General features: G+C 40.3%; 2 protein-coding genes and 1 long non-coding RNA gene across 3 annotated transcripts; 1 reads left to right on the forward strand and 2 right to left on the reverse strand.

The window, feature by feature from the left end:
- Window positions 1-25,238: 25,238 nt before the first annotated feature.
- On the reverse strand, window positions 25,239-25,636 carry LOC133780512 (uncharacterized). Its single transcript, XR_009869378.1, has 3 exons — window positions 25,603-25,636; window positions 25,442-25,522; window positions 25,239-25,326 (listed from the first exon to the last, which is right to left on the reverse strand). It is a non-coding gene; the product is annotated as an uncharacterized LOC133780512 (long non-coding RNA).
- Window positions 25,637-26,655: 1,019 nt separating this feature from the next.
- LOC133779326 (large ribosomal subunit protein eL21x/eL21w-like) lies at window positions 26,656-29,380 on the reverse strand. Its single transcript, XM_062219300.1, has 5 exons — window positions 29,047-29,380; window positions 28,534-28,553; window positions 27,225-27,260; window positions 27,089-27,148; window positions 26,656-26,682 (listed from the first exon to the last, which is right to left on the reverse strand). The coding sequence occupies exons 1-5, from the start codon at window positions 29,378-29,380 to the stop codon at window positions 26,656-26,658; spliced, it is 477 nt and encodes a 158-aa protein (XP_062075284.1).
- Window positions 29,381-30,628: 1,248 nt separating this feature from the next.
- LOC133779327 (guanosine nucleotide diphosphate dissociation inhibitor 2-like) lies at window positions 30,629-55,760 on the forward strand. The gene is made up of 12 exons (XM_062219301.1): window positions 30,629-30,673; window positions 52,041-52,097; window positions 52,212-52,296; window positions 52,403-52,415; window positions 52,823-52,934; window positions 53,053-53,118; window positions 53,230-53,295; window positions 53,366-53,464; window positions 53,671-53,795; window positions 54,179-54,496; window positions 54,962-55,403; window positions 55,486-55,760. The coding sequence occupies exons 1-10, from the start codon at window positions 30,629-30,631 to the stop codon at window positions 54,405-54,407; spliced, it is 897 nt and encodes a 298-aa protein (XP_062075285.1). The 3' UTR covers window positions 54,408-54,496; window positions 54,962-55,403; window positions 55,486-55,760.
- Window positions 55,761-72,089: the final 16,329 nt, after the last annotated feature.

Raw genomic sequence — 72,089 nt, forward strand, 5'->3', positions numbered from 1 at the left:
ACTGGTCTCTGATGTTCAACCTTGATTTGCTGACACGTTAGACACTTGGCCACATACTCGGTTACGCCCCTCTTCATCCCTGGCCACCAATATAAAGTCTTCAGGTCCTGATACATCTTTGTGGTGCTGAGATTCAAAGAGTACAGGGTAGTATGAGATTCATCCAGAATCTCTCGTCTGATAACAGTTTCCATCGAAATGCAGATTTGACCTTTATACCTCAGTAAACCCATATCTGATACTGTACAGTCCCTAGCTATGCCAGCTAGGACGTCCTCTCTAATCTTCATCAGCTGTGGCTCTTTTAACTAACTCTCCTTTATCCTATCTAGAAGAGTATACTGCAGGGTAATGTTGGCTAACTGGCCCACTACTAACTCAATCCCTACTCTAGTCATATCCTCCGCCAACTCCTTGGATAATTGCCTCAAACTGTACAATTGTTCCAGACCTTTTCGACTTAAGGCATCTGCCACCACATTGGCTTTCCCTGGATGATAAAGGATGTCACAAGCATAGTCCTTCACCAGTTCTAACCAACACCACTACCTCGTATTCAAATCCTTCTGAGTGAAGAAGTACTTAAGGCTCTTGTGGTCAGTGTATATCTCACATTTCTCTCCATAAAGGTAATGCCTCCATACCTTTAATGCAAAGACAACTGGTGCTAACTCCAGATCATGAGTAGGATACTTGTACTCATAATCTTTCAACTGGCGTGATGCATAAGCAATCACCTTCCCTGCCTGCATAAGGACACAGCCTAACCCTTGCCTTGAGGCATCACAATAAATTATAAACTTTTCCTGATCTGTTGGAAGACTCAAGATTGGAGTGGTAGTCAAACGCTGCTTCAGCACCTGGAAGCTGTTCTCGCATCTATCTGACCACGCAAACTTCTGACTCTTGTGTGTCAACTCTGTCAAAGGGGTAGCTATCCTTGAGAACCTTTCCACAAATCTCTTGTATTAACATGCCAATCTAAGGAAGCTTCTAATATCTGAGGCATTCCTTGGCCTTGGTCAATCTCTGACAGCCTCAATCTTAGCTGAGTCTACCTTGATTCCATCTCTGCTAACAATATGACCTAAGAAGATCACCTGAGGTAATCAGAACTCACACTTCCTAAACTTCGCAAATAATATGTGATCTCTCACCCTCTGTAAGACCAACCTGAGGTGTTTCTCATGCTCTTCCTCTAATTGCGAATAAACTAAGATATCGTCGATAAAGACGATCACAAACCGATTTAGATAGTCTTTAAACACCTTGTTCATCAGATCCATGAAGGCTGCTAGGGCATTAGTCAAACCAAATAACATGATGAGAAACTCATAATGCCCATATCTGGTACGGAAGGATGTTTTTGGTATGTCTTCCTCCTTGATGTTCAACTAGTGATAACTAGATCAAAGATCTATCTTCGAGAACACCATTTTACCTTGCAACTGATCAAATAGGTCATCTATCCTTGGCAGAGGATACCTGTTCTTAATGGTCAACTTATTCAGTTCCCTGTATTCTATGCACATCCTCAGAGAACCAACCTTCTTCTTCACAAATAGGACTGGCGCGCCCCATGGCGAAAAACTGGGTCTGATAAAACCCAAGTTTTACAATTCCTGTAATTGTACCTTCAGTTCTCTCAACTCTGTAGGGGCCATTCTATAAGGTTCCCTAGACACTGGCTCTGTCCCTAGTGTCAGCTCGATGACAAATTCTATCTCTCTGTGTGGCGGCAACCTTGGTAATTCCTCTGGGAACACATATAGGAATTTACAGATGAACCTAGTCTCTTCTGGCCCCATTGGCACGACCTAGGTGGTATCCACCACGCTGGCCAGGAATCCTATGCAACCTCCTCGCAATAGGTCTCTAGCCCTTAATGTGGAAATCATAGGTACTCGGGGTCCATGCACAGTGCCAACAAATATGTAGGGGTCCTCACCCTTAGGCTTAAAGGTTACCATCTTCTTTTTACAATCAATGGTTTCCCCATATCTAGTTAACCAGTCCATCCCCAAAATCATATCAATGTCGGTCATAACCAACTCTACCAAGTCATAACCATCCACTGTCATTGGTAGTGATCTGACCCATTTCCTGGAAACTATTAACTCCCAGTGGGTAATAATGTCCCAAACCCCACAACATAGAAGTCACATGGCCTACATAGTCTATCAATAATCCTACTAGAAACATAAGAGTGTGTAGCACCAAAATTAGTACAGTATAAGAAATGCCAGCACTAGAAAGCTGACATGTGACCACTAAGGACCTAGCCTCAACCGGCGTCAGTGCAAACACTCGAGTTGGAGTTGAGCTATCTGCCTTTTCGACTCCTCTTTCTTCATTCTTGGGCAGTCCTTCTTGAGATGCCCACAATCCAACATAAAAAACAGGCCTTCTCCCGACACTCACCATATGACGTCTTCTACATCTGGCGCACTCTGGATATGTCCTCCAGTTCTCATTGCTGCCCTGGCAGCCAATCTGTACACCCTGTGGCCTCCTACCAGGGCCGGAAGCCAAAACAGTATTCGTGATCTTCCTTTTCTTGTCACTAGGGCCTCTGCCCCTACCTGATCCTGTAAAAGGAGGTCCCATCCTCCTGATATCTCTTCTGGCCACGTTCTAGCGCCAGGTGTTGTTCTCAGCTCCTTCTGCAGTAAGAGATCTCTATACTACCTGAGTGTATGTCGTCACTCCAGGTACTGTTGTAATTCTGACATCTCGGGCTATCATAGGCTGTAGCCCCTAAAGGAATCTTTCCTTCCTTGTCCCATCGATGGGCATCAAGTCTGCTGCAAACTTGGCTAATCTGTCAAACTTCAGAGCGTATTCTGTCACTGACAAACTCCCTTCCAGCAGTCTACTGTATTCCTCAGCCTTTGCAGCTTTAATTGCCTCATTATAATACTTCTCATTAAATAGAGTTCTAAACTCTTCCCAGTTTATTACGGCTACATCCCTAGTATGAGACACCACCTCCCACCAGATTCGGGCATCCTCCTGAAACATGTACATGGCACAAGCCACTCTCGCATTGCCCATCACCCTCATAAAGTCCTAGCTTGCATATCAGCAAGCACCTGCTGCCAGTTTTCAGGAGCAGGCGGAGGGTTCTGACCCTGGTCATTACTTCCAACCTGATTCTCAGCGCCGGCTGGCTCATTAAATTGTCGTGGAAGCATACTTCCAAGGCTATCTGCAATCAAAGACTTGGCTTATTAGGCAGTAATAACATTATCCCATGTCAACCCACGGTTCAAAACCAATCGAATAAGCATTCACATGCATTGACAATGCTAATAAGCATCCCACTGACTCACACATATACAATCATGCTAATATGCATGGCGATTCACATTCATGCTCAACCAAGATGCTAATAAGCTTGTTCTTAACATTCACAAGCATTAATAGTGCTAATAAGCACGTTCTTGGCATTCATATACATAACATAATGATATTAAGAATTTCTAAAACTCAAAGGCAAGAAGGATGCTAATAAGCATTTTCTGACATTTAAGAGAAATATGCTAATAAGCACATCTTTAACATGCATACAACAGTCAAGGGCCAGGCCTTATCAGAATAGCTCATGCTTTCTATTTAAACAAGTAGGTAAGGCATATACATTTCATTTAAGCAATTGCACACATAACTATATTAATAGTTACCGAACCCTGAGTTGAGCTTGTCTTTAGCAGCGAGGGTACATGCCTAGTCCATCATTAGGAACCCTTAAACCTTAGTAGCTCTGATACCAGGTTGTAAAGCCCTGCTAATTAGGGACCATTACAACGTGTGTTTTAAATTAGTGTTGGACTCGCTAAACGAGTCATTTGGACTAAAACATGTGATTAAGCCACTAAGGGTTAAGGTATCGAAAGATTTTGGTCAAGAAGTAAACATTTCCATTAAAAGATAACATTAGTTTTTACATGGGAACCCAAAATACAAGTTTAAAGTTTTTTACAACTAAGGGATTACAAAATAAGTCGAGCGACAAAACAGGGTCCAACCCTAGTTCCCCTGTGATATCTCGGCCGTGGCAGTTGATCGGACTGCATTTGTACACGTCACCTTTAATGCTCTACAACTCATGGCTGGCCAAGCTTCACCTTACCCTTACCTGCACCACAAAGGACCTGTGAGCCAAAAGACTCAGCAAGAAAACACATTAACAAATTCATATAGTCCACAGAACATAACATCATGCTTAACAGTAATAAATGGAACTAAGCATACACACAATACAAGCAAGTGACCATATGTTTACACAAGTGCGTGTTGCACTCCTATTCATTCATATGGCATCTGAGCCATTCAAGTGCATAATGCACTCCCGAGGTGGCCTAGCCATAACGGCCTATGCTCAACGCGCATAATGCCGATCACGACTTATAAGCCGAGCCTAACAAACCCTCGACTTATAAGTCGAGCCTTGGAAACCCTCGACTTATAAGTAGAGCCTTGGAAACCCTTGGCTTATAAGTCGAGCCCTTTTTAAACCAAATATACCCTTGACTAGCAGGTCGAGCTTTAATTAGATGCAACAGACAAATTCTCAGCTTATAAACCGAGCTTCCTAGTCAGGGTAAATATCCACATAATACATTCATCATACACATAGATACAATGCATTACAGTATACTAAAACATATATACACATGCATAATTATAATCATACTCATTAGCTGGGCCCAAGCCCTAATCACGTTTACATTTAACAAATAGGCCAAGCCCCAATCATATTATGTTAATAGTTGGGCCAAGCCCCAATCATATTACATTAATAGCTGGGCCAAGCCCCAATCATGCATCTCATGCATTGGGTGCAGTTTTCTTACCTTTAGTCTGAGTGTAAGCAATTAGGCAGGCAAGTACGACTCCCCAGAACGATCCTCTTCTGAGCCCTAGCGGTAATCTAGTCACAACCCACAAATAACATTCTCATTACTATTCGATTCCATACTTGAACCCCGAGATCAATACCGTGCTCTCAGAACGTCCAATTCCCCCACACAGGGTGGTGAAATCGTCCCCTGAGTCCCTGGGCCTATGCCCTAAAAATGCAAAATAAAGGCCCCTGAAAATGGCCTAGCACCATGACACATAGCCAAGGCCCCCTGCCTTGGAACATCCCAGCGTCGCGGCTCGGAAGAATAGCGTCGCAACGCCCCTACGCAAACCCAAAAAAACTGGGGTTTTCCACCATTTTTCCTTGAGCCAAAGTTCTCAAATCTTGCCCCAAACTAGCCTAAAAGTCCCAAATGAGTTTGAAACCCTAAATAACATATCATAAGTAGTACCAATACCTCAAGAACCAAACTAAATCTCTAACCCAAATCAAAACCCATCCCTTGGTTTAAAATTCTTCAAAAAAACTTAAACCATGGCAAGAATCACCAAAAAAAAAACAGAGTATAATCTTACCTCACTGAAGAACCACGTCCCTTATCTTCATCGTACTTGAATTCCCAGCTTAAACCTTCAATTTCCAAGCATTTCCTTCTCCAAAAATAAAAGCCTCACCAAGTGAGAGAGAGAGAGAGAGAGAGAGAGTGGGGCTTTTCTATTTCTTTGTATTCCTCTGTTCTGAGAAGCTTCAAGTGACTAAGTCACTACCTAGATAGGAAAGGACCAGTATACCCCTTGCCCCCTAATGCCCTCAAGGGAAAATGCGTCTTTTACCCCTCCTTTTCCCGTTAATCATAATTAACGCCTCATAAATTCTCGTTATCTCTGATTTCCTCAAATGATTACCAAATAATTCCCTATTACTAAAATACCCCTAAGCTCACCCCAAGCTATGTATTTGACCCTGTTATGACTAAACCGATAACTTGCTCCCTAGGATCGCCTTGTGCCGGATAATTCAAATATATCCACATAATAATGTGGTCTCAATCATAAAAAAAACACACACACACACACAGATATATATATTCAAATATGTCCTCAACGAGCCAAAATTACAAAAATGCCATTCTAATAAGTAACTAGCCCCCATGCATGCTTACTACACCTAAACATGCCAATATAGTCATATTTTAATATAACTCACATAATTCATATAATCATGCATAAAATAACAAATATGCACATAATATTCAATTATTGCCCTCCTGGCCCCCTAATCAAGGTACTAAGCCATATGAGGGTAATTGGGGTGTTACATATTTGGAATAAAGAATTTGGATAATAATTTACATCACATAGAAGCTTTGGTGTTTAAAGTTACAATTTACGCGTTCTAACTCTTTTATTTTCATTTTATGGTTTATACCTTAAATTTATGATTTTATATGACTAAAATTATTTATGTTCATTATATTGAGAATAGCAAGTGATTAAGTTCAAGTCAATAATTTTTATTTATTATTTAAAAATATTTTAAAATCCAATAAAAAATATTATTTAAAATTCATTTAAATATTAAAATTAGAAAATACGATTTAAAATTATGAATTTAGCCATTTTTTAAAAAATTGTTAAAATAACTTAAAACAAGAACATGATTAAAATTAAACTAAAATCTAAAAGTTAAACTTCCTTTTAAAAAAAACTTAAACTTAGCAAAAGAAAACCTAAAATTCAAAAAGTAAACTTAGAACACAAATGAGATTGGAGATGGTAGTTAGGGGGTTGGTGGTGGTGAGGGTTTAGTGGTTTTAAGGGGTTGTCGGCGGCAAGGCTGGGGCTAGGGTGGAGCTACGTGCGGTGTGGGGTTAGCAGAGTTGAGGTTGGTGAGCGAAGACCTCAACAAGTTCCACACTTGGCAGAACGACATTCCAGGACGAGTGTTGATCTTGGTAAGTGGTAGACATAGGTGAGCGAGGAGCTTGGCAATTGGTGGATCTGAGGCTGGACGATAGGTTCAAGAGTGACAGGGTAGAGTTCAGTTTATGGATGACAAAGCACGTTATAGGTTTATGGTCTGCAGTTCATTAAGTATATTGAGATGAAAATTTGGTTTGTGGTTCATTAAGTCTATTGAGATTAGGTATATTATGGCTTTTGAAGTTTGGCTTTGTTCACATCTCATATTAAGATTGGGTTTACTATGGGTTTGTTCTTGGTAAAGTTGGGCTGTGATTTTATTTGTATTGTGGATTTTGCTTTAGATGATGGAGATTAATTTTGGATTTTGAATTTAGTTTGAATGGAAATTTAGTTTATTTAATGATGTTTATTTAAAATTGAGATTTGAAATTTTGTTTGTGCTTTGTACTGAAAATCTGAATTTAATTTTATGTTGGTGAAAATGAAAAAAATATGAGTTTTGGTGTGATGTTAAAGAAGATGAACACTATATTTAAAATTAGTTTTACTTTTTTTATTGGATTTTAAATGATTATTAATTTATTTAAGATTTAAATTTATTTTTAAATAATAAATAAAACTTATTGACTTGGACCAATTACTTGCTGCCACGTATGTATTTATTTGACACTTAACAACTAAGTGAAAATGGCTACAACATAAAGTGGACATAAGATATTTATGGTGCGGAAATTAAAAGTTGGACATGAATTCTTGGCTTCAATTCTTAATATTTTCTTCTTCTATTTTTCATAAAATCAAATTGCTTGTGATTTTGCATGATTATGATTTTTATATTGTATAGGTAGCCATTGAATAGGGTTTGACATTAATCTATAGCTATCTTAGAATTTTTGTTCGCCTAATAGTCTCGGATTCTAAGTGTTTGTGGTAAATTTCATTTCGAGATTAGGTCAAAGTTTTTATTTTTAATTTTAATGATGAATATACCTTGCTTAAATGGATCACAATAGTAGCATTTTATAACACACTACTAATCATGACCGTTACACGGTGTATTTTAAATAGTACTTAACTCACTATACGAGTAATTTGGGCTGAAACTGTGTAATTAAAACTAACCCAAGAATTAGGTATTAAAAATTTTGATCAACAACAACAATTTCATTAAAAGGTTCATAAACTGACACATGAACAACATAAACATTAAAATCCGGCCTAGGTGGCAAAATCCGGGTTCAACCCTAGTTCCAGCAAGTAATCTCGGCCGTGGCAGTTGAGCAGCCCGCATATGTACACACCATCTCTGAAGTTCTCAACCTTAGAGCTGGTCCAACTATTTCGTGCCCTTGCTTGCACCATAGAGCACCTGTGAGCCGAAGGCCAACAAGAAAACCTCACAAGGCATAACAATATCCAAATATTCAAAAGCATTAAACACATGCTTCACAATTATACAATACATTTAAATTTGTAGACATGTTCTACCATTTATAAAGATGTTCATGTAATCAATTACATGACTCCAGAAGACAGTCTTGCCAAACGGCCCGGCCGATCTAAATGCGTACACAAGCATTCTGCTCATGGTTCATGCCAGAAAAGTGGGGACTGCACCCTCAAAACTAAACTTGCCTTCACGGCCTACATAAGCGACTATAGAGTCGCACCAGGGCACATATCCCTATTCCCATCTAAGCAGCCTTAGAGCTAGCCCAACGCATCTTGCGCTTTATTTTCCAGGACCTGCGCTCAGCACGCTATTGCCGTCCTTGACTTATAAGTCAACCATAATCATGCTCATTCACAGGGGCCCGAGCCCTAATCATAACCATGTTCAGCAACTGGGCCAAGCCCTAATCACATATAACACATATTAGGTGTAGTTTTCTTACCTCAGGTCTTGAGTGAATAGCGTATGACGACCCCGAGTACGGTCCTTTCCTCTCGAGCCTAACAGTTCACCCTAGTCACAACCATAACAATGAATAACTATTATGGATCAAGTCCTAGCTTCTAGGACCTTGCATTCTAATAACCCGGGTAGTAGAACCATGCTTGAGCCCTTAGGTTTGGGTTCCCAGCTCCCAAAACCTATTTTTTCTCATTTCCCCAATTTGAGCCGCAACGCCCCCAACTAAGGGCCTCGGCGCAACAAGTCAGAGAGCCTCAAGCCCAAAACCACAGGGCATGCGCTGCGACGCCAAGGTGGTTCGAGGCACCTGCTTGTCCCTCTGAGTTCATAAGGGTCGTGACGCCCCAAGAATAAGGTCGCGACGCAACCCTAGGGACTCAGAAAACCAGTGATTTTCAGAGTCGTCAATCTTCCAAAAACTATCCCAAAACATGGTTTTCACCTATTTTGACCATAAAAATGGTCCCAACAGCTCATAAATACAATAAACAACTCTAAAACTCAATTGAGCATAAAAAATTCAGTAAGCTTCAAAACTTTATAAAACAAAACCAAACCAAACTCATTGAATTGAATTACCTCCAATGAATCTGTTTCCCTAAGCTTAACAGCTTCCAAATCCCTTAGGAAGCTTACTACCAAGCTCTAGAATCACAAATTTAGAGAGAAAGAGAGAGAGATGCTCTGCTTCCTGAGTTAATAAACTCAATTGTTTATAACTTAAGGGTCCAAAAGACCAAAATGCCCATAGGGCCTAACTTCTATCTCAAAGCCCACTAACGACAAAACCGTCATTTTACCCTCCCATCTCATAATACACTTAAAATGGCCTATTAATTCCGCTAAACCCGGAATATCACTATTTTCCCCAAAATACGACTCATACTCCAATGAGTCCCAGTAACTCACCAAATTACCGAAATACCCCTTGGCTCACCCCGAGCCAGGTATAAGTCTCTGTTGTGACTAAACCGCTATCTTGCTCAAAAGGACCGACTCTTGCCGAATATCTGAAATATACCCACATAACCATGTGGGCTCAACATATAACACATATAATTACAGATATACCCACAGTAGGTTAAAATTACGAAAATGTCATTCTTAACAGAAACGAGCTTATAAGCACATTTAACACATGTAAACATGCATAATCAGTCATATTATAATATAACCCATGTAATTCACATAATAGTCCAATATTGTCCTTCTGGCCCCCTAATCAAGGCAGCAGCCTTATTAGGAATTTTGGGACGTTACACATTTGTTGCTTAGATCAACCATCTCTATATAATTTAATGCTTTAACTAAGTTTATGTTGGTATTAAATAAGAAAAATATCAAAATACACAGCAGAATGTGTAGGGAAGGGGCTTTAAAAAAATCATCAATACCAGCTAGGATCATACATATATAGATATTACCTCTCATAGCCTATCAAGTGTCCTTGAGTATTTTAGTAAAATCACCGATCTTCCTATCCTTATGAAAGCTCACACCTCAACCTTCTAAGCTGATCCTCTAACACACAAGGACGTGTGTGGGCACGTAGGATTTACAGGTTGATTTTAGACTCTCTAGATGTACTCACCACATGAGATTTAGAGAGTTTTGAGAAGAGAGATGTTGTGGAAACTTCCAGAATTTCATGTATATAAAATTATATCGTTTCTTTCTTTTGAGAGAGTTTGATAACCTAGAAACAATTGACTTAGAAAAAAATTGCTTATTTTTAGGTGTATAAAGATAATTAACTAATTTAATTAAAATAAGAACTGACCAGTCACAATATTTTTTAATTATTTAATTTAAATCATATTTAAAAAGGAATAATTAAATAAACAAATTAATTTGAAATTCAAAATTCAAATCCCACGGATGGGAATATTTACATGTGGCGCCACTCACTATATATCTACCCCTGATTTTCTCATTTGTTTATTTAATTAATTTTAAGACAAGATATTTATCCCAAAGTAAATATCAGTTAATTCAAAATTAACTTTATCTTAAAAACTATCAATTTTAAATAAATTATCTTATAATAAGATAATAATTAAATTCTCCCAAATATTACTCCAAACATGATTAATATTTATTTTAACATAAAGTTTTTCAAAATAAAAACTATATAGTTAATTAATTAATTCATTCATAATTAATCAATTGTCCATAATTATCACATAATTATTTCCTTGCCCTAAAAAACTCTCTATAAATCTTTCTTGTAACATCCTTACCCTTGACAGTGTAGGACAGAGGCGACTTGGGGATCATGGACCTATAACACGAAGTTCTAATAAACCGGATTATTAATTAAACTCTTTAATTTAATAATCTTATTTATTAATTTCATGATTACTCCACTAAAAATATGGAATTGCACTTTAAGTATTTATAGAATTATATTTACATAGTTTTCTCTTGTAGTCCATTGATATAATAAATAAATGTAGTTATGTTCTCCATTTATTGGTTCGTTAATTAGAGCTAGTCAAAATTATTGTTTTATCCTTCTAATTACCTCTTGTTCCTTAAATACCATTAATTTACTAGTGAATAATTAATCTATAATTAAATTATAGATTTGAGCTCAATAACTATCCAGTTCCAGAATCAACCCTTAGGTAACCAATATCCGATCCGTTCGGAAAACATGGATTCTATTATTGTAAAATCATGTTCCCAGCCATTCATGATATTAAATCTCCAAAACAAAAGTTACTAGTCTCATTATACCAAGAGACCTTAACGAATGAATCAAAAGATATAATAAACACAAACATGACTTCATGATAATTAAGGATTTAGACTGTTCTACAAATGATCATCCATTATGATAAGAATTAAATCTTTATGGAAAATGGTAAGTTTATAAAGATAGTTAATTCATATCAGTCCTGTCATATATAATCATTATTATATACAACACATTTACCAAGATGTCTATCTACAAGAGTAATCCGAATCTAGACTACTTGCATCCCGTATGCTTAGTAAACCGTATTAGTAGCTATTCATTAAAGATTCCATACTTTAATATGTTACTGACTATTTTATTTATTGTATATGATCTTAATTCTCTCGTACTAATACAAGATCATATCCTCATGAATGAATATGAAATTTTCTTAATATTTATATAAGTTAATCAAACAATAGTTATAACATTCAAATATAATAAAATTGTAATTTTATTTAAATCAATAAAATATCTTTTTACATGATTTTAGGACATAAACCCCAACAGTAACATGGGGAAGCTTTAAGAAATTTGCGATTGAAGATTCCACCATGGTGGCTGAGTGCATAGTTGCATCTGAGGCATTTAAGGAAGTAGTTTGGCTAAGAAAGTTCTATACCGATCTTGGTGTTATTCCAGAAAGGGATAAACCCCTCATTTTGCATTGTGACAATAATGGGGTAATAGCCAATTCAAAAGAACCTCGAAGCCACAAGAGGGGTAAGCATATAGAAAGGAAGTACTGGATCATCTGGAAATATGTGGCAAGGGGTTATGTAAAGGTAATGAAGATAGCATCAGAAGACAATCTGACGGATCCTTTTACAAAGACATTTGCAGAGAGCACATTTGTGAAGCGTATAAAGGGAATGAGTTTAAGAGACATGTCTCATTTGTTTTAAAATGCAAGTGGGAGTATGTTAATTTCTCAGTGTATAGGTGGCGACATGTCAATTGTTGTATCCATCAAAGCCTCACAATTCTAAAACACCCTTTACATAGTGTAACTATAGTCATTAAGTCTAACTAATAGGATTAGAGCTTTTAAACACATCATTTGGAGCTAAAAATGACATTGTACGAACTTGATAAGTGATGTGTCACATGTTAGGTGATATGTTTCCCCACAATAGGCAATAACAAGCAACATATTGCTTGTTGTATACGGTGTAATTACTGTGCGTGATATGTTGCATCTAAAGAGGAGATTTGTCGCCTGAGTAGCTAGTCAATCTTCCCAAAAGTGACCTTAAATACTTCAAAATGCTCCCAAACCTTTTGGGCATGTTTAGGTACCTCATTGTATCACTTTAGACCAAAAAAATATATAATTTTTAAATGTCTACAACTCAAACTCAAAATTCACACATCCTTTCTGTGAAATTGTTAAGGATTTTACACCTAAGACAACTTTAAGCCTAGTATATAACCAATCCTAACACTAAGAGCTCCTTTCCTACAATTACCTTCCTATATATGACCTCAAAATGTTAATATGAGAAAATCATTAACTAAACTATGTATATCGGAGCTGGGAAAATAAAGTGCAGATAAAGTTTAAGTGACTTGTATGTGTTAAAGATATGTAAATTGCCTTAATGGAAAAATGTAAGACTTTTACAACTCTAAGAAAAATAATACAAAAGACAAAGTGATTGATTAAATAAGATTACAACTCTATAACAAAAAATACAAGTAAATATAGAAATAGGTAGATAAAGAGAATAATAGAGAGTACAACTCTAGATAATAGATACAAATAAACTAAAAGATGAAGAACAAGAGATAAAAATGGAAGTGCAACTCTATAGTATAAATATACAACTAAATATGTAAATTGACAAAAAGAGATGAAGATAAAAGCAATAGAAAAAAAAGAAGAACAAGAACAAAATAAACACTCTCACTCACACAACCAAAGTGAAGAGTTTGGGGATTACCAACTTGAACAAGGTTTACAACCTTTGTCCCAAAGCTTATTTCCCCCTATCTTAAGCACCAAGGGAGCTCTCACAAGTGAAATAACTTTCAGGAATAAACAAGCCTCTATGGTGAATTTCTAGCCAAGTGCTCTAGTGGATAGAAATTTGTGTCTTACAAGTGAGCAATAGACTCCTATTTATAGAGTTTTGAGACACCCTTTGAATTTCGAACTCCACCAACCCCCATGGCTGTTACCAATGTTTAAATTGATGTTTATGGAAAAAAGTAGTTTTGGGAGTTACATGAGTTTTTGGAACCATTCAAAATGGAAATGGAAAAATAGCTTTGGTTGTTAGCCTCACTGGCCGCGGCTGTGAGCCTCTGTTCCATAGGCCGCGACCACAACCCATTTTCAGCACACACTTTTGTGCAATTTTTCCAAACAGTTCTATAATCTTCCCACATGACTTTGTAACCTCCAAACACATTATGATGGTTAAAATCATGTCTCCAACAACCATATCATTTATGGCTTTGACAAATTCAAATCAAAATGTGTAACATCAAATCTACACTTATTGGGTAATATTTGGGAGTTACAAATTTGTAACTATTTTGTAACCCCAAATATGTTACACATTTGGATATTCATATTATCAAAAAATGTAGCTCTAATATATATTATGTTACAATATGTGACACACTTTCTCACATTTATTTATTCTAAACATTTTATTATACATAATATAACAATCCCCCACTAGAATAAATAGTTCACTATTGTAACACTTATTTAATCAATCAACATTATATTTAAAATATAACATTTCCTCTACTTAATTAAATAATAACTCTCTCATATAGAAGCCATTGCGTTGGTGCATAAAGTAAAGTGTTCTTTAACTTGAAGTTTACTATAGTGTAATTATCATAGAGTTTGTTGAAAATTCAGTTGCACTAGTTATTGAACCAACCTTTCATTATAACAAACCGGTGACAACACACAAACCCTTACTATGTTCACTTGAGACCTCTTTGTCTCGCTTTACACCATTAATGGCCATGTGCACCTTCCATTCATGGACGTTCTTGAGAATACTCTCAATTCTCATGAGAGACGGCACCACCCCTAGGTCAATATAGGTAGAACTCTTACAATATTTTGTTACCATAAAATACTCGTCTTCTCAAGACTGAGTTCTATTAAAAAACCTCTTGGTTTTATCCCTCAAATAGGTAACTCAGAAGTACTGATATCTCAGATGAGACTATTTTGAGTACAACTAATATTCACTTGATTGACTTCTTATTACCTATTGAATCTAACACTAGTTAAGTAACTAATATTAAGATAGGTTACCATCAATCGTGAATCTCTTTAGGGAGTTTAAGTCCCATCCCTCGAGATGAGGTATCTACTAAATCGCTCGTTAGTGGTTTAGTAAAAGGATCCACCAAGTTTTCACTTGTTCTCACGTAGGATATTGAGATGACTACTCTTTGAATCAATTCTCTTACATATCCATGTCTTAGACTAATGTGTCTAGACTTCCCATTATACACTCAGCTGTATGCTCTAGCCAATGTTGCTTGACTATCACAATGTATTGATATAGATGATACATTCTCTTTGATTAGGGGTATCTCCATCAAAAGATCCCTTAACCATTCAGCCTCTTTGTTGATACTAGCTAAAGCTATGAACTCCAATTCCATAGTAGAATGAGATATAAAGATTGTTTATTGGAACCCCAAGAAATTGCAGCCCCACCAAGTGTAAATACCAACCAGTGGTGGAAAAGTTGCATCCATATACCCTTCTAAGACTAAAGGAAATTTAGAGTAGTGAAGGCTTAGTCATTTGGTTTTCTTAAGATAACCTAGGACTCTTCCAATAGCCTTCCAGTGATCCACACTTGGATTACTTGTAAACCTACTAAGTTTACTCACCACAAAAGCTATATACGGTCTAGTACACTGAGTGTAACGCCCTGGATAGCCAAGATCGTTACACTATGTATTTTAAATAGTTCTAGACTCTCTAAACGAGTCATTTGGCCATAAACGTGTAACTAAACGTGACTAATGGCTTAGGGTTAAATTTTTTGGATGAAAGGAATATCCATTGCATTAAAAGGTTAAGTTCGTACATGGGATCCCAAAATAAACATTTATAAAGTCACAGTTTTAAAAGGGAAATTACAACATAAGCCTGCCTAAGCGGCAAAATAGGGTTCAACCCTAGTTCCTCTAAGAACACCAGGCGTGATGCTCGAGCAGCCACATATGTACACACTTCCACCGAAGCTCTCCAACTCATGGCTGGTGCTGCTTTCCTTTCCCCTTACCCGCACCACATAGCACCCATGAGCCTAGGCTCAGGAAGAAAACTTAAACATGCTCATAAGCAGTTAATGACATATAACAAAATCATATTAAGCATGCCTAGCACTAATAACCCTACTCCTGCATGCATTCTATTTAGATAAGTGATTGCATCATCATATCGAAGCCCGTTGCCCAAAATAAATGACTAATAAGTCATGCCGGAGCGCAGTGCCCTAGGATATGGGACTATGGAGTCACCCCGGGGCCCATTGCCCTATCCTCTATATAAACAGCCTTGGAGCTGGCCCAACGTACCTGGCGCTTTAATTTTTCCAATGACCATTGGGTTGTTTAAGCGTGTGTCACACTCTTGATTAGGCCTAACCATATCGAACAATGCTTAGCACACTATTGCCACCCTTGACTTATAAGTCAATGCTTTCGACCAGCGCTCAACGCGCTACTGCCGCCCTTGACTTATAAGTCAATGCTTTTCAATCACATAATGCAACACATGCATACATCATTTAACAATTATCCACATACAGAGTATTCAAGCATACTTAATCAAGAAATCACAGACACAATCATAATCTTGTTCATTCATAAGGGCCTGAGTCCTAATCAAATATGCAACTTTCCAAATTTGCTAATAAGGCTTAGTGCCTTGATTAGCGTTCTGGGAGGGCAATAACTGATATAATTATGTTAATATGTGGATTAAATTATTATGTGACTAGAAATGCATGTTTAGGTGAATTAAATATGCATGTGGACCCATTTTGTTTAATAGGGTTATATTTGTATTTTGGCATGTTGAGGGCATAAATGTGAATTATATGTGTGTTGTGCTTGATACCACAAGATTGTGGAGATTTATTTGTGATGTGTGATTTGAGATGGTCCTAAGGTGCGGAATAGCGAAATAGTCACAACAAGGTCGAATACCCAGCTCGGGGGAGCGTAGGGGTATTTTTGGAACATAGTACATGTTCAGAATTTACCGGGTAATGGGTAATGATTTAGATATTGTTTAAGTATGACAAGGATTAAATGAGAAATTAATGGAACACTTGAGGAATTAGCAGAAATGTGGCAAAAGACGACTTTGCCCTTGGTAGTGTTAGAATGGTTATGGATAGGTTAGGGGCATTTTGGGTATTCTATAGCTAGGGATAGACTTATTTTGGCCAAAGACCCTAGAACATATCACAAAAACCCTCAACCTTATCACTCTCAACCTCAGCTCTCTCTCCCCCTCACGGTTCTCTCTCTCTCAAGGCTAAGGAGGAATTTTTGCTGAATTCAAAGGGAGAAGGCTTAGAATTCAAAAGGGATTGAAGCTAGAAGTAATTGGGTTTAGTTCAGACCAGAATCACGTAATTAAGGTGAGGATTTTTGCTGATTTTTACTGAGTTTTCTGTGGTGGTTTAGAGGTTTTATAGGATTGAACTTTAGGGTATGATTTCTGAATTTTGATGAGTTTGGTATGAATTGTAGATTGAATTCTGGGTCTAGGCTCTAATTTGTGTGGATTTTGGAGAGATTGGTTTGTAAAAATGCATGAGAATTTCTGGGTTTTGGGCTCGAGCCGCGACCCTGTTCTTCAGGTGCAGCGGCCCATGTGAACAAAAAGGATTTGGATCCTTTGATTTCGCCCAGGCGCCGCCACGCAGGCTGAGGAGCGATGTGGAGCCCAAGGCTCCCTGACTTGTAGCGAGCTACAACTTAAATTAGGGAAAATGAACGAAATGGGGTTTTAAGCTCGAGAACCCAAATCTTAAGGCTCAGGAAGGATTCTACTACTCAGTTTAGTAGAATTCGAGGTCCCGAAGGCTAGTATTTTAATCCGAAGTTCTTAGGTGGTTACGGCTTGATGGATGTCTATTTATCATTACATTGTGACTAGGTTTTATTGCTCAGGTTCAGGTTTAGGGATCGTGCTCGAGATAGCTTTGGGTTGTCAGCTCGGGGCACAAGATAAGAAAACTGTCTGTGCCCGTAGAGATATGTTATGTTTAGTGTTATGTGTATTGTTTATAGCTATTATGTCATACATGTGATTGTGACCGATCGGCAAAGGCCAAGAGCGGCAAAGGCCGAATAGTGGCAGAGGTCGGGAACGGCAAGGGCTAAGAGCGGAAAATGCCGGGATTGGCGTTAAGCAAGCTGAATGCAGGCCCCAGGGCGAGACCCTCTAAGGGTGTTGTACACACCTGCTCGATAAGACCGCAGATTTGGTGCCTGATAATGCACCCTAATTGGTGGAGGACGCTGTTGTGCTGTTGTACTATTTTCCTGTTATGTTGTTGTGCTATTGTGCTGTTATGCTGTTGTGATGTTGTGTAGTCCAATAGAAACTTGTAAATTGCTTGTTGTCTTTGATTAAGTATGTATTTTTTGAAATAAATTATTGTATGTTGTGCTGTGAAGTTCTATTGCTGGGCCTCGGCTCACGGGTGCTCTGTGGTGCAAGTAAGGGCAAGGAAAAGGTTGATCAACCATGAGTTGGAGGGCATGGAGTAGTGCGTACATGTTTGGCCTACCTGGCTGGGGTATTTCGAGGAGTGTGTTATAAATGTTTGATTTTTTTGCTTAGGTCGACTGTAAAGTAACTTTTGAATTATAAATATGTTTCTAAACAATATTTTGGGATCCCAATTTAACACTTTCATGATTTAAATGAATGTCCAACCCTTTTATTCCAAAATCTTATTTAAATGAGTCTTCCTTTTAACTAAACACACTTTTTGATCTAATACCTCGATTAGCGAGGTAATGGCACATTTTAAAAATCACATGGTAACGACTCTAGGGTAGTAGTGCGTTACAACTTGGTATCAGAGCGTCCCAAGGTTTATGGTTCCTGGAGATTGACCGAACATGTACGCTCGTTGTCAGGGACAAGCTCGAATCAAAGTCTGTTCGTATTAAGTGAAATATTTGTCTAGTTGCTTATCTGAGTTGCCTTATTTATTTGTTAATATAGGGAGCATGAGAATTATACAATTGTGTCTTGATATGCCTATTATATGTGGCTATTATGTTGTTTGGCTCTGCTCGGGGCATGGTTTCGAATGGGATCACCAAATCTGATGGATTGAGTCATTGACTGCAAATATATTTAGAAGTTATGCATCCGAGGCAGTTGAGTGGAGCAGGCATTGTTAATGCTGGGGTTGCGAATAGTAGTCTAGGCTATAATCCTCCATCTGCCCCTTGGGATTGGCAGCAGATGTTCGCTGACATGCAGACTAGACTACAAAAGCAAGAGGAAGTTATTAAGTGGTTGAGACAGCGGGTTCCATCAGGGAACGCCGCTCTATGTGTTTCAATGACAATGGCTTCAGTTTTGGTTCAACCTAAGGGTGGAAACAGGTGGGAATTGTTGTATGAAAGATTCCAGAGGCATTATCCTCTAGTTTCGTAGCGGGCTTAGATCTGTTCAGAGCTTAATAGTGGACATGGTTAGCTCCATTCTCGACTATGTAGGAGCGAAAGGCAATGATAGAGTGGCTTATGCAATGTACATGCTGCAAGAGGATGCCCGAACATGGTGGGAAGTGGTATCCCAGACCCGGAATGTTGTTATGATGGGTTGGGAGGAATTCAGACAATTTTTTAATGAGAGGTACTACTGTGACGCAGTTTGAATTACGATGACCAATTAGTTTATGAATTTAGTTCAAGGCAGTAAGACAGTGACAGAGTATGTCAATGAATTTGATGGGTTAACCAAGTTCGCTTTTGATTTGGTACCCACGTATGTAGCCCGGAAGGAACGATTCATTTTGTGGGCTGAACCATGGGGTGGCCCGTAGAGTTAGGATTGCTCCAGTCCATGAGATTTCTACCTACGCTCAGCCAGTAAGGAGGACCCTTGCTATAGAGGACACATGAGGTGAGATATGGAGTGAGGGTGTCGTGGGGCAGGAAACTCAAGCAATGGTACCCCCATTTGCGGGAGCAGGTAGGAGCAGAGGCCCCAGTAATTAGAAAAGAAAGACCCCTGATAATTCTACCACTTGTCGTCCTGACAGGTGGGGTCATAGTATTCAGGGTAGCTTCCAGGGTGGCAGTGAGGTTTGGAGAAGTTATCTAGTGTGCGTCAGGTGCAGGAGATGACATCTAGGAAAATGTCAAGAGAAGGCATGTTTTCTATGTGAAATAGTTGGGCACATCAAGATGCATTGCCCGGAATCGAAGACAGAAGAGTCAAGGAGTATAGATAGCTCGACCTCAACCCGAGAGTCTGCCTGGAGGCAGCCAGATCCCGAGGCTGGTCCCTTGGAAATGACATGTTGGCCTTCTAGTTCTTGTTACTTTATATTGTACTGACTGAGTTTGGTGCTACGTACCTCTTAGTAGAAATATAGATATGTGATACCTACCTTATGAATATTACGCTATGGGGCTTGAGATTTTGCGTTTGCTAGGAAAGTTGGTAATTTTCGTGGAATGAGATAGAGTGTTACGGGTAGAAAATTAGCAGTAAGAATTAGTTGGGAGTTTTATATGATGTTCTCAGCATGATCCCAAGTATGGATTAGTTTGCCAATAAGGGAAAACCGTAGACTGTAAGAGAGAATGGTGGCTTCTGGGTTTAAAATGAGAGGACTCAGCTGCGATCACAGGATGCCTAGCCATTGTGGTAGGTACCACTAGGGTTATCTCAGTTAGACCAAAGGGAAACTGGATTGGTAAATGGGATTTCATATGGGTTTACAGGATTTGTTAGGATTGCTATTGCGACTAGGAAATTGTGTGTGCTACGGGAATAAGGCAAGAATAGAAGCAGTATCAGAGACATCATGAATAATGACGCTAGTTGAGCAGCTAGAATTAAAGGTTCAGTCAAAGGAGTTACTTGATTTAACGGTGATCAGATAGAGCATCTTACAATAGGACATGTCAACACCATGGATTAAGAAGAATGCCAAGTTTGCTAGAGTACATACTGTATATGTTAGGAACGAGTTTCCTAATACGCAGCGGAATGGTGGTGTGGTTAGCCCAGTGTACAGCAAAAATTTTGTAACATATTTAAACTACCTTTAAATATGCGAATCCATTAATATACATACATTAATCATAAACAAGATAAGGATAGAATTCATACCTCTTGAAGCCTATCAAGTATCCTTGCTATCTTTTCGTATTTAGAACGATCTTCCTATCCAAGTCGCTCCCACGTACTCACACCAAGATCTTCCAAAGCGTTCTCTACACCTCAAGAAATGTGTGGGCACTTAGAGAATGAAGGATAGTTTATTTGTGATTCTACTTGATGTACTCAACTCATGAGATCAAGAGAATAGGCCTGAGAATTGGTTCTTTATTTTCTGGGAGAGAAAACTATCGTTCTATTTTTCACAGAGCGAATGTTCAGAGTTGTCTCACTCACTTATCTGAATGATTTTCTCATTAGTCATACTTAAAAGAAAATATTCAAATTTTAAAAAATAAATCTGTAACCATTTTACAATTTACTTTTTAATTAATTAATTATTCTATTAATAAAAAAATCTAAAAACCAATTTTTTGAATTATCCATTAATTAATTAATCAAATAAATAAAATTGAAAATCTCATCCCTGAAAATGATGGCCCTACACGCCACACACAGTCCATGGACTGTGTGTGAACGTGTAGCTTCTTAATTTCTAGGGATATTGGTTTTTTAAATTTTATTTAATTATTTATTCAAATTACTTTGTCAGATAAGATCTAACAACCTGATAACTAATTTAAATTAATTATCTTTTTAATTCATTATCAAATATAATTAATTATTTGAATAAATATTAATCTTTTAAATTCAAATCCAATTTGAACTTATCAGATTATATCCCCCACTCAAATAAAGATATTTAATTAATTCTACCAATTAATTAAATCCAAATTTTTCGAAAATAAATATTTAATTTATTATAATTTTGAAAATTATAATTAATTAATTATTTAATAAAATTTCGAAATTAATTTAATTATTTAATATAATTTAAAAAATTATACAATAATTAAATATTAATTAATTTTGTTAACTACAACTAATTTGTAATTAATTAATTAATCACTATTATCATATAATTGCATATTTGGCCTGAAGAACAAATTTATTCTTAATTATGTCTTTAAACTATTTTCCCTTCATATCAACTCTTACCTTGAACAGTGTTGATAGAGCCGCTATGGGGACCTATGGACCTATAATTCCAAGCTCCAATAAATTTGTGATTATTAATTAAACTCTTTAATTAAATAATCTTAATTTATTAATCTCATGATTATTCCACTATAAATATGAGACTGCACTCTTGTAATTATAGACATTTCATTTACTGAGTACTTTATAATCATAAAGCGTCCATTGATATAATCATTGCATACAACTTGACCCTCTAATAATGGTTCATAATTAATCGGGAACAAAATTATCGTTTTACCCTTTTAATTATCTCTTGTTTCCTTATGTACCATTGACTCTACTAGTGAAGGTTAATTGATAACTAAATTATGAATTTGAGCTCAATAACCTTTCAGTCCCAAAAGTCAACCCTTAAGAGAACCATTATTCAATCTCTTGCGAGAAGGCATAGATTCCATATATGTATACTATGTCCCCAGCCATCTATATTAATGAGTTCCCAAAACAAAAGTTTCTAGCCTGATCATTCTGACAGACCCTAACAAGTGAATCAAAGAACTCATATAACATAAACAGGAGTTCATAGTAACTTCAGGATTAAGATCTATTTGTATATGATCATCAGTTGATATATTTGATTAATACTTCGAAACGGTATTTAACTAAGTATTAATAAACATATCTGGTCCAGTTCTATATATTCTCTAATATATAAAGCACCTCCACTAAAGTGTCCTACCACACTAGTGATCCAGATCTAGATCACATGTATTCATAATACTAGTGGACCGTACTTGCAGTAATTAATCTAAAGATTCCATAACTTTATTTTACTGCGAACTATTCAAGTTCATTTATCTCAAACACAATCCTCTCGTACCAATACGTGTTTGAGATCACATATATGAACTTAGGAATTTTCCTGATATTTACATAATATTATCATAGAATAATATAGTCCATAAAATATATGCATAACAAATTCAATTTATTTATTTATTTCATAAAATAATGTCTACTACATATGCTTTCAGGTCACATTTCCAACAGTATATGGAAAGCCAAATAAGGTAATTGTTAAGAGGAGATATTCATTGCCAAGAATGAAGGATTTATTTGGACAAGTCATATCTAGCTCGATCAAGAATGTTTTGGACTGCTTCCAGTTAAGAATAGAATATGCGTAATACCTGTATTGATACTACTGTAGGTGTAGCTAAGGAAGCGGGGATTACAGGTAAGGCTCCCAAAAGGATAAATTTTGATTTCTCCTGATGATATTCAAGGTCACATTATTGGAAGTGACGGGATTGCATTTGATTCAGTTAAGATAGAGACCACAAGGAAATTGTTAAAGGAACGCCTTAGGGAGTTGGAAACACTGTGAGACTGGTGAGACACCTCGAATTTTACCTGAAGCATCTTTAGGGATTGTAATACCTTTGATTAAAGTAATATAGAAATCTAAAGTTTGTCTGAATGGATAGTTGTGTGCCGTATTCTCAGAGATTGAAATAACAGTTGATTCACACGACATGGTATTGGGATATGCACAGGATGGACTGGTACAGGAGGTCCACTACAAGAAAAAATAGTATTCATAACACTTAAAAACTGCTAACCGGGAGTATTGATAACGCTTCTGAAAATGCTAACATAGCCCCTGTTATTAAAAGTCTTGTCTTTTCTATAACAGTATTCGAATGTTATGTTCGATGTTATCATAAACTATTCAATAACACATTTTTAGTTGCTATAATATTCAAATAATAACATTTAGTTAGAGTATTTGATTATAAATTTGGAGTTTAATCTTATACTTTATGCATAACACTTTTCCACTGTTACATTTGATTATTTTGATAGCATTTTTAGTTTGTTATATTATATAAATCATAACAATTTGTTATGCTTATAATATATTTCTAAATCATAACATATTAAAAGTCTAGTAATAAAATTTTGTTACTTTTGTGTAGATAATATATTTTAAATTTTATTTTGATAAGTATACTTATAAGGTTTTTTTAATTAAAAGATTTTCATTATTGTATTTTGATAAAAAAAAATCAAAATTAATCATAAAATATAATTCTCAATAGATTGATAAACCACAAGTATTACATTAAACAATAACTAATTCAAACCATGAATATGTCTACTTCATGAGATCTTAGTTCTAACTTAAATTTGAAAGCATAGCATAATAAAGTTTTATAATCTTGAACATTTTTTACTTTAAAAATGAAAAACAGAAACATTACAAACATTACAAGATACACAAAAGTAAATCATGCATGAAACTTGCTCCATCCTTCAATTCATCATCCAACCAAGTACTTGCTGCTAAAGTCGTTTGTTGCCATCTGAAGCTCTCTAAATTGAAATCTCCTCAAGTTTCCAAGGCAAACCTCCTCATGATGTTGCTCTGAAATTTTTTAAAGCCTACAACTGTTAATATCTTCTTATTGTCAAACAATTTAACTCTGCAATGAAACATATATGAAAAGCAAAAAGCAATGAAACCCAACACTACTTAAGTAAGTAATGTTAGATTAAACAAAAATATGCACAGTATAAACCTTAACAAAGCAGCTTTGCAAGATATGAAACATATATCAAATAGTCATGTTCATTAGTGTAAAACTAAACCCAAATTCTCTTCTGAACTAGTCAGTAATGAGGTCAAAATTAGTAAAGAAGGTGAAAATCGCTTAAGGAGTTCAAATGGCTAAATCGCTTAAGGAGTTCAAATGGCTAAGAGCTTAAGGAGCTATTCTAATTCTTAACAGTCCTTACATTTTCATGGCCAATATGGCATAGGAGTTCAATATCTTCCCCAATTTAGTTGAAGCAACTGCTCATCATATATTATGTGAATGGTTTTCCTCACTAACTGTAATTAAGAAACATGTAACAACAAGGAAGAGTACCCTATTATTGTATCTCAATATGTTGAGGTAACTGAAGCAAAAAGACCAAATAATACAGATTAGAGAAATGGTATCAAACCAGAGAATAGGTAAAGTTAAACATATATACATAAATACACAAACATAAAATACACACATAAAATAAAAGCCAGATTCCTTGTCTTTTATTTCTGTTTTGATGGAGTTTTCCTTCTTTACTTGTATTTTTCTTAAGTAATAATACATGTAGATTTGTTTAAAAAAAAAAAATTATGTTGCACCAATTTGTAAACAATATATTCTGGAGATCATCTGAAACTCAATAAAAAAAAAGGTATATGACATAGTATTTTTTTAGCGACTAACCATTTCAATGTCAGAAAAATCTGGGCTGCCCAGTGTTAAGCTCCTGAAATTCTCCTCACACCAATGCTCCACATACATCACAGAAGTGAAGTAGGAGCCAAGAATCTATACACACAATATTCAACACCGTCCTTATCACATCTTGATCCTTAAGGAAATCAACGCTTAAGCGTGCCTGTCCTATAATTTCAGCCCATTTCTGCATTACAAAGTAATAACACAAGGAATTCAGTATATAGCATATGTGATCTATTTTGTATCTAACAAAAACATAAATGGAGATGAACAAGAGAAGTAAATAAAATTTAAATGACCTGATTAGGCAGCTCCATCAATCTCTGTAGAAACTCATCCCTCTTCTGAGGATCAGATTCTGCATGAATCATATGACCAACCTGAAACAAACCACCTGCTTTAAATGTGTATGACCATTTTATGTATAACAAAGTAAATAGGTCCAACTAAAAAGTCCTACCGATTCATAGAATGAATGAATCTGATGAGGCTCATGATCTGTAACAGTGGTTGGAAGGCCTGTTAAAAGTTCACTTATAAATGGTTCATTTTCTCCAACCTGCAAATAAAAAGAAGCAAAGTACTGAATAAATAGGAGTTAACAAAATAATCCACTCCAGTTTCCCTTAATTGTGAAAGCCAGTTAATATCACCCTTTACTTAGTTGCAAATATAACTGAACCCAGGGAAAAATATTGACAACTATGAACAGCCGGAATTCAAATAAAAAATGTGAGTTTCTCAAAGTAATTGTTACCTGAACAATTACAAATTTCCGTTTGCACTTCTGAAAAATCTTCAAGAATGTGTCACAGGCCATATCCTGAAACACATGAACACAAAGCTTTAGCAACACTTATGTAGAAAAACCATTCAATTTAAAAGAAAAAATTTCTCAGTAAATTTTAAGCCTTAAACCTAACCAAGAAAACCACAACAGAACAAATACCTGAACACCAGGATGTGTCTCATGCATGAACTCAAACAATTTGTTCACAACAGTTTTTAGGAACTTCCAGTGAGCTCTTAGAAACCTTGGGTACTGTCCAACAACATACCTGCAGAAAGAGAGGAGGATTATGTACAAGATTTCAAAAAAGTACTGGTTGTATAACATTTAAATAAATAAATAAATAAACTCTCATATTTTCCCAAATGAGAGGGGCATGTAAAAGTGATCTCTGGGTTCTACATCAAGATCCCTAACACCACATGACAGATGCATGGACATGTGCCCTCACAAACTCATAACGATATGTGGTGTAAATAACATTTACAAGGAAATAAAGTACAAGCTTACACTGAACATGTGACTATCTTAGATCAGAATAAACATTTTTTTGTAGTCAAAACAGAAATGCCAAGTAAACTATTATCACAAATAGAAAATGAGTAGAAATAACATTTATAGGGAAAGTTAAAAATGTACCTGTTCTTCCATCATCGAACCAGATATAGACCCTATTGCCCAACATAATGTGTTTAAGTTGTTCCAATTCCAATCCTCGCCACTTTATTGTTTGCTTAGCTTCTTTAGCATCTGCATCATACAAGAAGAATAGACAGCATACGATAGAATTTATAATGAAAATAATATATAACACAATCAAATGACACATTTTCTCTGCAAGTGTCTGACAAGATAGAAACAAGGTGTTCCATTATAATTATACATACAGAAAATAATTTCAATTGAATGGCCAATAAAAGAAATTCCCCACTCATATTTTTCCTCAAACTATTCACTATCAGCAGCCCCCAAGCTACAGCCACATGACTTGAAAGAAATTTCCACTCAAAATAGGTCGCATCATAACAGAAATATTATTAGACATAAATATAAATAAAAACTATAGCTAACACAAGCTTGTACTAACTTTGGTACAAATAGAAAACATGAAAAATATTTCAATACATTTACTACTTTATTTTCCATAAACCCATACCAGCTTTTTCGTGTCCTCGTGATCAAGATGTGACAAATATATCAAAGTCACCCTCATGATCTGCAACAATAATAGACCATAGCAATTTGGTTAAGGAAAGTTGCCATAATAAATAAGAGTTCAAGCAATTTTATACCTTCATTCCCTTTATTACATCCTCAAGAGTAATAACCTGTAACAGAGACAAAAAAAATAAGTCTGGATTAATAAAAAAAATGTTTTCCAACTGTTAATGAGAACACAAAACAGTAGCACCACCAACACAAAACATAGACCATCAAAAATCAATATCATATTCAAATTTCATGCTAAGATCAAAGTAGCCCCTCACTTCAAACAGAGATACAACTCACCAAACAAAGTAGAAAAAACCAATTTGTCAAAATGAGAAAGTTGCAGGTGGGGAAGGGAACACAAAACTAGAAAGAAATGTATTTAATTTTTTGATTTTATAGAACTTCTTGCAATAAAATAATCTCGTGGCCTTGAAATGTATAAAGAAACAAAAAATCAAACTAGACCCAAATTTTAATATGTTTTACATGATTTGGGATTTGCTTTTCTATGATGTAACTAGCTAGCAAGAAAAATTATAGTAGTTTACTACTACTACTACTACTACTAATTTCAAGCAAATTTAAAAAGTTTGTATTATCACAGAGAAAACTAATCCAAAATACAATTTAGATCCTTTACCAAATAGGTGGTGGATTTCTTGATGGCATCCTAGCTAAAATACCCACCAATCAAGTAATTTAAGAAATGGGATTTCTTGATGGCATCCAATCAAACAACCTAATAGCTTTATCAACTTCTCCATGTTTAGAAAACCCATAATTATAGAACTCTAAAATATAACATCTAACTTAGAACTTTCATTAAACAGTTTTCTTGCTTCACTCAGAAACACACAAAAACAAAAATCATTAGCACATACTACAAATATGCAATATGAATTCCAAAGTAAAAATCTTAGTCAAATGAAACTCATAAAATAGTTGGGAAACAACCAAACTAGTCTTAAAATCAACTACGGTGGCAACAAATCATTCTGATGCTATGCAAAGCTAACATCTTTGAGCTAGATGATAGTTAATAAGTAGAAAATTAATTTTCATCTACTTGATAGTTTCAATCAAATCTCATCAGTCTCTCAGTGTTTTTCTTACACAGAAACTGAGATAAAAATTATCTAGATGTGATTAAAAATAAGAAAAGGATTCCTTAAAAAAAAAAAAAACTTACCATGCCTTTCATTAAGATCACTAATAGTTTTCTTTTTGTCTAATTCTGATCAAGAGTCCAGTATTACAGTATATCTATAGACAATGAAGCTTAGGGAGGAGGTTTAAGCTCAGTATTACAGTATATCTATATTCGCTCAACTCTATAGACAGATGTAACTCATAAAAGTATATCTCAGAAACAGTATTACATGTATATACCTGAGCGAATATAGAGTTGACTTCAGAAATTTATTAAAAAAAAATCTTAATAAATGAAGACCTGATGCCGTGAGATACTGAGGTGTTGTGCCTACTGCTTGCTGCCATCTAGCTTTTGTGAAGCTTTGAGGTGTCCTTCCGAATTGATGCCATGACTAGTGAGGTGAGCTGCCTTGAAGACCTGGTGTCGTGAAGTTATGTGCCTTGCGTGAAAGATAAGATTTGTAGTACATGAAAGATGAGAATGCCTCTTGCTTTTTGTCTTTCATAAACCGAAAATCTTGGACTCTTGGAATATTTCTGTACACAACAAAAATAGCATAGAAATTTTTTAAAACAAAATTGTACTTAGAATAGTATTCAAAATATGAAAACTAACAACGACTTCGAGTACTTGATCTAATTAAGGAAACGTTTCCATTGGTAGTCTTGAAAACAAAATCAAAACTAGACAAGAACAGAACAGAACAGAACATTGAGAAGAAAAAATAATACATAAAAAGATCTAATAACCACCCTTAAGATCGTTGACAACATCATAAGGAATGGGGGTGACAGTTTCCAACTGAGCTCCTTCGACCATGAAACCTGGCTTGGGACCCTCTGGCTGCCTCTTGGTGCTGATGGCCTCATCCTTCAACTTGGCCTCGGCCTTGAGCTTATCGTTCCTTAACTTTCTATTTCTGAACTCCTCAGTGCATCTAGAGGGCTGGACATGCTCCACACGAACATGAATCCTCTTCTTAATGATGCGGTTCCCAACCTGCTTGTTAACCTCCACGCCAATAGCGTGCTTGGTGATGTTCCATACACGCCCAGTTCGGCCATGGTAGAACTTGTTGGGCATACCCTTGTGAATGGCCCCGTTAAACTTTCAAATCCATAAATCAACACCAAAAAAAAAAAATCAAAATTGACAGGCTCAGTTACCTTAGTTTACATATAAATCATACTTCATAAATCATAAATTAAAAAAATGGGTTAAAGTTACCTTACTTCACATAATGGACAGACTCGGTTGCCCATCGCCCATGGAGGAAAGGCCTTTGGTTCGCGCTAGGGAGAAGAAAGGGTCAAAGCACTTTGGGGAGCATCTGCTTCGCCCCTTATTGCGTCTTTTCATCATCGTCCGAAAGCCCTTTCTTGGGACCCTTCATCATTGATCCTTAACACCCACATCTGAAAGAGAATGAGAGAGAGAGGTCGGTGAATGATGGTTCCAAACCAGAGAGAGCGAAAGAGAGAGTCACTGTGAGTGGGATGAATGAGAGATTGAGAGAAGGCAAGAGATTGGAGTGTGTGTGGCTATTTTTAGAGGGAGAGAAAAAGAGACAGAGAGTGGAACACAGTTAGGGTTGATTTGTGAAGAAGAAGATACAAGAGAGAGAGAGAGAGATACTTTAGGGCTAATAGAATATTAGAGGGGGAGATGGAAAAGCTAGTGGCGGGCTGTAAAATTTTACTGTACCAAGAGCGCGCCTGATTTTTCTATTTAACCATAGCGTTTTTTGAAAATTGTGATTTTTAGGTGTTATATTAGGCTAAAATTCTTGTAGTGGTCAGTGTAGTGGACACTGTCCTTGCTTAGAACATGGAATATTAGTGTGGTGCATCAAGGATTAGGGTGTGCTCATATGTACACTAGAAGAGTGATCATTTGTACCTCACAATTGATGAAGGGATGAGGACTTAGATGTTCTACATGGGATGTCGAGTTAACAGTAATGCTAGTTAGCCACGGTTAGGGTGGAGTAATGACCGGGATTGGTCCTGAACCTGCGATTGATAACTAGCAGATATACCTTTATGAATAAATGGTGAAACATCGAAAGATGATCTTGTAGGAATGGTTAAGAATCCTACCACTTTAGCATAGATATGTTAAGATATGGGAATCAGATGAGCGATCTGATGGGTGCTGACATTGATGGGAAGATGCGGGACAAGCCTTAGGTTACCCCTTTACGATTATTGTATCTAAGGAGTTGAATACTGGGAGGCGCACGGCCTAATCTTTTGGTAAGTGAGAGATGATAATCAGAAGCCAGAGGGGCTATTATGACTCTAGGGTATCCTAAAGTTAGTATGAATCGATATGATTGTGGAACCTAAAGGTGGATCACCTCAGATTGCAAATGAGGTGAGTGGATGTGAAAATCTGTGATTTGACCTATTGGGTTGACACACTGTGGTTGGTGTGAGTGAGATATCAAAAGAGGGAGTGTGTACGTAAGGAGACCGTACGTCCCCGCTGGACACCAAAGTCGACATTGTTAGATTAAGACCCTTAGGTTCTCAAGTTCGAAAAAAAGGTCATAGACGGTGATGAGTATAAGGTCAGAATTTGGAATTAATGGTTACCTTTAGACAATTGATAACCTGAAGGAATAACTCAGACTTTGAGTGTTTTACTTCGAATATGTGAGTTTTGGGACCTTGAGGTAAATACAATCCCTAGAATGGATTGTCACAACGATGAATGCCGATCGATGACTAGCGTGGCTCTGAGTAAGATATTATGAGATAGGGAACGAGAAAGACTTATTCCATAAAATATGGAACTAGAAACAGGAAGTATCCTGGTTCAGAGTGCGTTTGAAGGACCAGTGAAATTATTAAGGATTGTTAGGGTAGAGTATCTACTTTATTGAAGGATATAAGTGTTTGCCAATTTGAGTATGGGAATGTAGGGTTCCAGGATTGGAGACTTGAGCTTCTCCAAATATTGTCGATTAAGAAGGGTAAAGGAGTTTGGGAAAGGAGGAAGGAATTTTGACCCTAGATTTGGATTGATCTGAAAGATCCTAATAAGGACTAGGCTAGGAGCCATAGTTTAGCCTTACCCCACCATGGGTAGAGGCTTAAGAGGTGTTACTGGTGCCAATGTTAAGGGAAGCAGTGTGAGTACTACCCTTGATCGGGCGAAGAGGCCCCTGGAATTTCAGGGGAATTTATTGTGCAAGGAAAAGCCATTGGAACTCTGGACACAAGAGATAAAGACATACATATCTAGACTATCCTTCTTGTGAATGTGTTACAAGTAGTGGCAAGGTAAAGGACCTGACTCTGGGGTTATAGTCAAGTTTGCAGAATTGGTATTCTTAGATGTTTGAATAAATTTCAAAGATGAAATTTTAATAAGGAGGGGAAAGTTGTAACGTCCCAAATTTGCTAATAAGGCTCAGTGCCTTGATAAGCGTGTCAGGAGGGTAATAACTGATTTAATTATTGTTGACGCGGTTCTTCGCCAACAGATAATTATACGAATAAATAGGATGGATTAGTGCTGATTAGTGAACCATAATATGAAGATAGTTTAATTCTATATTTGGGAAATTAATAACACGGGAAGGTGATCACTCCTTTATTTTTAGGTGGTTTGAAGGTTAAAATCCCTCTAGTCCACCAGTCGATATTATTGATATCTCTTCACTCTTTCTTACAGAGTGTTTCTTTACGAAAAAAACATGCCCCCTTTTGCAATGCCCAGGGTCTTGGTATTTATAGGGAGAGGATACCTGGGTTGGCAAAGGGGGTCATCCTGTGACCGCTTTACCCCTCACATCATCTCTATGACATTGATGATTAATTCCTAAAACTTGACAGTGAAGTGTGGTCCAATCAATAGGTAAGGAGGGATAATGGGCCGCATGGCCCAAACCAGTCGTGGGATGTCTGAATACACACGTTTATACTGCGTGCCCGAGAATTCAGGAATGGAATAGATACGTGATGTCTGGGAAGTGCACGTTTATATTGCGTGGTTGACTTTACAAATAGTCAGGGATGTCAGGCCTCTGATGCACTCCGAGCTAAAAGTGGTGCTAGCTCGTGCCTGTCACCAAGTCGATACAATGGCTCCGCGGACTAGCTAGATGATTTAACCAGCTCGGGCTAGTTAAATTAGGGGATGGCAATAAAAAGCTCTGGACGGACGTCTGACACGTGGCAGATCGAGTTGGGCCCTTATCCGGCCTGCCAGTGTAATGCCCTGGATAGCCAAGACCATTACACTGTGTATTTATAAAGGTGCAGGACTTGCTAATCAAGCATTAATTTGAAAACATGTCACTAAACATGCAAAAGCTAAGGTTAAAAAGGTTTTGGTCTCAAAAGACTCATTTCTTATATTTATACCGTAGTAAACATGGGATCCCATACAAAAACAAAGTTAAAGAAAGTTTACAGACTCCCAAAAGTACATGAGTAACCACTAGCCATACTATAGCAAAACATACAATCTCCAGGTTCCATGTCCTTGACTAGACCTCAACCGTGGCGGCCGAGCACCTGGCTATGTACATTTCGCTAGCTGAGCTCTCCAGTCAGAGCTGATCTAACTTGCCCTTGCCTTTACCGGCACCACGCAGCACCCGTGAGCCAAGGCCCAGCAAGAAAACATCATAGATAACTCAGACAATAATAACAGACAAATAGCTCAATAAGCATGTATACCCACTAGATAATCCACAACAGATATTCAACATATACAATCCAATACAAGATACATTCTATCACGTATAATATTCATATCACATAATATTCAGGGCCGACGACTTAGGCCGCATCCTCTGTTTAACCCACTGACTCTAGCCCGCTTAAACCAAGCTCAGTGCATAATAAGCTGTCCTCGGCTACCAGTGACTGAGCCGCGCCCTACGCGCTAGTGAGACCCTTGGCACCCTTAGGCCGTTGGTCCACTAAATGGCTTGCATGGCATAATACCATATTTTCAAGCATCCACTGTAGGGAGCCCTTAGTCCCGTCACATATATTCAACCAGGTGCAGTTTTCTTTCCTTTAGTCTGTACGGTTATCGAATTACGAGCAACGCCCCTCAAGCACGATCCGTCCCCGAGCCTAAGATTTTATCACCTAGCCACAACCAAAGTATAGGGTTTCATAAATACTCAAATATAGGTTTCCAGTTACAAAACTAACTCCTGGGACTCCTAATTCCACCAAGCACGGTGGTGAAACCAAACCCAAGCACACTAGACCACTTTCCCATGCTTAAAACCCTCAAGAATTCATGTGTGAAACCAAGGGCTGCAGCCCCCAAAGCCTAGCCACGACCCTTCCCCAAAATAGAACCTCCTCCTACACTGAACCACACATGCGCCGTGACCCTTGCCTTGGGCGCCGCGGCGCGCCCCCTTGGCCGAGCCCCCTTGGCTTCTTTGCATGCTAGGGCCGCAGCGCTCTAGAACAGAGCTGCGGCCCTCCTCTTCGAACCCAGATTTTTCACCATTTCAAAGCTCAAAACCTTACCTTAAACCATCCCAAAAATTCCCAACTCTTAACCAATTAATTCCCAACTTCTTTAGCATGATCTAAACAACATAATTCCCAAGAAAACACAGCCTAGCACACTCTAATCACCTCCTTTCAACTTCTGAAACCCAAGTGCTATAAACACTCAAACCAGCCACCTAAACTCAATTTAAACCTCTAAACCAGAAGTTAAAACTCACCTTTGCTGTAGAATCACTTCACCAAGCTGTGGCCAAGCTAAGCTCCCAAGTTTTCCCCTCTTAATTCTGCCTTAGAACATCAAAACCATACTTTGTTTCAATAATTAACAAAAATCTAGAATCCTAACCACAAAGAAGAAAATTAAAGGCTTACCTTATCCATGTTTTAGTGCTTGATCAATCCCTGAGCTAGACCTCCAAATTCTCACCACCAAACTCAGAAATCCCAGCTAGTTTCCCTTAGTTTCCTTTGTGTTTTCTTAAGCGTGAGAGAGAGAGAGCTGAAGCTAAGTTAAATTCGGTTTATGTTTTCTTCTAAAAGCTTCCTAAGGTCTATCTCACATATTAAATCACTCCCGAGGCTCGGGGTGCCGGAACTGTCCCCCAGGCCAAAATGGTAAAATCCCCCAATATTCCCGCCTAGACATTCTAACGTCAAATATATCTCCATATATTTATTTTCATGTCCTGATAACCAAAATCACTATTCGCTATCTAAAAGTACCCATGACTTGTCCAAAGTCATAACTTAATCCCCGTTGTGACTTCTCCCGCTATCTGGCCCTAGAATCGTCTTGAGTCATGCTCAACGAACCTGTCCACATAATAATGTGGTCCTCGCATATATCACATATCATATTACCACATAATATAATCAATTATCATATAAACATTATTAGACATATAATTACTCATCAAATCACAATTATTCCATTAATGCCCTCCTGGCACACTAATCAAGGCTCTTAAGCCTTATTAGCGAATTTGGGTCGTTACAGCCAGAGTGTGCGAATATCCAGGGTGTGCATTTGCCCCCCAAGCCCCTGCTCGTGACCTATGACATCACTTCTGATCTTCACAGTGGGGGCTTTTAAACTTCCCACTCGACTCTTCATGTCCTGTCCCCTACATTAGTATCGGACACGTGGAATGTCGTGTTTGGAGACTGTTCGGATTCCAAGATTTTCATTAAATGGCCTAGCCACCTTTCTACTGCCATTTCGCCTCCCGAGTTATGACCCTCGTATTGCGCATTAATATGATGCAGATGGTCTGTGCTTCCTCTCGTCTCTTACGTATATATAAGGAGGGAAACTTTCAACATTAATCACTTTTGCTTGAAAATTTTCTCTTTTTGAGTTTCAGAAGTTCTTCTTCCAGTCGAAACCTCAGAGATCCCAACGTTCTTGCCACAACAGTATCTCAGAAGTCTTGCTTTGAGGATTCAACCAGGATTCCCAACCCCACGCCTTTAGCAACTTTCTTTCAGAAAAATCTACTTTAAGTTTCCTGTCTATTTTCATGCTTCGATTTCCCTGTTTCTTTGGTAGGCAAAGTTATTTCTTAGTTATAAACAATAGGTTGTTTCTGGCGAGTTTTTGCTGTGTAGGTTCCAACTCTAGGAATATTGATCACACTTAGAAACATTTTTAGGAATGTCATCTTCACAACTATGGGATTTCTGGGTGAATTTCTGGGAGAATTTAGGAAATATCTACTTGGAATATGGGAAGTGAGGGGTTTTCAAGATGCAAAACCAAGTAGCTTAAGGGACACGCTTCCCAGGCGATTTTGCTTTCAAAACTTCCCTTCCAAGGCAAGCAATAATCTGCCTCTCCTGACACGAAGATCCCTAGAGATCAAGGATCCATTTGAAACGTGGGCTCGTGGTCACGGCAACGCGTAGCTTCACACACCATGGGCTGAGATTACCTTAGCCCATGTATGAAAATCATTTCTCCTCGTGCTCTTTTTTCTTTGTTTTTCTTGCTTTTTTAGATCGCCTATTAAGTTTTTCCTCATTCTTGTTCGCTAGGCGATCTGATGGGACCCAGGAGGAACGTGCCCAAAATAAGTGCGGCTGGACCGTCGTCCCAGTAGTCCAGAGGGATGGAGGTCACCGTGGAATCCCCCATACCCGAATTTGGCCCCGCGGTGGAGAAAGAGGTCGAGGTGGGACCTGATGCCTTCTTTGAGGCGGAGAGGATTGTCTCGAAGATTACGACACAAGGGAGGGTCAACAAGATCTTGCTGTCCCATAACATCGAAATTGGGATAGGCGCTCTTGTTGCCCGACCTCCCATCGAGGGCGAGAGGAGCTGCACGCCCCTCAACGAGGAGTTCGCAGCCTGGAGCGATGAACACCTCAAGGCCGGGGCCTTCCTACCTTTGGACCAGTACTTTACGGATTTTCTAAATTACGTGAAGCTGACTCCCTTCCAACTGCCCCCTAACTCCTACCGTCTATTAGCGGGGTGAGGTACCTCTTCCTGAAGCAGGAGTAGGAGGTCCCTAAACCGACAGACATTCTTTATTTTTTCTGCCTCAAAGCCAGCCCGAATCAACGGGGGTAAGGCGACGGGTTCTACTACTTGACCCGTTTTCCCAACTCTCCTGTAGTCATTGACCTGCCCAGCCACCCCAACGACTTAAAGGACCAGTTCTTCATGTCGACGGGGTTTCGCAACTGTGAACACCATTACTTCAACTGTCCTCGTAAGTTCTTTCTATCCTCAGCTTCGCAGAATCGCCACGTTGCTTTATTTCTTTTCATATGTATTGACTTGAATACCATCGTGCAACCATTTTTGCGAGGATGGCCAAATCAGCGACCCTCGGGGGTCAATATGAGACCTTGGCAGGGCTCCCACCAAGTGACAAAGACCATCACCAGCTCGTATCTGATGAGACGATGCTGGCATGCAAGTTAATTTCTCCGGGCCAGACCCTGGCCTTAAGGAGGTCGCGGGCTATCCCAGTAGCTCGTGAGTTGGCACTGTGGACGACGAAGAGTAGGATGAGGAAGACGAGGTTCCGCTCATGTGTCAGAAGCGGGCTCTTGAGATCGCCCAGGGGCTCGACGCGGATCGGATCCAATTCGGGACAGCAACTAGCCCCTCTGGCCAAGGTAACCCATACTTATTTAGGGACTTAGACAAGGCTGCCGCAGACCTACGACTTGCTAGGTTTAGCCCCAACCATCTCGTACATCGCCATCAAAATGACCCAGACCTTAACATAACTCTGCTCCAGTGCGTTGACCAACTAGTGTTGCGCTATGACATGGGCCGTCCTAGAGGCACTGTAGTAGTAGACAACACCCTGGCTTTTAGGTCGGGCTTTTTTGAGGAGTATGGGACCAACCTTAGGTCGTGGCCCTCCCTTCTGGAGGGTGTAGTCACTCCGGGGTTTAGGCAGTATGTAGAGGAGTCCAGTCCTAAGGCGGATCCGGACCCAGAGCCCCCTCTCATTCGCGAAGTTATAAACTTAGACTCCCCCGTAGAAGCTCCGTGGCCGGAGGTCGTGGCAATAGATTCCTCCTCTAGCTTGGAGGGTAGGACCTTCTCAATACACCCTTAGATTTTTTTGTGATCAAGTATTCTTACATGTAAACTAATGCTTCCTTGTTTCTGTTTCAGGAGAAGATCCTGTGGTCCATCTTCCAGGGGGGGAATCCTCCCTCCAGGTCGTCCGGGCCATTGGTAAAGAAACCCTGGCTGACCAAGAAAGCTCCCCCTCCAGGGACCACCTCCAAGTCTCCCGCTAAGGGGAGGGGCCAGGTCCCTGCCGCCGCAGAGAACATGCCCCCACCTCCCCCACGACCTCTGGTCCCTACTCGGGAACTGGAGGCACCAACTGGGACCCCGCCTGCTCCGACTCCCACCGTGCGCATCCCGGTTAACACTCAGGCCCTGGAGAAAATTCCTGAGGCCTTTTGAGGGACGGTTTACGAAACCGCGAGCTATACGGTGGTTCATTACTACAATGCCACCCTAAGGGATTTGCGGGAGATCGAGACCAGGAGCCCCGAGAACGTTATGGAGTCTTCACTGGGGATGACTGTCACGGTAAGTTTACTTAATCAATTTAGCTAATTCTCTTTGCTTTTTCTATAGCACATGCCTTATTATCTTTGACTTTGCAGGCGGCTTTGGCTCTACACCGCAGCATAGCTCGGTCCAGGGCCAGGTTTGACTAGATCAAGGGCGAGTTTCAGACTGCTCAGGCCGCTCTCGTGTTTGCACAGCAACAAGAGAGAGATGCCAAGGCTGCCCTGACAGCTGCTAAGGAAAGCGAAAAGGCCGCGCAGGCCACCTTGGCCGCTGCGAAGGTCGATCTAGAGGCAATACGGGCTAAGCAGCTGGAGGCCAAGGCTACACAGGTCACCTTGGCTGCTGTGAAGGTCGAGCTTGACGAGGCCAAGGCTGCCCTTGTGGCAGAGAGGGCATCTTCCAACTCCTCCAAGGAGGCCATGCTTTATCATTGCTGGGCCTTCAACCAGGATGGCGAATTTTCCTTCCTGGCGCCGGAGGTGTGGGAGCCCTTCCTCGAGAAGTTCAAGGCTCGTCTTCAACAGGAGGCGCCCTCTGAGACTGGGGAGACTTCCGCTACAGGCGAGTAGGATACCGAAGGGGTGACTTTGTCGGAGCGGCCTGGGGGGGCCTAGGAATTTTGATCTCTTTCTTTCCCATTTATTTATTATTTGTAATCTTTTACCACGAGGTTTTTTCTCCTCGAGACAATTGGTTTCCCCGAATTTCATTTTAATCTATTTTTACCCTTATTGTTATTCATTTTCAACGCATTTGGTAAAAACTTAGTTCATGTTAGTTCACTGACTTTTTCTTTAAAACCACAAAGCACCAAGTCAATTAACTAACTTCTAAGTTTCGGGACCTGGTTGTATCCAGGACGGTTAACTTTTGAAAACTTAGTTTGCGTTAATTCTTTATTGATATCTCGTGTTTTTTAAGAAAAAACATCAATTGATTTATTTGAATCAACTTCTAAGTTTTAGGACCTGGTTGTATCCAAGACATTAATTTTAGAAACTTAGTTCGCGTTAACTCTTTATTGATATCTCGTGATTTTTAAGAAAACCATCGATTAACCAATTTGAATCAACTTCTAAGTTTTTGGACCTGGTTGTATCCAGGACATTGATTTTAGAAACTTAGTTCGTGTTAACTCTTTATTGATATCTCGTGCTTTTTAAGAAAAACATCGATTAACCAATTTGAATCAACTTCTAAGTTTTAGGACCTGGTTGTATCCAGGACATTGATTTTAGAAACTTAGTTCGCGTTAACTCTTTATTGATATCTCGTGCTTTTTAAGAAATACATCAATTAACCAATTTGAATCAACTTCTAAGTTTTGGGACCTGGTTGTATCCAAGACATATGCCACCCCCCCCCCCCCCCAAGTAACCAGAAAATGACCTTTTGTGGTTACTTGGAACATGCTTTTCTAACATTATGCTCATGAAGATACACCATGACAAGAAGAAACTACTTCTTATTATTTAATAAAACAAGGTGGCTTTTCTATCTAAGCCTTACAAAAGTATTACTGATAATATTTCTTTAGATGCACCGCGTTCCAAGTCCGTGGGACTACTTCTCCATTAGGCCAAGCTAGTTTAAAGGTTCCTTCTCTCACAACCTCTATTATTTGATAGGGTCCTTCCCAATTTGGTCCCAACACTCCGTCCTTGGGATCCTTACCGGCTAAGAAGACTCTTCAGAGCTCCAGGTCGCCTACGCTGAAGCTGCATTTCTTAACCTTTGAGTTGAAATAGCTAGTGATCTTCTGTTGATAATGCGCGAGCTGCAGCTGCGACGCTTCTCATTTTTTGCCAATTAGGTCGAGGGACGTGCAGAGCAATTTGTCGTTCTGGTCTTGGTCAAATGTCCGGACTCTATGCGAGGCTATCTTTGTTTCGATAGGAAGGAAGGTCTCACTCTCGAAAGCTAGGGAGAAAGGAGTGTGACCCGTCGCAGTTCGGTGCGAGGTTCGATATGCCCACAGCACCTGGAGGAGCTGCTCGGGCCAAATTCCCTTGGCCTCATCCAGCCTCTTCTTAAGGCTTCCTTTTAGTGTCTTGTTCACAGCCTTGACCTGCCCATTAGCCTGGGGGTAGGCCACGGAGGAGAAGCTTTTAACTATGTCGTGCCTCTCGCAGAATTCAGTGAAGAGATCACTATCGAATTGTGTTCCGTTATCCGACACAATCTTCTTTGGTAGCCCGAATCGGCAGACAATACTCTTGACCACGAAGTCGAGGACCCTCTTTGAAGTAATCATCGCCAGGGCTTCTGCTTCTGCCCATTTTGTAAAGTAGTCTATGGCCACCACAGTATAGCGAACTCCTCCCTTTCCCATGGGAAGAGCACCAACTAAATCAATCCCCCAGACCGTGAACGGCCATGGGGACGAGATGAAGTCGAGGACCCTCTTTGAAGTAATCATCGCCAGGGCTTCTGCTTTTGGCCATTTTGTAAAGTAGTCTATGGCCACCACAGTATAGCGAACTCCTCCCTTTCCCATGGGAAGGGCACCAACTAAATCAATCCCCCAGACCGTGAACGGCCATGGGGACGAGATCATCTTTAGCTCGACAGGAGGGGCTCGGGCGACCGTGGCGAACCGTTGGCACCTGTCGCATTTTTTGACATAAGAGATTGAGTCCTTCGATAGAGTGGGCCAATAATACCCTTGCCTCAATACTTTCAAGTCCAGGGATTGCCCCCCAGCGTGATCTCCACAAAATCCCTCATGCACCTCCTGCAGAATGGTTCTCGCTTCACCTAGCAAAACACACCGCAAGAGAGGTAAAGAGAGGCCATGCCGGTACAATATCTCGTCTATCATTACGTACCTCTGAGCTTGGTAAAGTACCATTCTTGCGTCATTTCGCTCCTCAGGTAACTTCCCTGTTGTGAGGTACTCGATTATGGGATTCATCCAGGTCGGCCTGGTATCGATCATTCTGACCTCCGCCTCGGCTTCCTCTATGCTTGGTCTTTCCAAGAATTCTACCGGTACCAGGCCCAAAGTTTCGGCCTCCCTGGAGGTGGCGATTTCCAGGGAATCAGCATTGGCATTCTGCTCCCGAAGTATCTGCTCACTTAGGCTGTGCTCAAATGCGGACAGCTCCATTTTTACTTTGGCCAGGTAGGCAGCCATCTTGGTTCCTCGCGCTTGGTATTCCCCTGACACTTGGTTTACCATGAGCTGAGAATCCCTGTAGCATTGGACGGAGCTAGCCTTCAGCTCTTGGGCCACTCTTAGCCCGGCCAATAGAGCTTCGTATTCGACTTCGTTGTTGGATGCTTTGAATCCGAATCGCAATGCGGAGTGGAAATGATGTCCATATGGGGAAATCAAGATGATTCCAGCCCCGTACCCATTCTCGTTAGATGAGCCATCTACAAAGACCTTCCACGAGGCTCGAACTGGATCTTCCATTGGTTCTTCTCAGAAACCCGTGCACTCTGCCACAAAATCAGGCAGAGCTTGGCTTTTCACTGCAGTTTGCGGTACGTACAGTATCTCAAATTGGCTGAGCTCAATAGCCCATTTTAAAGATGCCCCGATGCCTCAGGTTTCTGTAAAACCTGCCTTAAAGGTTGATCGGTTATGACGCGGATTGAATGGGACTGGAAATACGGCCTCAGCTTTCAGGAGGCCGTAATAAGGCAGAAACCCATTTTTTCCATCAACGGATATCGGGATTCAGCTCTGAGTAGCCTCTTGCTAATATAATAGACTGGCTTCTGAGACCGGTTTTCTTCCCGGACCAGCACTGCGCTAGCCGCATCTTCCATGACTGCCAGGTAAAGGAAAAGAGGCTCTTCTGCTGTTGGCTTGGACAACACGGGCGGCTCGGCTAAATGTGCTTTCAGGTCGAGGAAGGTATGTTCGCATTCTTCGGTCCACTAGAATTTTTTATTTCCTCGGAACAGGTTGTAGAATGGCAAACACTTGTCGGTAGATTTGGAAATGAACCGATTAAGGGCTGCCACCCTTCTTGTCAGACTTTGGACGTCTTTTCGCGACCGGGGTGATGGCATCTCGAGTAGCGACCTGATCTTATCGGGGTTCGCCTATATTCCTCTGGTGTTGACTATGAAACCTAGAAACTTTCCTGACGCGACCCCGAAAGTGCACTTTTGGGGATTTAGCCTCATGCCGTACTCTTTTAAAATCTTAAAGCATTCCTCCAGATCGGAGACATGGTTATCGAAAGTTTTTGACTTGACTAACATGTCATCAACATACACTTCCATGTTTTCCTGATCTGATTAGTAAACATCCTATTGACCAATCTTTGGTATGTAGCTCCTCCATTTTTCAGCCCGAACGGCATGACCTTGTAGCAATAAACGTTAGTTGGGGTCATGAAGCTAGTGTGCTCCTGGTCTGCCAAGTTCATGGCGATCTGGTTATAGCCCGAGTATACATCCATAAAAGACATGCGCTCGTGCCCCACCGTGGCATCTATTAATTGATCAATCCTTGGCAAAGGGAAGCAATCTTTGGGGCAGGCTTTATTTAGATTGGAAAAGTCGATGCAGGTCCGCCACTTCCCATTGGGCTTTAGGACCAAAACAGGATTGGTGACCCAGATCGGGTACTTTGCCTCACGAATAAAGCCGCACTTCAAGAGCCGGGCTACTTCCTCCTCTAGAGCCTCATCTCGGGTCGTGCCTAGGTGCCTTTGTTTCTGGGACTTCGCCGGCACGTTCTTGTCCAAGTTGAGGGTGTGCATGATGACGCCCGGGCTGATCCCTATCTTATCCTCGTGGGACCAGGAGAACACATCTAGATTCTCTCGTAGAAATCTCATCAGCCCCACCTTCCTTCTACTACACAGGTTTTTTCCAAGCTTCGCCACCTTCGAGGGGTCTTGTGGATCGATGCTCACCTTCTTGAGTTCTTCGATGGCACAGAGCTCTGATCTATCTTCGCCTATCCCGGGGTCAATTTCATCATTCAAGATGATACCCTCCCCCTTGGAATTCTGAGGTCTTTCTATCTCAGGAATAGGTCCTACTTCTTGAGATTCCTCATCCCCGCCCTGAATGGTCATCGTCTACTGCCCGGGTCGTGACTTTCCCTTCATGGAAATGCTATAGCATTCCCTGGTAGCGAGCTGATCACCTCGGACCACGCATATCCCCGTGGAGGATGGGAATTTGACTGCGAGATGGCGGATGGAGGTTATGGCCTCAAATTCTATCAACGTAGGTCGGCCCAGAATAGCGTTGTAGGCGGCGGGATAATCGATGACCACAAATTCGAGGAGTTTAGAGACAGTCCGGGGCCCCTCTCCCAAGGTAATTACCAGCTCGATTGTTCCTATCGTTGCTGACCCTTCTCTAGAAAATCCATACAGCATCATGGAGGTGGCCTTCAACTCGGTGACAGATAACCCCATCTTCTCCACCGCAGACCTGAACAGCAGGTTCACCAAGCTCCCCTTATCGACCAATATCCTCCTAACTCTCCAGTTGGCGAGCTGGGCAGTTATGACCAGAGGATCGTTATGGGGGAACTGGACATGGCTAGCATTCTCCTTGGTAAAGATGACCGGTTGCCTCTCAAGTCGTTCCTGTTTGGGTAGATGCTGCTCCGGGACGAATTCCACTCTGTTATGAGCCTTCAATTCATTGACATATCTGTTCTGGGCACCTCTGCTCGTGACGACCAAATGGGGGCCACAAGAGATTGTGGATATCTCTCCCCCTATCACAGGAGGAGGGGTATCCTGATTTATCCAGAGCCCGAGCTAATTTATCAGAGTTTCTGGGGCCGGTTGACTGGTAGGAACTCTGTTCCGCGTGTATTGAGCCAAAGGCCCAGTTCTGATGAGTGTCTCAATCTCATCCTTTAAATGCCTACAATCGTCAGTGTTGTGGCCAATGTCATTGTCGAATTGACAGAACTTGGAAGGGTCCCTCTTGGGCTTCTGGTGCTTCAAAGGCTCCAGCTTCTCCCAGGGGAGGCAGGTAGAGTTGGCTAGGAAAATGTGTTCCCTAGTGTTTGTAAGCTCGATATAAGTCGCGTAGACTGGCTTAAATTTTTCCACAGGCTTGTTCTTCTTCGGACCATGCTGGCCGTCCTCGCTGCTCCCTTTTCACTTGCCTCCACCCACTTGGTTATTCTGTGTAACGATTTGAGTCGTTTTCACGACATCCATTCCCACTCCAACGGGCTGATCAGGGGCTTGGCTAGTTCCCGCGACCAACGCTCGTGCCCTTTCCAGGTTTATCCATCTCTAGACCTTGTTCAGGATTTCATCCACGGTGCTGACACTTTTTCTCTATATCTCTTTCCATAGCCCACCTCCAACGAGGATTCCAGTCCTCAAGGCCATAAGCTTGGAACTATCGTCTGCATCCCTGGCTCGAGTAGCGACGTTTGCGAACCTGCTCAGGTAAGCTTTCAAAGGTTCCTCGGGTTGTTGCTTCATGTTTTCTAGGGTGTCGGCTTTGACGCGGGCAGCTTGAGAAGCCTGAAACGCCCTCTTGAAGTCAGCAAAAAAGGTTTTCCACGAGCTTATGGACTGCTTTTTACACTGCTTGAACCATTGCCTGGCCGACCCAGTCAAGGTGGAAGGGAATATCAAACACCTTAGCTCGGGGCCGATGTTGTGGGCCATCATCAGGGTGTTGAACATACCCAAATGATCCGACGGGTCTCCATCTCCATCGAACTTAGACAAGTGGGGCATCTGGAAACCTGGTGGATACATTGTGGCTGCTATGCTGGGGGCGAAGACCTCGAGTTCGTCCCCTGAGTCATATTCGTCTTTTTCCTTGTCCGACAAGAGCTTCTTCATCAACTCCTCCATCTGAGCTAAACGTTCTAGGGTTTGGTCTTTACTCCCTTGGTTGTTCTGGGGCTGTTCAACAGCTCCAGTTCCATTATAAGCGTTAGGTGGGTTATTGTCCCTCCAAGCTTGGGCTTGGTTAGGTGGGACACTCCCACTGTCACGTACTTCTGAAATACCATCCCCTCGGTGAGCATGATTACCATTTCTAGTCGGATCTCCCCTCTGTGAGTTGAGGCGATCTCGAAGGTCGGCCCTCGGGGTGGCCCGAGGGCTTTGCACCGAACTCAAGCGATTGCGCAGGTCTTCACCGGATCTACCACTTCGGTGGCTCCCGGTCTAGTAACTCCCGTTTGAAAAGCTCGGAGCCTGCTGCTGAGGGCGAGGATTCAGGACTTCCCCGCGCGCTCGACTGCGATGGGAAGGACCAGTGGAAGGAGGATTTCTCCTGCTGCTCCCATGTGCCAGAATGTCCCGAATTGGACGGGGAGGAGATGGGTATCTTATTGGCGATGGGGGATGCCTAACTGGTGATGCGATCCTAGTCCCGTCCGGGTGGATCAAGTTAGGTCGCGGCCACTCCACTCTACCATCCCCCGCATCTTCCACTCGGTGGTCTGATCGTGGTGCAGGATGGCTGATCGGAGCAGGCTGTCTTCGCGAGCCCCCCCCCCCCCCCCCCACCCCCCGGATCTCCTCCGTGAGCTGCCTCAGGCCCTTCTAGGTGCGCTCGATGGTGGAATCGAGCTAGGAGTTGAGGTTCAAACTGACCGACTGACTTGCTGATTGGCCCTAGGAAACTCCTCAAACACCGTTTCCTGGTGGTGGTGTGACGTGGGGGTAGAACTCAGAGTGGAGGCTCTGATTGATCGGCTGGGCCTGGACCAGTTATCTCGACGGGACTTATGAACCCCACTTTGCCTCTTTCCGACGTTAGCGTCGGTTGCAAGAGGGGGTAGCCGGGATAAGACTTCTTCGATTTGCTTGTTTGCTCTTGACAGCTGACTTCTCAACTGTATGCTCTCCATCTTTATCGCCGTCAGGAAATCCGGGTTCGGATTTGGCGGCCGGGGTGCCGAACTCTCGGTGTCGCCCTGGCCCATAGGCTGCTTTCCTGGTCGCTGCTGGACCTCGGGGTTTTGTTCATCGGATCTGGCGACATGGTGGGCCTCCTGCCCATCATGTTGCTCCGCTTCATTACCATGTATCGAACGAGTAACCACCATGACCAGGTTTTTGCGACAGCACTAATCTAAATCCTCTCAACGAGAGCACCAAACTGTTGACGCGGTTCTTTGCCAACAGATAATTATACGAATAAATAGGATGGATTAGTGCTGATTAGTGAACCGTAATATGAAGATAGTTTAATTCTATATTTGGGAAATTAATAACACGGGAAGGTGATCACTCCTTTCTTTTTAGGTTGTTCGAAGGTTAAAATACCTCTAGTCCACCAGTCGATATTATTGATATCTCTTCACTCTTTCTTACAGAGTGTTTCTTTACAAAAAAAACATACCCCCCCCCCCCCCTTTGCAATGCCCAGGGTCTTGGTATTTATAGGGAGAGGATACCTAGGTTGGCAAAGGGGGTCATCCCGTGACCGCTTTACCCCTCACGTCATCTATGTGACATTGATGATTAATTCCTAAAACCTGACAGTGAAGTGTGGTCTAGTCAATAGGTAAGGAGGGATAATGGGCCGCATGGCCCAAACCAGTCGTGGGATGTCTGAATACGCACGTTTATACTGCGTGCCCGAGAATTCAGGAATGAAAGAGACACGTGATGTCTGGGAAGTGTACGTTTATATTGCGTGGTTGACTTTACAAATAGTCGGGGATGTCAAGCCTCTGATGCACTCTAAGCTAAAAGTGGTGCCAGCTCGTGGCTTTCACCAAGTCGATACAATGGCTCCGCGGACTAGCTAGATGATTTAACCAGCTCGAGCTGGTTAAATTAGGGGATGGAAATAAAAAGCTCCGGACGGACGTCTGACATGTGGCAGATCGAGTTGGGCCCTTATCTGACCCGCCAGAGTGTGCAGATATATTTATATTTGCAGCATTCGACACAAGGCGATCCTAGGGAGCAAGTAGCAGGAAAGTCACAACAGGATCCGATACTTGATTCGGGGTGAGTCAAGGGGTATTTTGGGTATTAGAAAATTATTTGGGTTATCGGGTTATGGAAATAAATAATTGGAGATATATTTGAGGTTAGGAAGCCTAGGTGGGAATACTAGGGAAATTTACCATTTTGCCCCCGAGGAGGTTTTTGGTACCCCGAGCCTAGGGATTAACTTAAGTAACTAAGGATAAATAAAGCAAAGTTAGAAAAATAGTAGAAACACCTAAATCGACCCTTCCCTCTTCTCTCAACTCTCTCTCTCAAGGAAATCAGTGAAATCAAGGGAGTTTTGGTTGGAAATTCAGAGATTGGAGTTGGAACTTTGGGGATTGGCTCAGTGTTAGCTAAGGGATTCAATCAGAAATTGAGGTAAGTCTTGAATCACTTTCTTGGTCATTGAATTATGTAGATTTGGGTTGAGTTCTACGTGTTCTGGGTTCTTTATTTTGAAGATTAAATTGGGGCTAAGGCTTGGGAATTAACTCAGCAACTAGTTGGTGGGCTTGCTCTTCAGTAAAGGTAAGCCTTTAATGATGGCTTAGCATCTGGATTTTGGGAATTACTGCCTGTTCTAAGGAGTTTTTGAGCGTATGGGTTTCAAGATTAAAGTGTTATATTGGTGAGTTTCTAAGTTAGGTTTTTGTTGGGTTATGTTGCTGAAAACATGTTAGAATGTTTGTGATAATTGAATTGTATCATTAGGTTGATTTTGGATGGATTTGAGTGAGTTTTGAGTGTTCAAAAAGGTGGATTTTCTGGGTTCGGAGGGATCGGGCCGCGGCTCAGTTCTTGGTGTGCTGCGACCCTTTGAAGCAGATAGAGCTGGGGAAGAAGGGCGGGCCGCAGCATGGGGATTGCTGGGCCGTGGCCTGCATCTGGTTTTTGGTGAGGCTGAGCCTCTGGTCAGGGGCAAGCCGCGGCATAGGAAGCTTGGGCTGGGACTCTTAAGGGTATTCTTGGTCTTTTGGAGGTTTAAAGTGCGCGAACTTGACCTATGGTGCTCGAGATTGATTCCACTACCCTGTTTGGTGGAATTGGATGTCCTGAAAGCTAGAACTTGATCTGGAATCCTTATTCATTTATTATTGATGGAATCCTTTATCATGGTTGTGACTAGGTGTATGCTACGGCTCGGGGCAGGATCTTGCTCGAGGGTCATCTTCGGTCAAAGCACTCGAAATGAGAGGTAAGAAAACTACACCCAATTGTGTAAATATGTTGGGAATAAGGGCTCCCTATACTTGTATGTATTGTTGTATGATGGTATTACGCCATGTGAACATGAAATATACGACCTAAGAGTGTCGGAATCAATATTGGCGCACAGGGCGCGACTCGGCCACTGGTAGCCGAGGACAACTTAATAATCACTGAGCTCAGTTTAAGTGGACCAGAGTTAGTGGGTTGAACATTGGGCTTTGCCTAAGTGACCTAAAGACGGTGGATTAAACAGAGGGTGCGGCCTAAGGGCGTCGACCTTAGTTGTTGCTTGACATGTGTATTGTTGTTAATTTGTTGTATATGATACGTTGAATATCTGGGAACTGGATCATTGGTTATTGACTGTTATCCATGATTAAGTGAATGTTATGGCTTGCTGGGTAATTGATTAATGTCTTGTAAATCATTTAGTTATGCTCTATGAACTATTTGGTTATCGATATTGATTGTGCTATGATGTTATAGTTTTCTTGTTGGGCCTTGGCTCACGAGTGCTACGTGATGCAGGTAAGGGCAAGGGTAAAATGAATTAACCATGGGTTGGAGAGCTTTGGGGGCGAGGTGTACATTGTTAGCTGCTCGGCTGCCACGGTCGAGGGATTGTGCAGGGACGGAAACCTAAAATGTGTATTTCGCCATTAGAGTGGCTTGAGTATTTATAACATTTGGAAATTCTGTAATTATGTCATTTAAACCCTGATTTGGGATCCCATGTACCAAACATTTATTTTAATGAAAATTATTCGTTTATAACCAAAATATTTTAAACCTAACTTGTTTATGTCTTTAGATTCATATTTTTATTTAAATGACTTGATTAGCAAGTCTCGCACTATTTTAAATACATAGTGTAATGGTCTTGGTTATCTAGGGCGTTACAATTCTACTACCCGGTTTAGTAGAATTCAAGGTCCTAAAGGCTAGTATTTTAATCTGAAGTTCTTAGCTGGTTAGGGATTGATGGATTTCTATTTATCATTACGTTGTAACTAGGTTTTATCGCTCAGGCTCGAGATTAGGGATCATGCTCGGGATCACTTTGGGTTGTCAGCTCGGGACACAAGGCAAGATAATTGTCAGTGCCCATAGAGCTATGTTGTGTTTATTGTTGTGTGTATTGTTTATAGCTATTATGTCATACATGTGACTGTGACCGATCGGTAAGGGCCATAGCTCTATGGCCCTTACCAAGTGGCAAAGGTCAGAGTGGCAAAGGTCAGGAGCGGAAAAGGCTGGGAGCGGCAGAGGTCAAGATCGACAAGGATTGGGGGCGGCAAAGGCTGGGATCAACGTTAAGCAACCTAAATGCAGGCCGCTAGGGTGAGACTCTCTAAGGGTTTTGTACACACCCGCTCAGTTAAGAGTCAGGAGTTGATGTCTGATAACGCACCTCGATCGACGGAGGACGATGTTGTGCTGCTGTACTGTTTTCCTGTTATGCTTATTGTTGTTGTGTATTCCAATAGAAACTTGTAAATTGTTTGTTGTCTTTTATTAAGTATGTATTTGTTGAAATAAATTATTATATGTTGTGCTGTGAAGTTCTCTTGCTTGGCCTTGGCTCACGAGTGCTCTGTGGTGCAGGTAAGGGCAAGGAAAAGGTCGATCAACCATGAGTTAGAGGGCATGGAGCGGTGTGTACATGTTTAGCATACCTGGTTGCCACAGCTGGGGTATTTTGAGGAGCGTGTTATAAATGTTTGAATTTGTCGCTTAGGTCAACTGTAAAGTAACTTTTGAGTTGTAAATATGTTTCTAAACAATATTTTGGGATCCCAATTTAACACTTTCATGATTTAAATGAATGTCCAACACTTTTATTCCACAATCTTACTTAAATGAGTCTTCGTTTTAACCAACCACACTTTTTGATCTAATACCTCGATTAGCGAGCTAATGACACATTTCAAAAATCACATGGTAATGGCTCTAGGGTAGTAGGCCCTAATCACAAATATCACATATTGGGTATAGTTTACTTACCTTTGGTCCAAGCATAGGATAGATAAAATGACCCTTAGGCACGATCCTGCCTGAGCCCTAGCGGTAACCTAGTCACAACCATAAATAATATCCTTATTAAGATTCAATCCCAAAAACAAACTCTAGGATCAATCCCGTGCTCTCGGGACTTCCAATCCCACCGAACGGGGTGGTGGAACCATCCCTCAAGCCCCCAAGTTCTTTTGAAGCTCTAAAATTGGGGCTTGTTTAAGTTGGCATAGGACAGGGGAGCCCAACATTGTCAGAGAGCCCCCAGAACATCCCCTGCATAACCCAGGGGCACCCAACAAAAGGGCAAGGGCGCCCTAACCCAAACAGTGAACCCCCAAGCCCTCCCCTGCTTAGCGCAGGGGAGCCCAAACCCAGGGCAGGGGCGCTATAACATGAACCCATAAATTTCTGGGTTTCCACACTACAACAATTTTTAGTATATATTACATTAAAAAATGACATATATTTAAAAGTGTTATTGATAAGCCATTAAAAAAAAACACGGATCCTGTGAAAAAGTATTTGGCGCCATATGAAATGTAACTAGGCGCCAAATGAAAATAAGACACACGAAAATCTTGTCTCAGCCTCCGAACCCCTAAGCCTCCATTGAATCCCTAAACCTAATTTCAGGTTTCGCCTCTCTGCCTCTCTTTCTTACACTCAGCTTCTACACAACCACGTTATACTCTTCCACTCACTCTCTTCTACACAACCACGTATCTACACTAATTTCTGGTTTCGTCTCGTCATTCCCTGCCTCACGCGAGTCTCCGGAGCACACAACGTCGGTGAGAGCTTCCTCTGTTTCTCTCTCACACTCAGTAACTCTCTCTTTCTCTATCTTTCTCTCTAAGCTACTCTCTCGCTCAATCTTTCTTTCTCTCTGTTTGCTGCATGTGTGTAACAAGGTGATGGGGGCCCGCGGCTTGATCGTATGACAGGGAGGCTCGACTCGTGGGTCTACGGCGTGGCTCGCTCGTGGGTGCGACGGTGCTTGCAGTGGTGGGTCGACGGCGTGGGTGCGATGGTGCTTAAGCTCATGATCTCCGAGTAATATATATGTGCTCTTTTGGTGGCTGACCTTGCCATTCATGGTGGACGCAGTCTTCATATGAGGGTATCAATCTTTTTAGAGTGTTTAATTTTCATATGTTGTTTACCACATTATATGTTTATTCTTGAATCTAGGTATATCTTCTTTTTGAATCTTGTTATTATCTGTGGATTTCTTGAGAATCTGAGTGTTGTATATTGAGGCAATCTTTGATTGGAACGGTGCTAAACCCTCTTGACTAGGTTTTCAATTTTGATTTTTACTAATATTATGTGCTTAATATGTGCACATTTGGATATATAGATATGGAGATTTCTTTATTAATAATAGGAAAAATCCATAATTCTGCTCTTGTTTCCAACTTTAGTTTCTGTTGGTGGTTATAGTTAATTAGTGTTGGAAGATTAGGATAAAATATGTTTGCACTTCAATCTGTTTGGTTATCCGAGACAAAGATATATACTTCAATTATATATGTTTTGCTTTATGTTTGGTTATACAAAATCATCTTCCCTTGTCTCTGGTAGATGGCAAATCAATGGCATCTTTATCACCTGCTGCTAGTTTCTGTTGGTGGTACTACATATTGTTTTTTTTTTTAAAATGAATATTGAAGGATATTGTTGTATGGATATTTTGTTATTGTGTGAATGAATAATACATGTACATGTAATAAATAGAGGAAAAACTGCTAACCATACACTTGTGCTACTCCCATTGGCTATACAAAAAAATCAATATAGAGACTAATTTGAAAACTAATCTGTACAATGATTTTATTTTGCAAATGATTAGTTTCATTTGAAAATCTTGAAGAGCATGTGTTTCAATCAAATTAAAAATTAAACACTAGAATCTACTTTTATAGAGACATCTTTTTTACAGGTTAACTAACTAATTAACACCTTTATTTTATTGCTATAGTTGAGAAGATGTTGAAATATGTGACTTGCTTCCATTCTTTTAATTAAGTCTGTTATAATCAGTTATGAGATTCTTGTTTTGGCAGCTGGGTAAATTGCTTCCATGTCCACTCCTTCAAGAATTTCACTCTCACTGCTTCTTGGTATGTCTTCTTTTGCAGCAGCTTGGATAGATGCAAAACTTGAGTGCATCACTGGTTCATTTCTTTTGTATATTAGTGCACATTTTTTACAGTATATTTTGGACTTTATTGCAGGCTCTCCCATCGATTGGCAAGGAAATAGTTGAAGTTCTGGATATACTGCCGAGGTGGTTTGATTTACAACACATGTTTGTTGAAGGTATAGTTTATTTATTTATTTTTCAAGATTTTATATATCTTTGATTTTTTGCTCTCTTTAGGTGCATTTCCTTAATATTTAGTTATGTTTTTGACATGAATAACAGGTGCTGGAATTAAGTATTTGTTAGAATATAATGATATATTAATTTTTTTTGGTATTTTTAATGTTAGATGATAAATTTTAAAGTTCGTCATTAAAAGACGTAAAAAACTTTTGATGAAGAGTGCCTAAGTAAAGTAATGCTCTCTTATGATTCCATATATGGTGAAATCAAAGTGTTAGATAGATCTTTCATATGTTAAATTAGTCATGGTTTATTTTATTATTTGGTTTTGAATAACAAATATGTATTTTATCCGTATGGATTGAGACTTGCATCTAATTTACTTTCTACATATCGTAAATAAATAGATGGGAAGATCATGATCTCAATTGGTTGGTCTCTTGATAACATAAATGGGAGAAATAAATATTTTAAGCATGCTAGACCAATTTTCTTATTACATATCTGATATTTTGTTAGGAAATATGGTCTTGATGACAATACTGTGGACTTTATTGGTCATGCATTAGCTCTTCAAAGGGATGATCGTTACCTAAATGAACCTGCACTGGATACCGTGAAAAGAATGAAGGTACAATTTTGTTGGTTTTATAGTTTACTTTTGCTCCCTTGGTTCAAGTTCCTGCTGTGAATACTTTGTTCTCTTCATGCAACTGAACTTGTACTTTATGTCATAGCTTTATGCTTAGTCTCTAGCACGTTTTCAAGGAGGATCGCCATATATATATCCTTTATATGGACTGGGAGAGCTTCCACAGATATCTATCTTTCTCTGTTTATACTCTCTCCACCTATATGCACCTATTTATAGTTGAATTAATCAGCTAGTCCCTCTATACATGTCTAATTATTTACTATGATAAATGCAGGCCTTTGCACGGCTTAGTGCAGTTTATGGAGGGACATATATGTTGAATAAACCTGAGTGTAAGGTATTTACTCTATTTTCTTTATTTCATTTGCATGATGCTAGGTGCTAATGTTAGTCTTGTATGATGCCAGGTTGAGTTCAATGAGGGAAAAGTCATTGGGGTCACATCTGAAGGTGAAACTACTAGATGCAAAAAGGTTGTGTGTGATCCATCATACTTGCAAAACAAGGTAATAGTCTCCCTAGCATTTTTGGTGATCATAGTTATACTATTAATATATCGCTATGGATTGCTATTGAAATATTAGGTTGATATTGTTGTTTGTTTTTTGTGGTGCCTGAGACAAGGGCCAAAGCCTAAAAGTTCCTTTTTTTTAGTACGTGATGTGGGTAAGTGGAGGCAAATGAAATTAATAAATGCCTTCAAATTTAACAGGTTAGAAAGGTTGGTAAGGTTGCAAGGGCAATTGCCATCATGAGCCATCCAATACCGAACACCAATGATTCTCACTCAGTACAGGTTATCTTGCCACAGAAGCAGTTGGGTCGCCAATCAGACATGTGAGTTTTCATATAATATTCCTCAGAAGAATTAGCTATCTTATTTGTCATTTCCTAAATGGGACTGATAACTTTGCTCTAATTTGACCTTTCTCAAATTAAAGGGATATTCTACTCGTCAATTTAAAGTCAGTCTTGAGTAATATCCCCTGCACCATGCCACCATCACACATGCAAGCCACATTTACTTATTTATTTTTTGTAATCTATTTTGATTTTATGCTGGCTCCCCATCTGTTTTTAGATACCTTTCTTAGTAAATTCATTAAAAATTGGGAAAAGCTGATAGGGGCATATCCTTTTAATAGTTTTTGAAAAAGACTTTGTTTAATGATGTGTTTGTTTTAGGAGGCTAATTTTTGTGAGTTTTTGTGTTTGGGCAGGTATCTTTTCTGTTGTTCTTACTCTCACAATGTTGCTCCAAAAGGAAAATTTATCGCATTTGTATCGACTGACGCAGAGACAGATAATCCAGAGCCTGAGCTGAAACCTGGAATTGATCTTCTTGGGCCTGACGACGAGATATTTTTTGATATTTATGACAGATATGAACTAGTCAATGAACCCACACTGGACTATTGCTTTATATCAACAGTGAGTTATACATACTGAATGACTTTTTTTTTTGGCTACAGATGTTCTCAGCAGTCACTCATATCAATGAACCTGACAGCTTATATGGGATCATTCTGTCCAACAAGGTAAGTAATACATGTATACTTAGCTTTGAATTGTAGTTAAAGGTAAGTAATACAACTGAACAAGCTTTGCTATAATAGTTTTGACCATCTAGATTGGTTTTTTTTTTTTTTTCCAGAGATTGTTGTTTTGAGATTTACTGATTTGTTAGTGATTTATCACACTCTTCCCAAAAAATTAACTTCTTTTACCTTAATTGTCCTTGTATGTTCCATGTGCCAAGGTTATGTGAAAATTTAAAACCTTATCACTTGTATTCTGATGGACATCTATGAAAGAGGAGTGAAAGTTTGTTGTGCTCAACATTCTTGCATCTGTCATTAACCTGTTGTTATAAATTCATGAAATAAGCATGTACTCATGGTTGTCCCTTTTTTTTTCTTTTTCTTAGGGGTGATATCATTATCAGCTGACCTCTCTAGTGTAGTATTTACCATCTGTCTTTTTGGTCATCAATTATTTTGCAGTATGAGGCTGCTTGGCATGCTGGAAACTAGAATTTTTCCTTGCTTTACATGGGAGATAATTCACAGAGTGAGCAAAACTAAAAGTGGCCATTTCAATGAAAATCTACACAGGTACAATGATGAGTTAAGGTTTCTTTTTTACTTCAGTATAATTCTACCATCAATGAAACCTTTTGCTTGTTATTGTCTTTTATATCTGGCTCTCAAAGTCAATCAGTTACATTTTGCTTGTTATTATCTTTTATGTTATATATTGCTGAAATTGTATGATTTTTAGTTGAAAGGATTACACATGACATTGTCATTGTTGTAATTGTTATTCCTCAAGAAACTAACAAGTGTGCTTACAGATATTTCGACTGGTTTCCCTGTGGTTCACTCTATCAGATAGACAAGATATCATAACTAACATTGCATGGCCGGCTGATAAAGTCATAATTAGGTAATTAACTTTTTTTTTATGTACTCTTTTAGTTTACTATTAATTTTAAGTTGAAGCATTAATTATTTAAATTTTGTTGTAGCTAAGAAAATGGACTCACAACAAAGGCAAGTGCACAAAGGATGATGAATTGAAGGATGGAGCAAGTTTCATGCATAGTTTACTTTTGTGTATCTTGTAATGTTTCTGTTTTTCATTTTTGAAGTAAAAATTGTTCAAGATTATAAAATTTTATTATGTTATGCTTTCAAACTTAAGTTAGAACTAAGATCTCATGAAGTAGACACATTCATGGTTTGAATTAGTTATTGTTTAATGTAATACTTATGGTTTATCAATCTATTGAGAATTACATTTTATGATTAATTTTGATTTTTTTTTATCAAAATAAAATAATGAAAATCTTTTAATTAAAAAAAACCTTATAAGTATCCTTATCATAATAAAATTTAAAATATATTATCCTGAATAAAGTAACAAAATTTTATTACTGGACTTTTAATATGTTATGATTTCGAAACATATTATAAGCATAACAAATCGTTATGATTTATATAATATAACAAATTAAAAATGTTATCAAAATAATCAAATGTAACAGTTAAAAGGTGTTATGCATAAAGAATAAGATTAAATTTTAAATTTATAACCAAATACTCTAACTAAATGTTATAATTTGAATATAATAGCAACTAAAAATGTGTTATTGAATAGTTTAAGATAACATCGAACATAACATTTGAAAACTGTTATAGAAAAGACGGGACTTTTAATAACAGGGGCTATGTTAGCATTTTCAGAAGCGTTATCAATACTCCCAGTTAGCAGTTTTTAAGTGTTATGAATACTGTTTTTTCTTGTAGTGCCACCTGTGTTTTCTCTGAGTTCAAACCATCAAAATCCACTCTAAATGCCAACCCCAACCAGAAGTGAGTCCCAAAACCAGTATAATTCAACTTAAACAACACAAGGACACCAAAAACTTACCCAAACTCCCCACTAACACTCAAAACCCAAATCTTGAGCTTCAAAGCTCAAGAACACCTCAAGAAGATAAGAAATTAACAGGAAACAAAGGGGAATTCTTACCTCAATCTGTTAAGTTGTGACCCTAAGCTGCCTCTTAATCCAAATCGTAGCTCCATTCTTCCAATTTCCAAGCTCTTTTTCCTCAAAATTCAAAAGTTTCCCCCAAGAGATATGAGAGAGAGAGAGAGAGAGAGAGAGAGAGAGAGAGAGAAAGAGAGAAAGAGAGCTGATAAGTGATTTTCTACCAATTTTTTAGAGTTTCCACTCAGATAAGTCACCCCAAAACCCAGAAAAGACCAAACTACCCTATGGTCAAACTTAAGTCCTTTAGTGCCCTCAAGGGCAAAATGGTCTTTTGCCAACATTTCTTACTTATCTTCAAATTACCTCATAATTTCATAATTAATTCCATTACACCTAAACACTCATCAAATAATTTCCCATTACCTGATAAATCCCGATAATGTACTAAATTACCAAGATTCCCCTAGGCTTACCCTGAGCCGGGTATTTTGCCTTGTTGTGACTAAACCACTACTTTGCTCGCTAGGATCGCCTCATGCCGAAAAACTCAAATATATCCACATAATAATGTGGTCTCAACCAATATGCACATATATATACAAATATGCCCTCAATGAGCCAAAATTACGAAAATTCCCCTCTAATAAGAAACAGGCCTACATGCGTGCTTAATACACCTAAACATGCAAACATAGTCATATTATAATATAACTCAAATAATTCATATAATTATGCATGTAATCACATAATACTTCAATCATTGCCCTCTTGACCCCCTAATCAAGGCACTTAGCCTTATTAGGGAAATTGAGATGTTACAATTATCCCCTCCTTATAGGAATTTCGTCCACTAAATATTACCTGAACAACTCGGGATACTGATCCTGCATGTTGGACTCCAAATCCCAGGTCTCCTCCTCAACCTTGCTGTTCCTCCGTAATACCTTAACAAAATGTATAGTTTTATTCCTTAGGACCTTCTCCTTCCTGTCTAATATCTGGACTGACTGTTCTTCATAAGAAAGATATGTCTGGAGCTTCAGATCTTTGTAACTTAATACATGAGTCACATCTGATACATACTTCAGAAGCGTCAAGATATGAAACACATTGTCTATAGCCAAAAATGTCACGGGTAAGGCCAATCTATAGGCCACCTAGCCAATCCTCTCCGCGATCTCAAACAGTCCTACAAATCTAGGGCTCAACTTTCCCTTATTCCAAAATCTCTTCACCCCTTTCCATAGTGAAACTCTAAGGAAGACATAGTCTCCCACTTGCAACTCCACGTTCCTGCGCTTCGGATCGGCATAAATTTTCTGTCTACTCTGAGAAGCGAGTATCTAAGCTCCGATCTTCTCAATATACTCACTGGTCCTTTGAACTACCTCTGGACCCAAGTATTTCCTTTTATTCGTCTCATCCTAGTGAATGGGCGATCTACATTTCCTACCATACATCATCTCATAAGGAGCTACTCCAATGGTTGATTGATAATTGTTATTGAATAAAAACTCTATCAAAGGAAAATACTTACTCGAGGACCCTTCACAATCCAACACACATTCTCGTAACATGTTCTCTAATATCTTAATCGTCCTCTCAGATTGTCCATCTGTCCGAGGATGATAGGCAGTACTAAACTTCAACTATGTACCCATGACCTTTTGCAAACTTCCCCAAAACTTGGAAATAAATGCGGGGCCCCGATCTGACACAATCGGCCTCGGAACCCCATGAAGACGCGCTATCTCTCTCACATAGAGATCTGCATACTGATGAACTGTATAGGTCATCCTCACTAATAAGAAGTGAGCTGATTTGGTGTATCGATCCATGATAACCGACACCGAATCACGTTGACCCATGGCCCGGGGTAACCCAACCACAAAATCCATTGTAATATCCTCCTATTTTCACTCTGGGATATCTAGAGGCTGTAATAACCCTACTGGTTTCTGAGGCTCAGCCTTGACCAGGTGACATGTCAGGCACTTGGCCACATATTCGGTCACATCCCTCTTCAGTCAAGGCAACCAATACAAGGTCCTCAGATCCTGATACATCTTCGTGGTGCCTGGATGCAAAGAGTAAGGGGTAGTATGAGATTCATCAAAATCTCTTGTCTGAAAACAATATCTATCGGAACACAGATCTGACCCTTGTATCTCAGGAAGTGACACTGAATAGTCCCTAGCCACTTCATCTAGGACGTCCCCTCTAATCCTCATCAGTTGTGGATCACTCAGCTGGCCTTCCTTTATCCTCTCCAAAAGAGTAGACTGTAGTGTTTTGATGGCTAACTGGCCCACCACCAACTCTATACCAGCTCTAGTCATATCCTCTGCCAATTGTTTGGATATTTGTCTCGCACTGTATAATTGCCCAGGCCCCTATTGGCTTAAGGCATCTGCCACGACGTTTCCCTTTCCTGGGTAATACAGGATTTCGTAGTCATAATCCTTCACCAACTCCAGCCAACGCCTCTATCTCATGTTCAAATCCTTCTATGTGAAGAAATATTTTAGTCTCTTGTGGTTAGTGTATATCTCACACTTCTCCCCATAAAGGTAAAGCCTCCATACCTTTGATGCAAAGATTGCCGCTACTAACCCTAGATCATGAGTGGGGTACCTCTGCTCATATTCCTTCAACTGACGTGATGCATAAGCAATCACCTTCCCTGCTTGCATAAGAACACAACCTAACCCTTGCCACGAGGCATCACAATAAACTACAAACTTCTCCTGTAATCAAACGCTGCTTCAGTTCCTGAAAGTTGTTCTCACACCTATCTGGCCATGCAAGCTTCAAGTTTTTGCGTGTCAGCTCCATCAATGGGGTAGCAATCCTTGAGAACCCTTCCAAAAAATGCTGTAATAACTTGCTAATCTAAGGAAACTCCTGATCTCTGAGGCATTCCTTGGCCTTGGCCAATCTTTGACTACCTCAATCTTAGCTGGGTCCACTTTGATTCCATTTCTATTGACAATGTGACCAAGAAAAGTCACTTGTGGTATCCAGAACTTACACTTCTTGAACTTCGCATACAATCTGTGTCTCTCAGCCTCTGTAGAACCAATATGAGATGCTGCTCATGTTCTGCCTCAGACTGAGAATAAACTAGAATATAATAAATGAAGACGATCACAAACTGATCTAGATAATCTTTGAAAACCCTGTTCATCATATCCATAAAAGTTGCTGGGGCATTAGTCAAACCAAATGACATGACTAGAAACTCATAATGCCCGTTTCTAGTGCGAAAAGTAGTCTTCAGTATATCTACTGGGAAAACTTATACAGGATCATAATTATTTTCATGTAAATCATATAATAAACACATTAATATAAGACAACCTAGAACATGTTTCTACAACTGAATTTAAACATAAATAATGACAAGAACACTTACATTATACATTGAATGAATGAGTCAATCCTTTAGTTTCTCTAACCCTTGAATCCTTTCTGTCGCAGGGTATCACCAAGATACTGAACCGATCTTCAAATTTCTTCATAGCATTCCAAAGTATCCTTAGAATCACCTAGACTAGAGTGGGCAATTCTCAACACACGAGATAGATAAAAAAAAAGAATAGAAGAGAATATTGAGGCTTAGAAAAGGACTTATGCTATAGAGAGAACACATCAAGAATAGATCTTCTGATTTTCTGTCAGATAGTCTTCCGAAAATATTGTTTCACATCTCACTTAGCATTCCTGCTATAGGCTCAATTAGGTCATTTATTTTAATTAAAAAATCAATAAAATAATAGATAATATCAGCCATTAGGTCAAAAATCTCATGGGCTTTAGGCTTGTGAAATTTCCCATTTAATTATAAGCCCATTGGACTTAAAATCAAGGCCTATATTATTTTCTATTGATTAATTAATTAAGTAATTATTTAAATCTTTTATCAAATTAATTATTTATAATTTGAACCTTGATTTAAATTTATTTATTAATCTAGACACCAATTTGTCTTAATTAGTAAATCTCCCCTAAAATCTCTTTTCTTCTCTAAATTGTATAACTTTGTGAAATTATCCAAAATTGACCCGATCAACTTCGATAATTCTAATTGATAATTAAATCAATTAATTGAGACTATCTAGATGATTTTATCCAAGGTACAGTAGGGACCATGGGCCTATGAACTCAAGCTCCAATAAGTTAGCATAATTTTAACAACTAAATTTACTTACTTATTAATTCCTCATGACTCCACTAAAGACTCATAAAGCATTGACTTAAACAACGTAAGACTCCCTCTTAAACTATTGTCGCAATCTTGTTGTACTCTTCTCTACGAATTTGGTTTTGATAAAACGCTGATTCTCTTGAAATATCTTCAAATAATAGCGAGTTCTATCTTCCTTCCGAAGTGAGACTTTGATGAAATCTTCTCCCGAAGACCTTAGGAACACGTTCACAAGAGATACCACCTGTTTACAAGGAAAAGATAGATATATGGACAAGGGTACTCGACACACACATAAAGATTAAGGTGAACACTTAATCTTTACAAAGAAAAATACTCTTCAAAATAACAACAAGTGTTTATAAAATATAAAATGGAAGGGTGATTTTTCCAAAGGCCTTAGCAATGTATTTATAGCTGAGGAAAACGTCAAAGGCCAGCTCTTCTTAAATCTTGCAATAATACAAGAATATTTGCATATTTCTTTGATTGAAAAAATTTGTTAGGTTGATTCTGTTTGGATAGATCAAGAAACTGATGAGTCATCATAATCATCCATCTTGACTGGCTTAAACAAATTTGGTCATTTTTCTTGACTAGATTCATTTTCGAATCATTCTTATCCAGAATAACTCAATCCCTGAAAATACTCAGTCAGAATAAATCAAATATATTATCCTTATCACAAGATAAGAGATTTGACTTTTCAAGAGCTCTTGCTATCTATTAATAATTGTTTGTACATTTTATAAGGAATAAAGAAATGATTTGCAAATTTTTTTTATAAGGAAACAATCTGTCAGTCTGTCTGATTCCGTTTCGACAGGTTGAGCATCCGACTGGGCGGTTTCTGTACCTGGGCAGAATTAAGTCCAGATTCATTTGAAAAAATAAAACACATTCAGATCAATTGTTATCCTGAAAATATGTGATTTAATATGCACGAAATCAACATGATAAGATCAAATCTTCAAGGATTTCAATTACCATATTTAGAATCTTTTAGATAAAGATAAGACTCAAAGCTTTGACAACTCAACAATGAGTCATACACGATTTTCACAGCACATAAAATCCAAAATAAAACTACTAATCCCCTTCTTTGTCTATCAAAAAGGCCAAAAGGCAAATACAACACAATTTTTCAAGACTTCTTTGTGGTGACCAAGAAGGTTGTTGACATTGGGAAATGCTTGGACTCCACTGCCTCGAGTTTTCACCATGGCTGCAAACAAACAAAAACAGATAGAAAAAAATACAAAGATATAAAAAGAGAGTTTGTTTTTTTTTTTTTGAAAGAATGAGGAAATGAGTCTCTCTTTGATCAATTATAAAGAGAAAAAAATGACACTTAGGGATTTGATTTTATTCCTTTTTGAGACCAAACTAATGAATCAATATCCCAAAAATATTTTTGCACAGACAAGGAAAATAAGCCAAAAATAGAAACTTTTGTAGTCAAATAATATAATAAGTGACAAAATCAAAAGCAGCATATAAATACCACATTTTCCCTTTCTTGATAGCCACGGTCAAGTCATTTTTTTTATAATATAGCATACAAAAAAAATTACCAAAAATATCCCTTTCTGATTATGCCCAATGTCTTCATGCCCTATTATTGGAGAAAGTAACAAACATTAATTCATAACATATTTTTACTATAAGGTTAGAAAATTTATTTAATGCAAATCATGCTTTTATTTTAAAAAAATATCACAAAATATTTAATCTTGTCACAAAAAATATTTTAACCAAATCAATAAGTGTGTATAAGTCTTACAATTTTTTTCCCCAGCAATATATCTTAAGCATTTGTTTGTAATTGTGAAAGCAGAGATCATTGCAATGTATGATAATTTTTAGCATTTTTCAGGGTCATTGCCCTATGTGGCAATTTTTAGTCTTTTTCTCAAAGAGTACCGAAATTAGATGCTTTCATACTACACTGAAGGTAGCCTTTATCAATGGTAGAGTATCTAATACATAATTTTAGTTACATAGTTCCAACTTACTCAAAGATGACAAACATACAATAATGCAAGTAGTTGTATTCTAAAATGGAGCCATAAAATATTTTTTAAGGATCATATGCTTACACACTAAACACATATTGATTTGGAAGAATATTAATTAGAGGGACTACTTTTTTATTTTAGTTTTTGAAAAAAAAAATATTAACTATAAAATCTAACTAGTAGTAAAATTACACTTTGTCATCATGTTTGAGACTTTCTCTTTGGACAAGAACAAGAAGACATCGAGCAACACTTTCTAGCACAGGGATATGGCACGTCACAAACAATATTTAATTAGTACTGTTATCCCAAAAATCATAAGTGAATGACATGGCAGGCATTAATTACACATGGCTGACACCTGGCAGAATCTGTGCTCGACTATTGACCAGGAAAACACCCAGTGTCACGCAACCAATTTCTTCATACGACCAGCCTGGTCGTATGCGCATTATACGCGGAGGAGATCTTAGGCAGTTAAGATGAATTCCGAAATTATCTCCCCTGATTTCCTGAATATCCGACTATTTAGGAAAGAATATCTGTAACAATTAAATGTAAATCTTCCCTAAGCTTATAAATAGAAGAAGAGGGCTCAGGGAAGGGGATCCGATCCTTTTCTTTTGAGCAAAAAAGGTCATTTAAGATAAAAGAGAGATTACACTAGAATAATTGTATTTTCTTCTTCAAAGGTTAGTGAAACTCATTGAACCCTAGTTCTTTGATCACCCCTTTGGATCTTATATCAATAACAATTCAAGTGGACGTAGGTTATTACCAGATCTTGGGGCCGAACCACTATAAACTCTTGTGTTCTTATTATTTTCGTCATCACGTTCTTTTCAACATATTCATTCATGTCAAGCATATTCTGACTCCGTGTCAGTTGGCCAAAATCTGGGTCAACATTCTGGTGCTTTCATTGAGAGCTTAATTTAGCATTGTTGAGAAAACCAATGGCGAAAACTACAAGGAAAACTGGGCAGGCGGCCGCCGCTGCACCATATAACCCGCCTCTTCCTCCTCCTACAAGCGTGGCTGAGGATGAGCCACATTTGGACTTTGATGAAGAAGAAATGGACGACACGACGCTGAAGAGTACCCTAGGGGCGCTGTATGAAGAGCTGGCCAATCTGAGGGCCAGCCAGGAAGGTGCTGCCGAAATCATGGCACGGCAGCAGCAGGAAATTGAGCGGAGGCGTCTGGAGTTGAGTGAAAGGCAGGCGGAGATGGACCGTCGCCAAAAGGAAGCCATGGCAGCCCTCGAGGCAGCCTTGCAATTGGCTAGGAATCAGGCTGCACCTGCCTCGCAGCCTGATCAACCCGCCAGTGGGCCACCCCATAGGGGCCCCAATCCTAGCCCGCCTGTCCAGCCCTCGAGCCCACAAAGGCCCGAATAGCCGCAGGTGCCCCATGACGATGTCCCACTGATGGACCCTGAGGAACAGCCTCCATCTCAAGCTGGTCGCGGCCATCCCCCGCAACAGAGGCAGAATAGGAACGAGCAGCAGCCTCGAAGTCCTAGACGCCATAGGGGTGATGGGCCAAATCTTCCGAACAGAGGACAGCATCCTCCTGGTAACCGGAGGAATTCAGAGTTAGGCTCTGCGGTCCGAGGCCCCCCACGGCATGATAGTACACGGGGACCTAACGACCAACGTAGACCACCCTCTAACGCTCGGGAGGTTCCTGCCCGAGAGGGCCATCGAGGGAACAGTCGATCCCACCATAGCCAATCAAGATTTAGAGATGGCCATGGTTATAACGAAGCTGACTCAGGCAGAGGAAATGTCGATCGGAGAAATGAAGAAAGAGGTGGAGGCAGGAGCCAGCCACCTTAGGATGACCAACCCGACAGACGGGACGCTGGGGGGCAGCCCAGACACAATAATGTCTTTGACTGGCTCGGAGCCAGTGAGCAGTGGAGAAGAGATGAAGACTTGAGAAATGTACTCAATGATCGCCGCGAGCGGCATGGTGAGTACGTCCCCCCAGCAGCAGAGGCCCCAGCGATTCCTATCGATGCCCAGGCCCAGATAGATGCCATCAACCAGGCGGTGCAACAGCTGGTCGGGGGAAGAACATCTTACATCGACCACGACAGGAGGAAAAGCATTCCTTTCTTCCAGAGGATAGCTATGGCAGAGACTCCTAGCAAGTTTAAAATGCCTACGCTTCCAAACTTTGATGGGTACGGTGACCCGGTGTCTCACGTCAATAAGTTTGAGATACAAATGGACATTCAGAAAGTGTCCGAAGATGCTCGGTGCAGGATCTTCCCTGCAACACTTTCTGATGTTGCGCAGGAGTGGTTTTTCAAGTTCCCTCTAGCGAGCATAGTTTCCTGGGAGATGTTCGTAAAGGAGTTTTACGAACAGTTCTACGCAGGTCGAGTGCATCCGACCGAGGCAAACCAGCTGGTTGAAATATGCCAGCAGGATGGAGAACCACTGAAGGACTACATCCAGCGCTTTATGCGAGCAGCAGCTGGAGCAAAAATGGTGGGGGACGAAGGCAAAATGATGGCCATAACTGCAGGAGTTAGGCGACGCACCCCTCTCTGGAAAAGCCTCCGAAAAGATGGGGTCAGATTTACCCAGGAATTCTTGGACCGAGCTGATCGTTACATCAAGCTCGAAGATGCCATTGCCGACGATGGAAAGCCTCCAAGCAAGGATAAGAAGGCTGCCAAGCCCGCCAAAGCCGCCAATGGGCCTAAGTCTAACGGCAACGGCAAGGGCAACGGGAACGGGAACGGTAACGGCAATGGCAAGAATGGTGGAAAATGGCCACACAATGAGCCTTCCACCTCTGACAATAAACGAGCCAAGGGTAACCGTTATGAACCTCGATTCACTAACTACACTGCCCTAGTTGAGTCTCGGGGAGAGGTTTATCAGGCCACGAGTTCCAGTGTGCCTTATAAGAAGCTGCCCCCATTCGGAAGGATATTTCGAAAAGAGACACTACCAAGTTCTGTCGTTATCATAACGACTACGGACATGACACAAATGAATGCAACCAGTTGAAGGATGAGATCGAGTTCCTTATCAGACAAGGACACTTGAGAAGATATGTACAGGCCTCGGGGAATTCCCAACGAGAAGCTCCGGGTGGCAACAAGCAAGCGCCCACACGCCAACGCTCGCCACCTTTGCAGCCTGCCCCCGTGACTGGCACATTGTTAACCATCTGTGGAGGCCTGCACCTCGCGGGAAACAGCAGAAAGGCCAGGGAACGATATGCTCGGACCCTGCGCCACGACCATGACATCGAGATGATGACTGTGGAGGACCACGCGCCGAAAAAAGCTTGATCAGAAGAAAGCGAGATAGCCTTCTCTAATAGCGATGCCCAACATGTCCGGTTCCCACACTCCGATCCGCTGGTCATGGACATCCAAATGGCCAATATGATGGTGAAAAGAGTGCTAGTCAATACAGGAAGTTCAATGAACATCCTGTTCAAGTCTTCTCTGGAACGCATGAAGTTGTCCGTTAAGGACTTGGAGCCTTGCAACCAAACAATATATGGCTTCTCTGGCGAGGGACTTGCCCCTGCAGGGTCAATCAGACTTCCAGTGACAGCAGGTACAGCGCCTGCTACGAGGACATTACTCGCTACTTTCATAGTGGTCGATTGTCCCTCAGCGTACAATGCCGTCATTGGAAGACCTATAGTGGTAGACCTACGAGCCCTCACCTCCATATGGCACCTAGCCATGAAATTCCCGACAGACGCAGGGGTAGGACGCGTGTTGGGAAACCAGAGGGAGGCCCGGGAGTGCTACAACGCCTCGGTCACGAAGGCGAAGAAGGGAACGTCAAAAAGCACTCCCTCTGAGAGGTTGCAAATGGCAATTGATACACAAGCCCAATCCGCTGAGGGAGTCACCAAATAGGGTGTTGCCCAAAGTGAGGATAGAGATTTGGATCCTCGCTTTGGGGATTTTGAAGATACTCTTGGACCCATTGAGGACCTGGAAGAGGTCCAACTCAACGAAAAAGACCCGACCAGAGTAGTAAAGGTCGGGAAAAATTTGGAAGCAATCATGAAGCGTGCACTGGTGGAATTTTTGCGTCAGAACCAGGAAGTCTTCGCCTGGTCACATAAAGACATGGTTGGAATAGACCCTGCGATTATTAGCCATGTCCTGAACATAGACAAAAGTTTTTCACCCGTGCAGCAAAAAAGAAGGCTGCTCGATAAGGATAGATCGAAAGCTTTAAAGGAGGAAATCGAAAGACTGGAGGAGAATGGATTCATCCGGGTAGCGTTCTATCCATCATGGGTCTCCAATCCAGTGATGGTTCCCAAGCCAAATAGCAAATGGCGAACCTGTGTGGATTTTACAGACCTCAATAAAGCTTGCCCGAAAGATTGCTTTCCACTCCCAAGAATCGACCAGTTGGTCGATGCTACTGCAGGACACGAAATCCTCTCCTTCATGGATGCATATTCAGGCAACAATCAGATTAGCATGCATCCCCCTGATGAAGATCACACCAGCTTTCGAACCGATACGGGATTATACTGTTATAAAGTAATGCCCTTCGGACTGAAAAACGCAGGTGCGACTTACCAGCGACTAGTTAACCACATGTTTAAAGAGCTGATCGGCTAAACATGGAGGTATATGTGGACGACATGCTGGTAAAGTCAAAAAAAGCGGAAGGACATGTGAGGGATTTGCAAGAGTGTTTTGATGTATTGAACAAGTACCAGATGAAACTAAATCCTCTCAAATGTTCCTTCGGAGTTGGATCAGGGAAGTTTTTGGGGTTTATTGTTAATTCAAGAGGAATCGAGGCCAACCCTGACAAGATAAAAGCCCTGATCGATATGAAATCGCCAGAAAAGATCAAAGATGTACATAGTTTGACTGGGAGAATCGCATCCCTAAGTAGATTTATTTCAAAATCAATAGACAAATGCATCCCTTTCTTTAATCTACTTAGGGGCAACAAGAAATTTGAATGGACAGGAGACTGCGAGAAAGCTTTTCAGGCCTTGAAGGCCCATATGGCACAGCCTCCCATTTTATCAAAGCCAGTCGAAGGAGAAACTTTGTTCATTTACTTGGCGATCACTGAAATTGCTGCTAGTGCGGTACTAGTACGAGAAGAAGAAGGCGTACAAAAGGCGGTTTACTATTTAAGCAAGAGGCTAATCGGAGCATAGCTAAGGTATCCGCCCATCGAAAGGTTAGCATATTGCTTAATCTTGGCCTCTAGAAAGCTACGTCCTTACTTCCAGGCCCATCCTATCACAGTTTTAACCGACCAGCCCCTTCGGCAAGTCCTCCAAAAACCAGAGGCGGCTGGGGATCTATTAAAATGGGCAGTTGAACTAGGGCAATTCGATATCACGTATTCACCACGAGCAACAGTAAAGGGATAAGTCTTGGCTGATCTTGTTGCAGATTTCACCGAACTCCCAGACAGCGAGCAGTGCGAACAGCCTAGTGCGCCTGAGCCTCAAGACGAAGCTCCTTCGTGGAAGTTATTCACATATGGGTCGTCTAACAAATCTCACGCAGGAGCAGGTGTGTTATTGATAACACCAGAAGGGCATCGATTTCACTGCGCCATTAGGTTCGACTTCACCGCGTCAAATAATGAAGCCGAGTACGAAGCCCTCCTCGCTGGATTACGATTGGCAAAAGACATGGATATAAAAGTGCTCGATATTTACAACGATTCACAGCTGGTGGTGAATCAAGTACTAGGGGAATATCAAGCACGAGGCCTCAAAATGGGAGCCTACCTAAACAAAACTAAAGATCTATTGGCACAGTTCCAGAAGTATACCCTCCAGCAGATACCTCGAGACCAGAATTCGAATGCAGATGCCTTAGCTAAACTGGCAAGCGCGAAAGATGCTGACACTTTGAATATTGTGCCAGTAGAAAGATTGAGCGAGCCAAGTATACGAGCAGATGTAACTAGCATGGAAATCCGGATGGAAGACACATGGATGGCACCATACTTGGAATACCTGACCAACGGCACACTGCCGAAAGATAGGAACAAAGCCAGAACTCTCCAAAGGCAGGCAGCGAGGTATATACTGGTCGATGATGTTTTGTATTGAAGAGGATATTCCATGCCACTGCTCAGATGTATTACGTCTGAGAAAGCTAAGGAACTGATGAAGTACATGACGGCTTTTGCGGAGATCATGCTGGGGGGCAAAGTTTGGCGAAGAAGATCCTAAGGCAGGGCTATTTCTGGCCAACTATGAATGAGGATTCTGCAGAGTACGTGCGGAAATGCGACAAATGTCAAAGGTTTTCCAAGATCCCACGAGCAGCTCCAAATGAATTAAAACAGATGCAGAGTCCGTGGCCTTTCGCAGTATGGGGTATTGATTTGATCGGATCGCTACCAATAGGAAAAGGTGGGGTGAAATACGCGATTGTAGCAGTCGACTACTTCACCAAATGGGTCGAAGCTGAACCACTCGCCACCATAACGACCAAGAAAGCTCTTGAATTCGTCATCAAGAACATTATCTGCCGATATGGTTTGCCCCGAAAGATTGTCTCAGACAACGGCACCCAATTTGACAGCGATCTGTTCACAGACTTCTGCGAAAGATACGGAATTATCAAAAGCTTTTCTTCAGTTTCTCATCCGCAAGCGAATGGACAAGTCAAAGCAGTGAATAAAATGCTTAAAGACACCCTAAAGAAAATACTTGAAGACGCTAAAGGAGCGTGGCCAGAACAGCTGCCTGAAGTCTTATGGTCGTATAGGACTTCTCACCGAACAGCGACAGGACATACTCCGTTCTCGTTAGCCTATGGATATGAAGCCATGTTGCTAGTCGAGTTGGATCTGCCCTCTCACTGTCGGATTACATACGACCAAGATCAAAACAGCCAATTGATGATGGAGTCCCTAGACTCAATAGACGAAAAACGAGAAAAAGCCCAACTCCGAGTAACTGCGTACCAGCAAAAAGTCGCCTGGTACTTTAATTCAAAAGTAAAAGAAAGAAAATTCAACGTCGGAGATCTAGTGCTACGACGAGTTTTCTTGAATACCCGCGACCCCACTGCTGGAGTACTCGGACCAAACTGGGAAGGACCGTATCAGATCGAAGAAGTCCTTCCTCCAGGCACCTACAAACTTGCACGCTTGAATGGAGATCTCGTTCCACGCTACTGAAATGGAGAACACCTGCGCAAGTATTACCAATGAATAGTCCTTCTTAAAGGACTGGCTTGTATTAATTTTTACTTTTTACAAGTTTTGAAAAAGGGATTAGCCACGTTGTATGGCTAATCTCTTACTAAGTGTAAGATCTTTTTTAAGATCACTCGTAAAGACATGTTTAGTCCATTTTAATACGAGATTATAAGGGACTGTGCGCAGCCAGTCATTCTTGCCAACCTTTGTAAATTTATTTTTACAAGTACTTTTTCATTACGTGTGTTGTTTTGCTGTATTGTAAGTGTTATAATTACTATCGAGCAGTAATGTTCGCACAGGTCGTGGTCAAGGCAAGTGACCAAGGACCTAAAGCTCCTCGATCACTTGGGGGGCATATAAGGTACATCGATAGCAAATCATACCGTGAGGTATCTAAACACATGAACAAAATAAGTGAAAGCATGCTACGGTACTTAGAACATTTTTCAAAATTCATGTTTTGAAAAATCAAACCAAAGTACTATACTAAGTTCGGTCATGCGAACAGGTATTATAATAAACATTGTAATATCGGCAAGGCAATCGTTTACACCACGAGCATTAGTGCTCGGATGTAAATATGTGATTAAAAGAAAAAAGCTGCCCTCGCAGCAATGAAAAATAAATTGTCTTTACAAATAGGCCCGTGGGCCATAAAAACTGAAAGATAAAAAGAAAATTACTGGGAAGCAGGAGGGTCTTCTGGGTTAGGAACGCTCTTGTCAGTCGGAGGATCAACCTTAGCATCAACAGCAGGGGTCTTGGCCTTAGCTCTCTCCTCTACCTCCAACCGAGCAGTGCACTGCGCCATCAGCGTTCTTTGCAGCCGCTCGGAAAGATAGTCGAGCACTTTGCAGCATTCTTTGCAGCGTTCTATGCTTCCATAGATCGTAGAAACTGAGGAAGGTGGCTTCCTTGTACTTCTTCAGATTTCTGGCCCCATCCTCCTCGAGCTCCTGAATGCACCCCTCAAGCTCCTGAACGCGCCCCTCAAGTTCCTGCACTCGTTCCTCGAGCCTCTTCGCCTCACCTCTGCTGGTGATCAGATCAAGACTGAACTGCTTACACTCTTGGGTATTGAGGACAGCACTCTCCTTCCATTTTTTCCGCTCCTCGATGGCTTTCTGCAGGGCCTCTTGACTCTCCTGAAGCTCCTGGGTAAGAGTGGCTTGGTCCTCGCATAGTTGTTCGTTCAGCTTTGATAACTCTCGGTTCTCCTCGAGCAGCTTGGTGTTCTCATCCACAAGCGCTTGCTTAGCCTGGGAAAGCCTGGAGTCAAAGTTCTTCTCCCGAGAGACCATTGCCCCAGCACAGCGCCAGCTAGCAGTCAAAGACAAAAACCCCTGAAGAAAAAATGAGTTAGGAAAGGAAGTTTAGCATAAATGACAAAGCAGCAAAAGATGACTTACGCTGGCTATCTCATTCAACCCTCTGTTAATGATTTTGTTGATGTCCATTGTGGTCGTGTCATTGATGGCGGTCTGGCTGCATTTGTGCTTCGAGAGCCGGTATGTTCTCTCCCTGGCCATGCCAACTATGTGGCTGGACAGTGGGCCTTCAGACAGGTGGTCCAAGGTCTCTTTGTCTACGGCCTTTGAGGAAGATCGAGGATTGGCAGGTGCGGGAGTCTGCTGCTCGGGGGCAGGCGGATGTGGTAGGTCCTCCTTGGAAGGGGCTGTGGCAGGGGTATCTTCTGTCCGGGCATTCTTTGAAGGGGTTTTGCTACTTTCCCCTCGAGCCCTTTTACTGTCCTTCTTCGGGACAGAAGAATCAGCAGCAGCATGGTAGTGGTCGAAGAAGTCCCTGGAGTCCATACCTGCACAAAGAGAAACAATCCAAACAATGAGATTAAAGGGTCGCGAGAAAGCAGAGATTAGAGTAGAAGAATTACAAAAGTAAGATACCCGAGCTACACCTACTGGTCGTAACATTATCTATTGGACTACCTAGTTCCTGGAAGAAATCTGAATTTAAAGAAGGGGCGTTCCTAAAGTTGCCATCCCCATCAAATAGATGAGAAGGGATTGGCAGATTATTCAAAAACAAGAATGGTGTACCGTATACATCCGACGAGTCGTCAGACTGTTCGGCAGGCTCAGCAGCCTTTTGTTTCCCCTTGCCCTTGGGGACCGACGGTTCTGCTGCTCGGTGGGGAACAGCAGGTTCCCTGATTGTAACCCCAGTTGGCCTCCTACTAGGGGGAGGCACCTGA

This window comes from Humulus lupulus, chromosome 5 (genome assembly GCF_963169125.1).
Source record: "Humulus lupulus chromosome 5, drHumLupu1.1, whole genome shotgun sequence".
In the NCBI taxonomy this organism is placed as follows: Eukaryota; Viridiplantae; Streptophyta; class Magnoliopsida; order Rosales; family Cannabaceae; genus Humulus; species Humulus lupulus.

What these genes read in the sequence shown, in the direction of transcription:
- LOC133779326 (XM_062219300.1), bottom strand. Translation starts at nt 29,380, where the DNA reads ATGCCCAACAAGTTCTACCATGGCCGAACTGGGCGTGTATGGAACATC. An exon ending in TGTCAACGATCTTAAGGGTG is followed by an intron (nt 28,554 to 29,046) that starts GTTATTAGATCT and finishes AAATTTCTGAAG; the next exon opens with TCAACTCTATATTCGCTCAG. An exon ending in ACGAGGACACGAAAAAGCTG is followed by an intron (nt 26,683 to 27,088) that starts GTATGGGTTTAT and finishes TGTATGATGCAG; the next exon opens with ATGCTAAAGAAGCTAAGCAA.
- LOC133779327 (XM_062219301.1), top strand. Translation starts at nt 30,629, where the DNA reads ATGATTGTGGAACCTAAAGGTGGATCACCTCAGATTGCAAATGAG. An exon ending in ATACCGTGAAAAGAATGAAG is followed by an intron (nt 52,935 to 53,052) that starts GTACAATTTTGT and finishes CTTTATGCTTAG; the next exon opens with TCTCTAGCACGTTTTCAAGG. An exon ending in CATCATACTTGCAAAACAAG is followed by an intron (nt 53,465 to 53,670) that starts GTAATAGTCTCC and finishes CAAATTTAACAG; the next exon opens with GTTAGAAAGGTTGGTAAGGT.